Raw genomic sequence first — 72,089 nt, 5'->3', positions numbered from 1 at the left:
TGTTGTGAATGCACACAGAGTAGTTGTAGGACGAGTAAGATTGAAGGAGAGTGAGTCTCATAGAGATGGTTCGATTCCGACACACCTTTCGTTCACGACGGCGTCTCACACTCTAATTCACTACTTGCTTAAGCAACTCCCAGTATCATGTCCCTTGGATAAGATAGTGAGTAGTCAGCTATCTAAACGGCCTCGAGAAAACCTTCTGTCATCAGCGCCAAGTTAACAGGATACTTATAAAGAAAACGGGGACGTTAGCTATATTTCACTAACGGGATCGAGTAGCATAGTATGTCTATCGACTAATCCTCCAAACAGCTGTTAGTGGTCATTAACTCTTAGAACAGTAATCCATAAGATAAATGAAGTAATCCTTTTAAGCTAGTAAATTTATTACAAGGCTAGTTAAAATAATTTATGCAATAGAATTACAAAGTAGGAATTCCGAAGTAACTAGCATTTCTTCAAGATTTACAAGAGTTCTATTCAATATTATATTTTAACCATTTATGTAGTTTATTTTCATGATATTAAACATCAAATTGAATACCCTTTATGTCATTGGCTATCTCACGACTGTATGGTAGTCTACCTACGTCCGAAAAGGAAAGTGTGGCAAAAATAATTTACTAAGCTAGAGTTAATGATCTGAATGACGGAAAGTTGTTAAAGTCCAAAGTTTCAGCCTCCCAACCTTCATATCTGCAATTTCCTTGCCGTTTAGTAGAAAGCAAAAGAATTATTTCTTACATACCTGGAGTAACTTCTACACGAAGTGTTGACTGAATGCGTCGACGTTGAACCAAGACCCGCACAAGCGAACACAACACAATACTAGCCCCGCAATCGCCCCGAGAATTTCCGTTTTTAATTTTTATCAGTCCCAAGCTGTTAGTTGGAATCGCAGAGATAGTAGTTTTATATATTATGAAATTGGGGTGCTATGAAACACATAAATGACAGTTTCGTTGGGGTGGGGTTGACGGGATGGGGTGGGGGGCCTGTTCAGCCGGCTGAACATTTGTAACAAGGCACTATATTTCTGTCCATAATCGGATACTTATCTCTGGAAGAACAGGGAGATTCACCTTCTTAAATTTTGAGTACATTTATTTCTATATTTATCGTACATTTAGTTATGTATGTTGACTATGTTAAACTAATATGGAATGTGTACCAGGGGCGGATCCAGGACCGACATCTGGAGGTGCGGTGGGTTGTCATACTGCAATTTTTAAGGGCTCCGAACTTTGGGATGGGTTATATATATAATAAGAAAGTTTCGTCTTCTGGGGGGGTATCGCCCCCCTGGATCCGCCCTTGATGTGTACAATATTTATAATGTGTTTATATCGATAATTTGTGAACTATTAGTTCTTTCCATTTCATTTCCCTTTCTGCATTTCATTATCCGGTTCACTTTCCATAGAAATCATAGAAACAGTTCCTGTTTTCCTGAATGCAGAATAATACTGCACTAGACACATTTGGAACCTGTTGATTTTGAACACCCTGGTTTATTGTTTATATGGATAAACAACTAGAAACAGTTCTTTACCTGGACATTCGACTAGCTACTGGCACGCTTAGTACTAGTCCTGTTGCCAGCCCTTATGTTGAAGCCAACGAACATTCATTAATATATCGTCGTAGGAGGCTTCTCCTTAATTATTCTGCACACGTACTCTGTATTTCTAATCACCTGTGTAGATTTTTGTGTGTCATGGCCGGATTTACGACCTCTATGCTGCACGTCATCGCTGTACACATGGTCCGTCCATGGTACATCCATGTGTGTAAGAGTCTCCTTTCTGACGAATTTGTGTGGCCCTCTCTTTCGTTGCTTCAATTTTTTGTTGACCCGTTAAGGCTGCTTCGATCACCACGGTTTGAATTACGCTTGTCTTCACACCCCAAGCAGCATACTAATTCCCAGGTGTACCAGCAACAGTTTGCCGCACTCTTACGGATGATTTAAAGAGAGAAATTCTGTTGGCTGTGCCTTTGTCATTGATGAGAGCAACTCAGAATATAGCTTACATCGCCTGTGACCCGTATATACTGCTTAATTTATTGCCATTAAGCTTGCCCTGGAACATGTTCTCACGCTCCCGTTCCGTCGTGGGCTGGCTTGCATCGATTCTCAGACCGTAATTACGGGCCTCCAGAAGTCTTCACTAAGCACGGCTTCGTTGAAAACATTTTTCTGAGATCCAGCCATCAGCTCTAACACCAGGACTGTGTCATCGTTGTCTGTTGGATGCCGGGTCATGTTGGCATCCGGGGAAACGAACGTGCTGCCACAATCGCCAAGAACGCCGCCTTGGTTGAAGCTGCATTGGAGCATATTCTTCCTTACTGCGATCTTTACTCAGTTTTCCTCCTTGATACGCACTCATTGGCAAGCAGTTTGGGACAAGCCTAATGAAAATGAACGCAGTTAAGCCGCTCCTAGGAAAGTGACATACATCTTCTCGCTCTAGTCATCGAGATGAAGTATCTTCTGACGCGTTTTCGTATCGGACATTCTCGCGTGACACATGAGTATTTGCTGCGTGGTTTGGGCCGTCCACATTGTGAGGATTGTATTGTCCCTCGGAGTATTCAGCACATTCTTGTGGAGTGTCCTGAATATTCAGATCTCAGAGAACGTCACGGATTGCCTTGTACCTTTACCCGCACTTTGGTGGATGATTGTATTGTTAGCTTGGTACTTCAGTTTCTTCATGCTTCTGAGGTTGATCACATTCTCTGTTCTTTCTAGTCTCTTTATTCTTTTAATTGCTGCTACGCTTTTAACTATTGTTCTATCTTTTTATTGTTTTATCTATATTTATTGTTCTTTTTATCTATTTTTATTCCATATATTTATTCTTTTATCATTATTTTTTTTTTAATTTTGCAGCACGTTTTGTTTTTATATATTCGTTTAGCTTTTCCTTGCTCTTCTATTGATGCAGTACTTGTGCGAGCAGCCGTGTCCGTCGTGACACGAACACATGGCCTCAATGCTGAGGTCCCCATTCACTCCCCCCCCAACTCAGTAATACATACAGATTACTAAACTGGTAATTAGAAATATTAATAAGCTGGATACACTCATCCCGTCAATGAATGCAGCCTAAATTCAAAAATTACAAAAATGTGGAGCAACATTATGTTTACTTCTTCCTCTTCAGAGCTTAATACTTGAATACTAACTGTTTCATTCTCGATCCATCACTTTCATAAGTGTCAATATCGCTTTCATCAATCATTTGGAGTACATCATCCTGGTCAAGGCCTCGATCTGAAATGGAAATCGAAACGAGTTTTCTCTTTAATTAACCAGAATTGTCAAGTTCTAGAGTTAATTCGTTAAAAAGAAACGCCAAATTAACATTTAAAATAATTCATACAACATTAAATAAATACAGCAACAATTCCAGCTAGTTAAGCATCCAACCCTGGCTACAAGCCTAAACAATTATACAAACAATTGTTCAATGTTTCTAGGAAGTAACAATAAAAATGAAATACGATGCAGTAGTACAAGGATTAGCCAGAATTTTATCAGTTGCGTACGATTGTTCAGCCGGCTGAACATGCCAACAATGGCGTCTTATATTTCCAGACTTTAGTTCATATCAATGAAATTTCTTACTAATAATATACAACAGACATTTCTTGATAAGCAAGAAGCGGAATGTATTCCCTAAAATAGGCTTTATAATGAATAGACGTACCTTTCTGAAAGGATGATGCTGCTTCCCGCTTCTCTGGACGTCCAGCCATACTTCGGAACACAAAACAAACAAAAGAGACGCGACACTCGCACTACTCACGTATACAGATAAAGTACAATGTTCAACGAGCTCGATGACGGAACTTGAGTGCATTTGCCCCGTTTGCAATAATACAACGTGTCCTTGAAATTTGTTCAGCGGGCTCGACAAGGGGACTGAAGAGGGCGCCGTCTGACGTAAGATCACCCACTCAGAAACTGAGTCGGCAGAAGCCGTTCATATTTTTTGGTTTTGAGATAAAGCTGCACAATTTTATCAAACACTGTCATTCCCTTCCTTTGGAAAAATAACGCAACCCAAGACTTCTAGGATGTGCAGGGACACTGACGAATGTAGAATAATTCTGAGCGTCATACTTCAGGAGAACTCAATTCCGTAATTTTCCTAATTGCATAGAATAGAGATCTCAGAAACACTCTGACTTCTGTTCGTCACGTACTTCACGGAATTGTTTATTACTAATTTAATACGTGTTTTTCATCGGCTACTTATTTACGTCAATCCTTTTATCGTGGCTTGCTCTGTTACCTTTTCCAAAGGTGTGGGAGAATTAAAGAGACAATAAAAATATAACAATCACGTTGGCATGGTGCCTACAAGAACCAAATTTCAATAACGATCCTCTACCGATCCTCAAGAGTAGGGTCACTTCACGTCAGTAGTGGCCGAAATAAATCAGTGGCGGCTTCACCCTAGTTTCCACACCAGGCGAATGTTACACCGTAACAATATATATATATATATATATATATATATATATGTATGTATGTATGTATGTATGTATGTATTTAGAGAGACAGAGAGAGAAAGAGAGAGAGACAAAGAAAGAAAGAGGCAAGAAGCAAAACAAAATAGTCATTTGACTTTTAGCTATGTTAAACTTTCTTGTAGTTCTGAAATATAATAAAAATTATGGAATAAAAACATATGTTTTGTTCATTTGAAATGCGGGCCTGAGAGATTAAATTATGCATTTGTGTAGGAAAAATTGGCACTTTTAATGATATATTTTTTAATACAGTTCTTATATTATACACAGCACCTTGGTTGTTGCACGTCCATACAGTCTCTGTGATCGCATTTAATTCATCACTCATTTATTAGTGTACTTGTTTTCTTTGTACTTAAGTTTTTTTTAATTTATATTTTATTCCACGTAACAATCCTGACTAGAGACGGTGGTATCATTAGTATATGACGTACCACTCATACGTCACAGGGTATTCCTAATTTCAGTAGTTTAAATCATGGTATACGTACTTACTTCAGTTAGAACACAACATTTATGATATGGGTTCTCCATATATGCTATATTGAAACGTCGAGTTGCCTTCAGTTTGACGTAGATTTTACTCATTTACCACAGTAACCCTTTGAGTGCCAATCATATTTGCTACAAGCGGTTCGGTTGGAAAACCCACCGAGGAGAGATGTTATGGGCTTCAATTTCGTGACCATTGTACCTATTCGTAGGTCCTTGTTCAATTCTCTTTGGCTTCATTGAAAACAAACTTTATCATTTATTTATGCATTCTCTACATATGCATTCCATACAGGAACAACAATCTTAGCGTTTGATGGTAATTTTCTTTAAATTTTCCAATTTACCTCAAGGAGTGAGTGATTCAAAAAGAGAGGAAATAGACAGATAATATTTGGATGACCAATATATTCTAGTTCCATCCATAACTTGAAATTATTTAAACGTTTCGTTTTCTTCCTGGCGAAAAGTATCGGACGATTAGTCAGGAAAATAGAGCAAAAACAAAGCAACTCAAGGTTATGTTCCACAACGAGTGCATACCTGACCTATTTTGCAACAAAAAGGATAAGGACTCGATATGTATCAATTGTTGCCACAATTCAGGAAATTTAAGTATGATGATATAAAGTTTCCGCTAGGAGTTATGCAATGTTTCCAATCAAGTAAGATACAATCTCCTAAACATCCGACTCCCGTCTTAGATAATCAGTTATTTTGATTGTTAAAGAAAAAGATTCCTGATAAGCAATTGCGTATGACTCTTTTACAATTTTTCTTCATTCCTCACATTCACACGTGAACAAGAGACATCCTGATTTCTAGAAAAAGCCAGAGTATCACACCACCACATGCGTCAACAATGACCGTCGGGCATGATAAAATGACCGAATCCGTCAGACATTGTGTGATTGTAGTGCGATTGACAGTGTAGTGTTAATCAGTGTCAACATTTGCCTAACATCAGTTTTTCAGGTAAATATATATATGTTTTAAGTAACCATTTGTTGCTGGCAGCCTCGTAATAAATTGAATATCGCAAAGTTTTAATGGAGAAGTCTCAATTTCTTATCTTTCAAGTGCTAGAATAACTTAAATCCTTTAGTAAAGGTTATGATCAGCTTGATTGAATATGGTTGCAATTAATATTTGTCACTGTAATTTATTATTTGGATTATCATTTTATTCTTTGATTACTTAAACTTGGAATTTGAAACATCTAAATTGTTATAATTTGTCAAAATCTTTCAAAGTATTGTCACAGTACTTCGCTGTCACACATATATTCAGTTTTGCAAACTACTGTTTACTTCTTTCTCTTTCCTTGTTACCTTTATTTAATTTTAATAAATTGTATATTGTTAAATGAAGAAAGAGTTCCTTATGCTAGTCCTAAACCCGTCCTTTCTACGATAGAAATGTAGGGTAGAATTAGATGGGTGTATTTTGATCACTATAACTATAGATAAAATTTAACCTATAGTATCTCGTTTCTCTGCCTTGTTTCTGGGAAATTAGAGCCGTGAGTGTTGGTATTCTAACGTAGCAGGATGTTAAAAGTGGAAGTGTAAAATCACTTTCACTCCTGTACACTCATCTGTCATAACATTCAAATATTTGCCTCTTCAGGCTATGACTCAAGGTATGTCTAAGAAAAGTCGTATTACGAATTCATTGCGATGATTACGCATATAAGTATAATGACAAGTAATTATTTCAAATAACAAAGCGAAGACACAAGATGTAAATATTTTTGAAATATTCGGTATCAGTGTAAATAAGACGCCCTGAGTTAAAAGTACTAAAATAGAATAAGTACTTCTGTAACATCATTCGAATGTGCTCTCTAACTTTCCACTTGTAAATCCAAATAAATCACTATCGACAAGGTCTTCAGCTAAAATAAGAATATTAACATTCATATTACTTCACGTAGATAAATTTTATCGTGATGTAATCGACAGAAATTAATGAATTTATCTGCCATGATATGAAATAATTAAAGTGAGATGCGGTCTTGTTTCACTAAATAATCCAAAGTTACAGTCGTAATTATATAAAAAATTAAAAATAATACATTATAATGCATGCAAACATAATCTTAAAATACATGAAGTAATTGTTGGAAAATAATATAGAAACTTAAAACACGGTTTACACAGAAATATTTAAGATTTTGAGTTAAACGTGTTAAATATGAACATGGCCTTAAGCGTATCATAAAATTCACAAATGTTGAAATGTTTACAAGAGCATGAAATACGTGCAATATAATATTAATACAGGGGAACATAAGTATATTGTCATATTCAGTATACATAGGAACTTATACCTGAAATACAAACTAGAAACATAGAAGTTACAATGAAATCTCAAACTAGAAACATAGAAGTTACAATGAAATTTCAAACTGAGTGAAAATGAAAACGGCGAAAATGTTTCCAACAACTGCGGAATGATGTATTAATTATCGAAGTATTAAAATTATTATCTTGTTCAGCACGCCATGTCTGCCTAGAATACTGTGTGGAAAATAAATTTAAATACACCCACGTTAGTATACCATAATATCCCTTCCCGAAGAACCGGTCGCATAAAAGTGCTAAAGAATGAAAATTAATGTTAATAAAAGGCCATAACAGTTAGCATAGACTCTAAAAAAGGAAAAGATGTTTAGTTACAGTAACTACCGCGAAGAGGCTCGTTTGGCCGTTTGGCGTTGACGAGCACAGGTATTCCTCTTGTTTTCCGGGGGGTTTCCGAGAGATTTATTATTCTTGGATTTATGGAAATACTGTCTCCGTTTCTGTCTGCGCCCCCTCACAGACGATGAAGTTCTCGATCCACCTAGGAGGTCAACAGAGTCTGCCGCCCTTCCATTCCTAAGTTGTCTTCGCTTGTTTATTCTTGAATTCGCATATTTTAATGGGGAATGAAAATTTTTTTCTGCTCTACTTCCTTTATTTTCGTTAATGATTATTTCGCTGAGTAATTTTTGGGAGGGAGAGACCGAAGGTTGGCCATCGTTGTAAGATGACCCGGGAAATGATTTCTGGAGCGATCTGGGGTCTCTCTGTGATCGATTTTGATGACGAAGTATCGTCTGTTTTATCGGGGGATGTGTTTTTGGTTTGGGGGTCGATGCCCCATCGGACTGTAAAGCTTGGTTGAAATTCCTTGCCGAAGGTAAAATTCCCATCGGTCTGCAGGTCACTCGTCTACGATTTCGTCTTCCTCGCGAAAATCGCTCTACATGGGTCAAGTCTAAAGTACCGATCGTACGCCTATGAAAACATCTGTAACTCTTGGGGATCTCGAACCAGAGGTCTCCAGCCTGATTCCCATCCTTATCAGCCAAAGATAGGTACCGCGAATGTATTGAAAGGCAAAAACGGTGGAGGAAATCTGCTCCTAAGATTACGTCATAAGCGCAATCTTTAGCACTAACTATAGCCATATCCATATACTTCCTCGAGGTGGTTTTTAAGTGGTCCCGCTGATAGAAGGATAATCGGACCACAGGCAGGAAATCAGAGGGTTTACTTCCCACGCCCCGTATTTTCACATATTCTTTTAATCGGTCAGCGACCGGGAATCGATGTGAGAGATATCTATCGCTGATAAGGCTTATCTCCGCCCCAGAATCAATGAGACCAGAAGTCCAAGTAGAGCCAACCTTAATCTTCACGGTACAAAATCGTCCTCCTCCCATCCCTATGCCAAAATTATTAGAGTAACTAAGGCGATACGGTTTTGGTTCTTCCCCCGCCTCTATTGGATCCGTGCTACAAATTCCAACACTGATAAAATCAGGGTTTTCCGGGATGTTAAGTGAGCTGGCATTCGTACCACGGTAAACCGACTCGGGCATGTTACGCCGCAAAAACATTCTCCTGGCTGCTTCAAATCGTTTCAGAGCTTCCAACCAGCTTTCCAAATCACTTTCTTCCTCAATAGTCGATAAACAATAATATAAGGCTTCAGGGAGCAATCCCGTTCGCATCCTACTTAATAACTCTGTGTCCTCTATTCTTCCATTGAGTAGTTTAAGGTCTCGCTGTAAGGCGTATACGTATGCCATACTATCTTCATTGACCTGCTGCCTTCTGCATGCTAAGTCAAATTCCAATCGAGCTCGGAACTCAATCGATGGTAGTGCTTGGCACAAATGAGCAGCCAATTCCTTGTATCCAAGGCCTGCCAGCTGTGATTCTTCCACCTGATAGAAATCTTGCGCAGAGCCTTTTAAACAGGCAGGTAAATAACATGCTTTGTCGAAATCTGTCCAATCATAAATGCGTCCCACTGTATCAAATTCTTCTAAAAAACGTTCCACCGATTCGTTTCTATCGCCACTGAAAGTTGGTATGTTTACGTTCGGGTATACACGGAGCGGGACTAAAAAAGATTCATTCTTAGAGAGATCTCTATCTCCTTGTGGAGGTGGAGAAATTTGGTAGCGCTGTTTCCGAGAAGCATACTTCGGTGCGGAGTTCAGGACTGGGTAATGGATAAACATGGGACTTCGCTTTAGATCCTTATCTTCTTTATTTCCAGTGCTTCCGTCTTTCTCTTCCATATCCGGTTGCGTTCTCTTCGATACTTTTGACAAGCTATGTTCTTGAGACGGGGGTTCCTTTTTAAAATTACAAGGTCCTATGTCGGTACCTGGGACAGCGGCAAGTTCATTCTTTACTTCCTTCTTAATTGCAACCAAATCTTTCCTGTCTAGGTTCTTGAAATTACATTCTAATTTTTCTTCTTGTGATAATCGGGTTCGATTCTCAGGCTGTTCTTCGTTAAGTACTAAATGTGCCTGACTTCCTCGTCCGGTGCTTGACTTGTTGCTATAATCTTCTTGGATGTTGTGGAGGGCTTTGCCACTCCAATTTTGCAGGCTGTGTCGGCTTAATGCGGACGTATTCTCAGCAACTTCGCCTGAGTGGGAAACAATAGAGGGAGGGATAGAACTAGTTCCCGACTTCCCTGGTCCTATAAATCGCCCATACTTCTGCATCTCCTTAGTAGCAGGGGATTCCGATTCACTTTCTTCTGCGCTGTTTTCTTCCGCCGATATTGAGCTATAATTGTCTTCATACGAAGTTTCGTTAAAGTCCGAAGTGCGATCTTGAGCGGAGGTAGGCAATGACTTATGTTCTGTCACCACTTCTTGCAGGAATTGCACTGATTCTCCAAACTCGGCGTACTCGAAAATCCGCTCGATGTTTCGATTTATTGCTTCTTCGGTCCAACGCTGGTTATCTCCTTCATTTTCTTCTCCGTTTTCATCCTCCTGTTCTTCCTCCTTTGTTTCTTCTTCTTCTTCCTCAGGGATGCTAGGTAGCGTCGGTGATCTGGAAGGGGATCGTCTGGCTGCTTCTAAAGTGGTCCCCCCTTTGATCCTGCGCGGGGTTGATGCGACAGCGGTCTTCCAGTCTGAAGGGCTAATTGTTCCCTCCGGACTCTTGGCCAGGGGTGGCCTGGAGTCTTCAAATTCCGTGGTGTTGCTTATTGAGTGTTCGTAGAAGTCGTCAGAACTTAAGCGACCCTCTGCTAACATGTGTAGTTCATATTCCAGCGCTTCCCTACGCATAGCTTCCTCGTCTCTTTCATCTTGCTCATCGTTCCCCGAATGGGACTGCGATAACGCTTCTAGTATACTAATTAAATTATCTACCCCTTCGAGCTGTACAATTTTATCCTCTAACGGGAGTCGATGATTAAACATGGAAGGTACGGTCTGTGTTGTCTTAGACGATATCACTTTCAAATCAGGATCTGTCTGAATTCTAATTATTTTTGGAAATCTATAATCTGTCTGAATGCTAATATTTTCTGTATTCGTAACTGGATCTGCTTGAATTCCGATATCAAATTTGTCCAATATAGCGTCCGTTGGCAATAGAACATTGGAGAGGTCTGCTTGGTCGGTCTGGAAAATAATACCAAGTTTTTCACAACCGACCTCACTTCTTCTAATCACGGTAGTTTGAACCTTTTTATTCGCCATATTCCGCATTAAAGGTTTTGCCAGCTTGAGTACTAAAGGGGAGAGATCCGTCCTCATCGATTCCTTAAGAGATGCAATTTTAGCTTCATCTATTCTTATGTATGTCTGGGGGCTTACAATTTCTTTCGATTTACTTGCTAATTCTACTTCGAAGGACTGAAGTTGGAACTCCGACTGCTCTGCCGCAGGCGGTGTGACTGCTTCAGATACTTCGAATTTTACGGGAAGATAAATTGCAATAGGGCTAACAAGCCCAGTCGTTAAGTCATCTTCCCTAGTAGGTTGGGCTGCCGAATCGTCGATGTCTGATTCTGGCATAATCCCTGGTTCTAACGATACTGACTCTTTCATCATTTCGCCATAAATATCCGATTCTACTTCGATGGTAGAGATTGGGTCTGAGTCCAATTCCACTGTTTTCTGTTTTAGGGCTTTTTCGAATTCTTCCTGTAAATTTAGGGAATTTCGATAAGATCTACTATTTTCTCCAAGAGGAGTTTCTTCAAGTCCATCAATGTTAAACATTTTTCTAGGTAAGGGATTTGGTTTCGCTGAGCACAGGGGGCTGGATTCCGCCAACGGGGTATCTTCACAACCTGTCCGTGGTGCGTCCTGCACTGTGGAACTAAGGTTCGAAACCGGCGTAGGTGGGTCTAAGTACTGTGTTCGATTCCAGGTATCAGATATCTCTCTCGAATCAGTTTCCACCCAGCGACCAAATTCTGGTCGTCTTGTTCCTAACGCCTTCCTCTTATCACAATGAATGCAGTACACATTTCCAAACCGGTCTTGTATAATGCAATGCTTTCCATCAGGGCACTGTCGAAAGCCCAATTCCCGGAGTACTTGTTTGAACTTTTTACTAAAACTCATATTGTATTATTTGTATATTGCGTGGGCGTCAGTATTTTTTCTTGACATTGCTATCATATTCTTATCCGCTACCTGTTATAGTAACCTATTTAAAACAATGAATTATGTACTGCTATTATCTTTTACCACTTCCTTCCTTTCTACATTTCCGATAGACCAGACTTTCTTTTTGTTAAACAAAATAAAAGTAACTCGTGTACACGTATTAGAGTTTATTTAAAAGGTTGAAGAGAAACATTGAGATATCCGATTTTTATTGCCAGGCGGAACTTGTTGAGTTTTTGCAATTCTCAGGTGATTGGGAGTAGTCCGGTATTCAAAGTGAGCAGAAATCAAAGTTTTATTTCTATAAAACTACTCTTTAACTTAGATATAATATCTTCTTTTGTATTGCCAAGAGAAAACTTCCGCTCGCGCAAGACAAATATTTAACTATGCCACTGAATAGTCATTAAATATCAACATCACTCTAAAAGAATATTAGACAAAATACTAAACCTAAAACACAAACATAAATACAAGCTGTAAAAATATATATATAATTACTTTACCTACAACAATAGTTTGGCAAAGAAAAATCCAGAATATGGAGGGAGGGATCGGAGAAAAAGCGTCAAGACAGTGAAAATGCTACCCGGAAAAGCCTCCACCAAAGTTATTACTATATATATTTGTGTGTGTATGTACACACTGCATTTTACACTAAAATCTGAGGGAGTTGGCAAGGGTCAAGTGGCGACCCTAATTTAGTTACTACGTAAGTATGTAAAACACTAGTTATGGGGTCCCTAGAAGGATCCTTAAAAAGAAACATACTTACTTTACCAAATATGGGTATTAGATTCCCATGCATGCCATTATCGAAGTTGGTCCCAGACCGTTCCTCTAGGCGAATCTTCCTTAAGCAAGTCTTACATTGTTGTGAATGCACACAGAGTAGTTGTAGGACGAGTAAGATTGAAGGAGAGTGAGTCTCATAGAGATGGTTCGATTCCGACACACCTTTCGTTCACGACGGCGTCTCACACTCTAATTCACTACTTGCTTAAGCAACTCCCAGTATCATGTCCCTTGGATAAGATAGTGAGTAGTCAGCTATCTAAACGGCCTCGAGAAAACCTTCTGTCATCAGCGCCAAGTTAACAGGATACTTATAAAGAAAACGGGGACGTTAGCTATATTTCACTAACGGGATCGAGTAGCATAGTATGTCTATCGACTAATCCTCCAAACAGCTGTTAGTGGTCATTAACTCTTAGAACAGTAATCCATAAGATAAATGAAGTAATCCTTTTAAGCTAGTAAATTTATTACAAGGCTAGTTAAAATAATTTATGCAATAGAATTACAAAGTAGGAATTCCGAAGTAACTAGCATTTCTTCAAGATTTACAAGAGTTCTATTCAATATTATATTTTAACCATTTATGTAGTTTATTTTCATGATATTAAACATCAAATTGAATACCCTTTATGTCATTGGCTATCTCACGACTGTATGGTAGTCTACCTACGTCCGAAAAGGAAAGTGTGGCAAAAATAATTTACTAAGCTAGAGTTAATGATCTGAATGACGGAAAGTTGTTAAAGTCCAAAGTTTCAGCCTCCCAACCTTCATATCTGCAATTTCCTTGCCGTTTAGTAGAAAGCAAAAGAATTATTTCTTACATACCTGGAGTAACTTCTACACGAAGTGTTGACTGAATGCGTCGACGTTGAACCAAGACCCGCACAAGCGAACACAACACAATACTAGCCCCGCAATCGCCCCGAGAATTTCCGTTTTTAATTTTTATCAGTCCCAAGCTGTTAGTTGGAATCGCAGAGATAGGAGTTTTATATATTATGAAATTGGGGTGCTATGAAACACATAAATGACAGTTTCGTTGGGGTGGGGTTGACGGGATGGGGTGGGGGGCCTGTTCAGCCGGCTGAACATTTGTAACAAGGCACTATATTTCTGTCCATAATCGGATACTTATCTCTGGAAGAACAGGGAGATTCACCTTCTTAAATTTTGAGTACATTTATTTCTATATTTATCGTACATTTAGTTATGTATGTTGACTATGTTAAACTAATATGGAATGTGTACCAGGGGCGGATCCAGGACCGACATCTGGAGGTGCGGTGGGTTGTCATACTGCAATTTTTAAGGGCTCCGAACTTTGGGATGGGTTATATATATAATAAGAAAGTTTCGTCTTCTGGGGGGGTATCGCCCCCCTGGATCCGCCCTTGATGTGTACAATATTTATAATGTGTTTATATCGATAATTTGTGAACTATTAGTTCTTTCCATTTCATTTCCCTTTCTGCATTTCATTATCCGGTTCACTTTCCATAGAAATCATAGAAACAGTTCCTGTTTTCCTGAATGCAGAATAATACTGCACTAGACACATTTGGAACCTGTTGATTTTGAACACCCTGGTTTATTGTTTATATGGATAAACAACTAGAAACAGTTCTTTACCTGGACATTCGACTAGCTACTGGCACGCTTAGTACTAGTCCTGTTGCCAGCCCTTATGTTGAAGCCAACGAACATTCATTAATATATCGTCGTAGGAGGCTTCTCCTTAATTATTCTGCACACGTACTCTGTATTTCTAATCACCTGTGTAGATTTTTGTGTGTCATGGCCGGATTTACGACCTCTATGCTGCACGTCATCGCTGTACACATGGTCCGTCCATGGTACATCCATGTGTGTAAGAGTCTCCTTTCTGACGAATTTGTGTGGCCCTCTCTTTCGTTGCTTCAATTTTTTGTTGACCCATTAAGGCTGCTTCGATCACCACGGTTTGGATTACGCTTGTCTTCACACCCCAAGCAGCATACTAATTCCCAGGTGTACCAGCAACAGTTTGCCGCACTCTTACGGATGATTTAAAGAGAGAAATTCTGTTGGCTGTGCCTTTGTCATTGATGAGAGCAACTCAGAATATAGCTTACATCGCCTGTGACCCGTATATACTGCTTAATTTATTGCCATTAAGCTTGCCCTGGAACATGTTCTCACGCTCCCGTTCCGTCGTGGGCTGGCTTGCATCGATTCTCAGACCGTAATTACGGGCCTCCAGAAGTCTTCACTAAGCACGGCTTCGTTGAAAACATTTTTCTGAGATCCAGCCATCAGCTCTAACACCAGGACTGTGTCATCGTTGTCTGTTGGATGCCGGGTCATGTTGGCATCCGGGGAAACGAACGTGCTGCCACAATCGCCAAGAACGCCGCCTTGGTTGAAGCTGCATTGGAGCATATTCTTCCTTACTGCGATCTTTACTCAGTTTTCCTCCTTGATACGCACTCATTGGCAAGCAGTTTGGGACAAGCCTAATGAAAATGAACGCAGTTAAGCCGCTCCTAGGAAAGTGACATACATCTTCTCGCTCTAGTCATCGAGATGAAGTATCTTCTGACGCGTTTTCGTATCGGACATTCTCGCGTGACACATGAGTATTTGCTGCGTGGTTTGGGCCGTCCACATTGTGAGGATTGTATTGTCCCTCGGAGTATTCAGCACATTCTTGTGGAGTGTCCTGAATATTCAGATCTCAGAGAACGTCACGGATTGCCTTGTACCTTTACCCGCACTTTGGTGGATGATTGTATTGTTAGCTTGGTACTTCAGTTTCTTCATGCTTCTGAGGTTGATCACATTCTCTGTTCTTTCTAGTCTCTTTATTCTTTTAATTGCTGCTACGCTTTTAACTATTGTTCTATCTTTTTATTGTTTTATCTATATTTATTGTTCTTTTTATCTATTTTTATTCCATATATTTATTCTTTTATCATTATTTTTTTTTAATTTTGCAGCACGTTTTGTTTTTATATATTCGTTTAGCTTTTCCTTGCTCTTCTATTGATGCAGTACTTGTGCGAGCAGCCGTGTCCGTCGTGACACGAACACATGGCCTCAATGCTGAGGTCCCCATTCACTCCCCCCCCCCCCCAACTCAGTAATACATACAGATTACTAAACTGGTAATTAGAAATATTAATAAGCTGGATACACTCATCCCGTCAATGAATGCAGCCTAAATTCAAAAATTACAAAAATGTGGAGCAACATTATGTTTACTTCTTCCTCTTCAGAGCTTAATACTTGAATACTAACTGTTTCATTCTCGATCCATCACTTTCATAAGTGTCAATATCGCTTTCATCAATCATTTGGAGTACATCATCCTGGTCAAGGCCTCGATCTGAAATGGAAATCGAAACGAGTTTTCTCTTTAATTAACCAGAATTGTCAAGTTCTAGAGTTAATTCGTTAAAAAGAAACGCCAAATTAACATTTAAAATAATTCATACAACATTAAATAAATACAGCAACAATTCCAGCTAGTTAAGCATCCAACCCTGGCTACAAGCCTAAACAATTATACAAACAATTGTTCAATGTTTCTAGGAAGTAACAATAAAAATGAAATACGATGCAGTAGTACAAGGATTAGCCAGAATTTTATCAGTTGCGTACGATTGTTCAGCCGGCTGAACATGCCAACAATGGCGTCTTATATTTCCAGACTTTAGTTCATATCAATGAAATTTCTTACTAATAATATACAACAGACATTTCTTGATAAGCAAGAAGCGGAATGTATTCCCTAAAATAGGCTTTATAATGAATAGACGTACCTTTCTGAAAGGATGATGCTGCTTCCCGCTTCTCTGGACGTCCAGCCATACTTCGGAACACAAAACAAACAAAAGAGACGCGACACTCGCACTACTCACGTATACAGATAAAGTACAATGTTCAACGAGCTCGATGACGGAACTTGAGTGCATTTGCCCCGTTTGCAATAATACAACGTGTCCTTGAAATTTGTTCAGCGGGCTCGACAAGGGGACTGAAGAGGGCGCCGTCTGACGTAAGATCACCCACTCAGAAACTGAGTCGGCAGAAGCCGTTCATATTTTTTGGTTTTGAGATAAAGCTGCACAATTTTATCAAACACTGTCATTCCCTTCCTTTGGAAAAATAACGCAACCCAAGACTTCTAGGATGTGCAGGGACACTGACGAATGTAGAATAATTCTGAGCGTCATACTTCAGGAGAACTCAATTCCGTAATTTTCCTAATTGCATAGAATAGAGATCTCAGAAACACTCTGACTTCTGTTCGTCACGTACTTCACGGAATTGTTTATTACTAATTTAATACGTGTTTTTCATCGGCTACTTATTTACGTCAATCCTTTTATCGTGGCTTGCTCTGTTACCTTTTCCAAAGGTGTGGGAGAATTAAAGAGACAATAAAAATATAACAATCACGTTGGCATGGTGCCTACAAGAACCAAATTTCAATAACGATCCTCTACCGATCCTCAAGAGTAGGGTCACTTCACGTCAGTAGTGGCCGAAATAAATCAGTGGCGGCTTCACCCTAGTTTCCACACCAGGCGAATGTTACACCGTAACAATATATATATATATATATATATATATATATATATATATATATATATATATATATGTATGTATGTATGTATGTATGTATGTATGTATGTATTTAGAGAGACAGAGAGAGAAAGAGAGAGAGACAAAGAAAGAAAGAGGCAAGAAGCAAAACAAAATAGTCATTTGACTTTTAGCTATGTTAAACTTTCTTGTAGTTCTGAAATATAATAAAAATTATGGAATAAAAACATATGTTTTGTTCATTTGAAATGCGGGCCTGAGAGATTAAATTATGCATTTGTGTAGGAAAAATTGGCACTTTTAATGATATATTTTTTAATACAGTTCTTATATTATACACAGCACCTTGGTTGTTGCACGTCCATACAGTCTCTGTGATCGCATTTAATTCATCACTCATTTATTAGTGTACTTGTTTTCTTTGTACTTAAGTTTTTTTAATTTATATTTTATTCCACGTAACAATCCTGACTAGAGACGGTGGTATCATTAGTATATGACGTACCACTCATACGTCACAGAGTATTCCTAATTTCAGTAGTTTAAATCATGGTATACGTACTTACTTCAGTTAGAACACAACATTTATGATATGGGTTCTCCATATATGCTATATTGAAACGTCGAGTTGCCTTCAGTTTGACGTAGATTTTACTCATTTACCACAGTAACCCTTTGAGTGCCAATCATATTTGCTACAAGCGGTTCGGTTGGAAAACCCACCGAGGAGAGATGTTATGGGCTTCAATTTCGTGACCATTGTACCTATTCGTAGGTCCTTGTTCAATTCTCTTTGGCTTCATTGAAAACAAACTTTATCATTTATTTATGCATTCTCTACATATGCATTCCATACAGGAACAACAATCTTAGCGTTTGATGGTAATTTTCTTTAAATTTTCCAATTTACCTCAAGGAGTGAGTGATTCAAAAAGAGAGGAAATAGACAGATAATATTTGGATGACCAATATATTCTAGTTCCATCCATAACTTGAAATTATTTAAACGTTTCGTTTTCTTCCTGGCGAAAAGTATCGGACGATTAGTCAGGAAAATAGAGCAAAAACAAAACAACTCAAGGTTATGTTCCACAACGAGTGCATACCTGACCTATTTTGCAACAAAAAGGATAAGGACTCGATATGTATCAATTGTTGCCACAATTCAGGAAATTTAAGTATGATGATATAAAGTTTCCGCTAGGAGTTATGCAATGTTTCCAATCAAGTAAGATACAATCTCCTAAACATCCGACTCCCGTCTTAGATAATCAGTTATTTTGATTGTTAAAGAAAAAGATTCCTGATAAGCAATTGCGTATGACTCTTTTACAATTTTTCTTCATTCCTCACATTCACACGTGAACAAGAGACATCCTGATTTCTAGAAAAAGCCAGAGTATCACACCACCACATGCGTCAACAATGACCGTCGGGCATGATAAAATGACCGAATCCGTCAGACATTGTGTGATTGTAGTGCGATTGACAGTGTAGTGTTAATCAGTGTCAACATTTGCCTAACATCAGTTTTTCAGGTAAATATATATATGTTTTAAGTAACCATTTGTTGCTGGCAGCCTCGTAATAAATTGAATATCGCAAAGTTTTAATGGAGAAGTCTCAATTTCTTATCTTTCAAGTGCTAGAATAACTTAAATCCTTTAGTAAAGGTTATGATCAGCTTGATTGAATATGGTTGCAATTAATATTTGTCACTGTAATTTATTATTTGGATTATCATTTTATTCTTTGATTACTTAAACTTGGAATTTGAAACATCTAAATTGTTATAATTTGTCAAAATCTTTCAAAGTATTGTCACAGTACTTCGCTGTCACACATATATTCAGTTTTGCAAACTACTGTTTACTTCTTTCTCTTTCCTTGTTACCTTTATTTAATTTTAATAAATTGTATATTGTTAAATGAAGAAAGAGTTCCTTATGCTAGTCCTAAACCCGTCCTTTCTACGATAGAAATGTAGGGTAGAATTAGATGGGTGTATTTTGATCACTATAACTATAGATAAAATTTAACCTATAGTATCTCGTTTCTCTGCCTTGTTTCTGGGAAATTAGAGCCGTGAGTGTTGGTATTCTAACGTAGCAGGATGTTAAAAGTGGAAGTGTAAAATCACTTTCACTCCTGTACACTCATCTGTCATAACATTCAAATATTTGCCTCTTCAGGCTATGACTCAAGGTATGTCTAAGAAAAGTCGTATTACGAATTCATTGCGATGATTACGCATATAAGTATAATGACAAGTAATTATTTCAAATAACAAAGCGAAGACACAAGATGTAAATATTTTTGAAATATTCGGTATCAGTGTAAATAAGACGCCCTGAGTTAAAAGTACTAAAATAGAATAAGTACTTCTGTAACATCATTCGAATGTGCTCTCTAACTTTCCACTTGTAAATCCAAATAAATCACTATCGACAAGGTCTTCAGCTAAAATAAGAATATTAACATTCATATTACTTCACGTAGATAAATTTTATCGTGATGTAATCGACAGAAATTAATGAATTTATCTGCCATGATATGAAATAATTAAAGTGAGATGCGGTCTTGTTTCACTAAATAATCCAAAGTTACAGTCGTAATTATATAAAAAATTAAAAATAATACATTATAATGCATGCAAACATAATCTTAAAATACATGAAGTAATTGTTGGAAAATAATATAGAAACTTAAAACACGGTTTACACAGAAATATTTAAGATTTTGAGTTAAACGTGTTAAATATGAACATGGCCTTAAGCGTATCATAAAATTCACAAATGTTGAAATGTTTACAAGAGCATGAAATACGTGCAATATAATATTAATACAGGGGAACATAAGTATATTGTCATATTCAGTATACATAGGAACTTATACCTGAAATACAAACTAGAAACATAGAAGTTACAATGAAATCTCAAACTAGAAACATAGAAGTTACAATGAAATTTCAAACTGAGTGAAAATGAAAACGGCGAAAATGTTTCCAACAACTGCGGAATGATGTATTAATTATCGAAGTATTAAAATTATTATCTTGTTCAGCACGCCATGTCTGCCTAGAATACTGTGTGGAAAATAAATTTAAATACACCCACGTTAGTATACCATAATATCCCTTCCCGAAGAACCGGTCGCATAAAAGTGCTAAAGAATGAAAATTAATGTTAATAAAAGGCCATAACAGTTAGCATAGACTCTAAAAAAGGAAAAGATGTTTAGTTACAGTAACTACCGCAAACGAAGTAAACGAAGTCTTGAATACATGTCCCTGTTTTCCCTATAATAACGAAAAAACTACATAAAATGTTAATTTAAAATTACTTAAGACTTAATTGTGGACTTTGCTTGCTGAATCTAAATGCATAATATTAATATACTATATTAAAGGCATTTACTCCATATTCCTCGAAAATATATATTTCACACATTCAAAATAACTTGCTTCAGTCCAAATGAACTATGGGTGAATGAGTTTAGATACGAAAAGTTAAAATTCTTGAAATACAATACAATTAAAGGTTCTCTCCCAAGAATCAGGGATCCGGAAACTGCACATATGCTTAGATAGAGGAGGCCTACGAAGGAGTACTAGTGAAATATGCCGGGCCGACAGCGAAGGATAAATCCAATATGGGCGCCCGAAAGTCATTCCAATCGACTTTTGCAAGTAACCTCTCATCCACTTCCCAAGAAAGATTGACTTAATGTTTTGCAGATTGATATGTGTATGATTACTACACATCTATTTGCTTGAAATTTCGCCGACGTTGACGTATTGAGCCCAATATGGCCGATCACAATGTCAATGTGTCAGCGACTTGTGTCTGGAAAAGAAATTGTACTGTGGAAGTACAGTATCAGAAGACGTGTATGAAAAGCATTAAATGGTTCAAAATATCACAATCGTAAAGTCAATATGGCCGCCCAAAATCCTGAACAAAACAGCTCGTACTGCAAAGCTTCAATGTGGTGTAAAGGTGCATTATCATGTGCAAGTTCTGAAAACATGACAAAATATTCACAATGTCCCCACCTTGAAGTCAATTGTTGCCAAATATGCATTGAAAATAAGAGAATAACAATTTAAAACAATTGGTAGGTTAAATATGTTAGATTTAGACAAAAATTAATCACGGATGGTCGTCTCTCTAATGTGCACTAAGGATGTATGAGGTATAAGTTTTACTTGCATCCACTCACCCAAAAATCAGGCAAGACATACAAAGATATGATCGTAGAAGTCCTCAAAGATAGGAAGAAAATGTATGAATAATTGTGTGAGTAACGAAAAATATGCTTTTGATTTGAGCCGGATCGAACATAGGACCCTTGAATCGTAAACCACGATTTTACCAGTAACGATTTGTTGCATATGATATGGTTTTCAAACTTTAATGCGCGTATTCTAGGACGTTTGTGGCTAGTGCGTTCTACACTTTCCGAAATTAATAGTATATGTTTGCGTGTAACAATTCAAACAGAGAGCACAGGCACTGGTAACATTTTTAGCTTACTGGCATTTCACCTGTAAAATCTGTTCCAGTGAAATGTAGGTTATTTTCATGCGCACCACTTGAACTACAGTATTTACAGTGTATATTTTATATTCGTATTTCGCGGCTGTATTGGAAACAGCCGCGAAATTACTCACCTACTAGTTGTAATGGACCTTTACACCAAGCTTCGTGTTTGTAGTACGAGCTGTTTGGTTCAAGATTTTGCTCGGCCATATTGGTTTTCAGATGTCGATATTTTGAACCGTTTAATGCTTTTCATACACGTCTAGTGATACAGTACTTTCATAGTACAATTCCTTTTCCACACACTGATATCCTGATCGGCCATATTGGGTTCAATACGTCAACGTTCGCGCAATTTTGAGCCAATAGATGTGTAGTATTCACACATATATCAATCCCAAAAGCATTAAGTCAATATGCCCGTGGGAAGTGGATGAGATGTTGTTTGCAAAATTCGATTGGCATGACCTTCGCGCGCCCTTATCTGATTTATCATTTGCAGTCAACCGCGGCATATTTCATCAGTATTGCTTTCCTTCCTCCTCTATTTCATTGGGCTCCCCTATCTAAATACATACGCAGTTTCCGAATCCCAATTCTTAGGAGAGAACCTTTACTTGTAAGTCATATCCGAGCAATTAAAAAGTAAATACTCAATAAGTCTGTCGAGTCCTATTTTTTCAAAAGAGGCCTCTTCTTAATAAATATCCTCCAGTTTGATTTGGAACAATACGTGTGACAAATGAAGACTGCCAATTAGATGTGTTGAAGTAATATTTCACGAAATGATGACCTAAACATAAAGATAACCAACGAGTGAATATCAAGTAGTTGGTTTGAACTTGGTTGACTAGAAATCACCTTTTGGGTTATCGTTGGTGCTGTCCCCTCTGTTTTCACATCAGGTTTTGGTAATTGAAATTTCCTACTAGGAGTAAGATAAGTAAAATTATTTGTCGCCGCACGTGTCAGTAAATTCAAATCTCGTATAATATATTCTGAGAGTTGCCTCTGTGCCAAACTTAACCGAATTTTGCGGAATTTAGATGCAGGATTCCATAGTTTGGTCCAGTTCGTAGAACGTAATCCTATATAAGCACCCGTCATGATGTCAATAATTCAGCAACACAGTTATCAAGGGCGTTTACACAAAGAAAAGGGGCGCGGTAAATGTATAAAATCAATATAATCACTAACGTTACGCTGCCTTGAAAAAACTAAGTCTCGCTGGGCTACCAGACGACTTTTCTGTTTTTTTTTTTTTTTCAACGCTTGATTCTCTTCTAAATAATCGTCTTTCTACCTCGGTCTGAATGAGATATTTCTTCCAACAATTGATACCATCTTCTCCGCCAAAACCTTCCGAAATTTTTGAAAGAAAATGTTTATAAATGAGTCGCTAAAATTGAATATTAATATGTATACTCGCAGGGGAAACTAGTATGCTCTCTCTATAATAGTAATTATGTAAGAAAACTTTCTGTGTTAGATTCTTAGTACTTTGCTGGTGCGATTGACTGCACGACATCCTAAGAGTAGAGAAGATCTTTATTAGATCGTTCTGTGAGATTAGGTTGAGCATGACAGGGTGTGATTGTGATGTAATTAATATTATGTTGCTGCATCTGAGACATAAATATTTTACTGTGAAATACTGGGGCGTTAACTGTGAGTACAGCTTTCATTAAACCAAGGGGATGCATATAAATGCCAAGAAAGCATTTAAAAACTGCAGTAGCCGTGATGTATTTTAATTGATAAGCTGTATAGTATTTAGTGAATACATGTAACGACGGAAACGTTTTCTGTGGGACAAGGTCCAAGAAAATCTAATAAAGCTAATAATGTTCTAGAACACGAATAACATTAGTAGACAAAGAAAATGGCGGATGCTGATCAGGTATCAACTGTATACACCTAATGCAATCCTTAATGTACTTCTACACATCAGATCTCATTTTGCTGCAACAAAACGAATTCAAAATAATTCTTATTATTACCGGGTATTGAAATTTATCGTGATCATCTTTTCCACTGAAGACCTTGTGATACACATTTTCCTTGAGTACGTTAAATGAAAATATTTATACAATAAAATACCATTGTCTAACATAAAGAATTTTTACCAGTTCCCAGAATTTCTAGGTAAACCTTCCATTATTTCACCATCTAGAAAAGAAACATTACGTAAATATTCAAAATCTTCATGCTGTAAGCGCAGAAGTTGTTGAGGCAATATTCTATTAAGGATTTCATCTTCTATGGCCTGTAAAAATGAACACGTTTAGTAGGTAATCTATAGAAGGAAATAAAAATGAGAGTGCGTTGGTGTAAAAATTGTCGCTCCTCTCAAGAAAAAAATACGTTTACTGTTACTAATTAAGATTAATTCGTAAACTGAGACTAATGCGATAAACATTCAGCTCAATAACGAATACTTTCTCTGTATCTGTGCAAGTCTGTCTAGAGAAAATCTGTGTTAAGATAAAAGTAGTTTCTCACTGGTTCTAATGCCTTCAGAGCAATGCAAGAAAATATCTTTTTCATGCACATAAATAAAATAATAATTTTGCGCGTTATTAAAAATCGACAAAAATATATAGTTTGTCAAAGAGGATAGTTGTAATGGATTGAAGGGGCTGTGTTAATTAAGGATGCACAGCACTCGACCTCACAATTATTATGGTCAAAACAAATAATAGGAGAGGAATGAGGGAAAGAAATGTTCAAAAAGAAAGGAAAATAAAATTAAAAAATCGAATTCAATAAAAATGCAGATAGTTGTGAAATGATATTCATTGAATACATTATTTCCCCCTAGAGTGCCAAAATCTAATCACAACATTCTCGTAATCAAGAACAGACCAGAACTCGAGAACTTGGTTTCAACAATAAAAGATGTGGTTGTATACGTACGAATATTGTATGTTGGCGTTAGAAACTTCAAATGGCCGTACGGGATCGGATAAACGGCTCTGTTTTCTGCGTGATATCGTGCATTCTTATTTCTTCGGGAGGTGAAAAATTGAGAATTCGGACGTTGATAAAGACGTGTCACTCTTATTGCCCAAAGACCTTTCTTTGACTAAAAATTTTTCTGATTCCAATTTTTCACTTTCACGTGCTCGTCTGACTTCCGCAGAATTTCCATCAACAATTTTGTCTTCTGGACAGTAGAAAAATCTACAACCGTAAAAATCAATTGAAAATATCAATCATGTGACTACTCTCTGCCATGGAATTCTAGGGCTATGCATTACACTTCTTACAGAAAAATAAAAAGTTTGTCCAAGAAGTGACTTTTCCTACTATCTATGAACCAGAACAAAATTTAAACTCTAGAGAATGGTATACAACCGGGTTTAACACAGGCCAACACGATATTGTTAAGTTAAAGAGCATGAGCTTAAGGTAGATTTTAGAGCTCGTTCGTGGCTAAACGATTAGCGTACGCGCTTTTGGCGTGGGAGACCCGGGTTCAATTATCGGTTGGAGCTCATGTGGTTCGGATTACACGTTAATCAGTAGGTCCACGGACGCTGCGAAACCGGACGTTACACTCAAAATCAAATTAAAAAACAGACAAATAAAATAAAATGACAGAGAAAGCTTTAAGTAATACAGAATCATGTACGAAAGGTTGTTGATCATGATCACTCAACAGGTCGTTTTAGAGGTGCTGTTGATTGTTGCATGTTAGAAAAAAATAATTGAAAAGTTTGATGTTAAATGTTTGAGTGGAACAAGAGGTGATAATACTGATAAGTTTGTAACAGTGACATCTGGCGACTGAAGTCAAAATCTTCTGCGTTAAATTCTGTTTTTACGAATTGCGTCAGAATTAAGGGAAAATTGAAACTGGTCAAGCCCATCTTGACCAAGTGATGAAAATGGTATAATAACATAGTATTGTGTATTCATGATCATGAGTTGAAGACTACTATTATGTGTGATATCGAGTTATGTACTCAGTGTTCTATCAGCTTAATAATTGGTGAGTCTGCTCTATGATTTAGAACAATTAATCTGTAATTAAACTTTAGAATCTGTCAAATTAGCCCGCCATTGTATGTAAATGGACAAGTTTAGCTGAAGGTTTGTGTGATTAGGATCCAATAAAAAAAATCCAGCTTTTATTTACCAATTTAGATATTCTGATATTCTGTTATTTCCAAGGATATAAATTCAGTATTAGTATTTATTATTATTATTTTTATTGTAGTATTGGATTGTTATTTTCTTTTCTCATTTTAACCCGCACTTTACGTCATTCTTATTTTAATTGAATATATACAAACCCAAGAATGTTAGAGTAAACAAAAATAGCCTAGCTGTATATGATACTCATTTATTCATAAAGCGTACATGAGGTGGTTGGGTAGAATTGAGTTTGAACGTGCCGTTCAGCATCGATGCTACATGAGACGTGGACCTACTTATTAAGGTGGAATCCAAACCACATGAATATAAAATCAGAAAAGGAAGAACAATTTAATTGAGTTTTAATGACTCCTATAGATTCGTTTAAAAGAGTTTACCACTCTTAGCGAAAAAATTACACGAGGAAAATTTAAAGGAACACTGAAGTTCTTTCCTAGTAATGTATTTGAATATTAAGAATAAAAGGTATCTACCTATATGATTACGTTGATTCAGCGGAAGAATAAGACGAACCTGTTCCGCTATCAGGAGGGAAATTTAAAAGATTAACAGGAGTACAGATAAGTGACATGTATTATAATCACCATATATTGATCTGTAAGGTATTCAACTTTCAAACCTTAAAAGAATATAATCAAGTGTACAACAGAACTGATGTTCTTCAATTAGCAGATACTATAGAAAATTTCAGAGATACATTGCTTAAAATTTATAAATTAGATCCAGCGTGGTATTTCACTAGTTTTGGATTTTTTCTGGAAGCAATGAGACAACATAAAAAGTAAGAAATATTAACTAATTATGATGGTTTTCCATTTATAGAAAAGGGTATAGCAGCAGGAAATCCTGAATGTTCAAATTGATATGCAGTACCAATTAAAAAGTATCTAGAAAGTCATAAATCAAAAAAGAAAAATTCTTACATAATGTATTTAGATACCAAACAACGAGTATGGTTGGGCTATGAATCATCGTATGGCTTGTCGGGAATTGAAACGGAAAGAGATTATTAGCGGTGGAAATCAAAAATACTGGATGAATAGAAAATTGCAAACTTGGGATGATTCTGATATTGGATATATACTAGACGTCCATTTAAATATCAAAAAGAATTTCATACCAAACATTTATACTTGTCTTTAGGTCCTGAAATGACATAAATTATAAGAACGTCCCAGAATTGTTAACAACACTTTTCGACAAAACGAATTACATATGCATTATCAACATCAAAAGTTCTATGTATCATAAGGTGCCAAACTCAGAAAGATTCATAAAAAATTGGCATTCAAATAATAAGCATGTTTAAAGAAATAAATAGATTTAAATACAAAACAATTCCATTAAAAGCAAAGAATCAGGCTGACAAAGGTTTCTTCAAACTAGCGAATAATGGTGCGTTTAGTAAGACTATGGAAAATACAAGAAAGAGAAATGAGAATTGAACAGAAACCTCAGTAGAAAATCTAATTGGGTAACCTAACTTTAAAGATTTATCATTTTATGAAAATTTAGCTGCTATTCATATGCATGAAACTAAAATTACTATCTATGTTGGAATGTCAGTTCTAGATATATCTAAAATCTGTCTATATGATTAGTTTTACAGTGTGATAAAAATCAAATATGAAGATAAATTACAATTATTAATGAATGATTCTGATTCTGTTATAGTGCATAGAGAAACTGATAATGTACATGGCAATATGAAACGTATATATGAGCTTTTAGATACATTTGATTACAAAGAAAATAATGAGTATGGGTTGAAACAGGTTAATAAGAAAATGACAGGGCAATTCAAAAATAAGCATAAACGTGATAAAATATAAAAGGTTATCGGTCTTAAAAATGTATGTTATTAACAAAAAGGAGACGAAAAGAATAAGGAAGATTAGATATGAAAAGCAAAAGGAATAAAATCAAATATTGTTAAATTGGAAATACCTTTAAAGGCATATGAAGATAAGGAATTAATCAATACACAGAATACAATTCGAAGTGAAAAGCATAATGTATATTCAACGATATCACAGCGTATGATTGTTCATATGTAAAACAGATATATTTTATACTTGCACTAATTATACACTATCTCCCTTATGAGGGAAATAGCAGTTGCTACAGTAACTTCATACATGTATATTTACATTTAATTAGAATTTGTTCTGGCAACACTTGCATTGCCACGCTGGAAAGCAGAAAACTTTTGATGTTCTGTAAATTTTGTCAAAAATGGCACAAAGGTAATTTTATTTATTTAATTCTCTAATGTCTCTAGATCACACAAAAATAGTTAACCAATGTTTAGGTTGGTTTTCAAAGATAAGGTAGAAGAAAATTGTTTTAATTCCAATAACTAATTGCCGAGTTATTGCGTTTTGAAATTTGATGTATGAAATATCATATATTGGGAAACAAGAAGAACACAATATAACTTTTTTATTCTATATACATTTCAAATTACATATTTTTTCATTCAAAGAATAACAATGGATTATTGTTAAATAGCAGCGGAATATTTTCTTCTGTATACGGCTTCTCAAAGTTTGTACCGGGGCGCCGTTAAGCGCTTTGAACACTTTGCAATATTTTTCAAAGTTTTAAAAGAAAAACATTTAAAAAGAAAGTTAGAAGATTTTAATTTTTGCTTCTAACAGGTTGTGTATAAACTGTGCTGTAAAACAACAAAGTATTAGAACCATTGCTTTATTCAAATAATAATTTTGGGTTTTGTTGGGATATATACCATGTATTATATGTGATTTGTTTTAGGAATATGTACCCCAAATTGTCAAGTGTAATAAATGATTACGAATATAGATTTTAGAAATTTCAACATAAGGTTAACTATTATTAAAATCCTCTATTGGCAGCAGAAATTATATGGACAGCAGTACTGGCTTAGTAGGGGGATGATTGGCCTTGCGTTTGGAAAGTCGTGTACTGGAATCGTAAGGTCTCGATTTCAATTGAGGAGAATTATAGCAAAATTTGCAAATGCTCAGGATTGTACTTAAAAAAAAAAAGCTCTGGCTGATTCCCAAACCTGATCAACATCCAATTCTGCGACCTGAGAAGAGAGATATAGATCATTATCTAATGATCACAGGAGAACATAATTCTAAGTGGAGTTCTAAATGGCTAGAAAGGAGTAACTCCACTTTTTGTAAATAGTTATAGTATAATATTTCCGTTCAGAATTAATGTTTATTCAATGTAATCACGAATCAAGGCTCTACTTCGACTGGTTTGTCAACAAATTGCATGCATTTGTAAGCCATTAGCGATTATATATTAAATTCAACTTTGACTCGCGATTACTCAAAAACCTGCTTTTGGTCGTTACTTCGTTCTAGCACGTGGGAATCCAAATAGGTTGTTTGGTAATGAATAAAAATTAATGTTATTAATACATTGACCTTACAAATACTAGTTTTGTTATTATTATGTTTCAGCTCTAAGAGACCGTTAGATGCAGAGGAGATCTTAAGTTTGTGAACGAAGTAGACGGATGTGAGTAAGAAGATCTTTTCACAGAAGTAAGACGTTTGGAAGAACTTCAATTGAGATTTTATTTCCTCCAAATGATGGGAATGACACTGATCAAGATGCTGCTGTAAGTGATGCCGATGGCGACATCGCACAAATTCGAGATATTGGAAACAGAGTGTCATCATAATAGATGGAGGTGCGTCCGGTGGTAGGTGGAGAAGCCTACGACATCGCTATTAGGAGTCTGATAGAATATCAGCTAATTCACAGAGTAGCTGTCCGAAGGGACATCATGATGCAACTCAAAGCCTTGTGCTCGTGTTTGGAAATGCAAACATTTGAGTCAGAACATCTCTTTTCCAAATAAAGATAATAATTTGAAACCGCTTATAATCAATCTGTGGCGTGATATTCAAGTCAGCCATGTAGATGTATTTCGTGAAATTTCTAAAGATTATGTTGACCGCATTGTCCACACAGATCTTATTGACCATCAATTATTGACGAATAACACTGGAACATGGGTGGAGCCGACCTTTTTGATAAACTTCGTTTGTTGTATACAATTAGAATCAGATCAAAGAAGTGGTATTAGCCCTTTGTCTAATTTGGTATCACCAGTGCTATTGTCAGCCTGTGGATGCTCTACAGACATTTAGATAAACATGTGTCTTTCTTACAATTCACTCGACGTATAGTATTAGATTTACTGTCTTCAGCCAACATAGAAAGATGAAGGAGTGTTCGTCCAAAATCTTCTAGGGAAGTTTCAATAGAATTTCAGTATGACAAAATAGACCATCTCTTTGATGAGAAGAAAAATGTACTAAATTCCGATGTATAAAATGCAACGTTGGATTACACCCAAAAATGGTCGCTTTTATAGGCGTCGATCCTAGGAGCTATGGGGGCTATATCCGTTCCTTGACCCTCAGGTATACACTGGATAAAATGAATTTCAATCCTGCTTTACACTGGATAAAGCGGCAAAGTATGATTTAGCTCCTCTCTTGATCATATCCTTTCTCCGCTACTGTCCTTTTATACCACAAAAAGTAAAATGTGGAGGTTGCAAACCGTATCGATACATAAAGTGTAATATTAGATTGTATTCAAAACAGTATAATTCTTATTTCACGAATTAACAGAGAATACAAGATCCATTATAATAAACTGCTTTATCCCTGAAAAGAAAACTAAAGTTTAATTTGTAATGAAGTATGTGCAGGAAAATATTATGTTATCTTTTAGAATAGAAATGCCATATCAACTAGATTGTTTCCTGTCTTATCCCATTATGATTAATCATATATATAATGTATGAAATAATACGCGAATGCCCAGTGTATGGTTTATCATACGTTCCTAAACTCTCCAAAATGGGATACATTCCATTTTTTATTAATTTTCGTAAATTCGCTAACCAATAGATATTCAATATAACGGATGGTGAAAGAATTCAATTTCTTAAAATTTTGGTATATTATGGCTTAACATTAGGCACCTACGTACAAGAATACGTACAAGAATATAGGATACGTACTCTAGATTGGGACATTATAAGGATAAAGAAGAATTAATAACAAAATTTAAAGAAATGAAATACGAGTACAAGAGGAAAAAAAGAAGTAAAACAGAGAAAAGAAGAATTAAATAAAGTGTGTGTATATAGTTAGTTTTAAGTTTAGAATGTATGTTATTTTATAACTCAGATGCAATAATGATATACTTGACTAAATTATCTGTGTAAAATACTTTTAAGTTGCATATGTAATAAAATATGTTTAGGAATGATAGCCATGTGCAATATCCATAATTGATGTACAAACATGATGTAAAAGTGCTTTTTAGCTGTAAATGTTGTTAAATATCACCCTAAGAGTGCTCTCAGTGTGGTTTAAATAGTGCTACTCATACTTGAACTTTACAGAGTTATATTAAGTTATCAAAAACGTAGTTCTGTACTCAGAAGTAGCCTCCACCAAATCTGTTACAAGAAGAATGCTTTGTAGTATTGTGTTGTTCCTATTGTTGTTGTGATTGTTGTTGCTGTTGTGTGTGTGTGTGTGTGTGTGTGTTGTATGTAGGTGTGTTTACGTGTTTCTTTAAATTGTGTTTTGGTTCTACGTGTGATAGATACTACATAATATGTATCCGAATTATGAGACTTTATACTATTCCGCTTAGAACAAAACTCCGTAGATAACCTTCCACTATACGGATATTAGCAACAGCTTTTAGCAACAGCTTGCCCTTCTCGTCCATCCAGCTCATCAAGTTCGGTAATTAAGAACATACTTGGATTTAAACCTGGGAAGTTAGATTCTGTTATTGGCCCGCTAGTTCGGAGGTATGAGAAAAATACAAGAAGTCTCACTTAGGGACAGTGAGTCTCAAATGATAGCATGCAACAAGAATCTTACCCTGGTATTACAACACTGCCTTTATGTAACATTAGATGTCCTAACCTAGAGCAGGTGGCGGTAAATAGTTGAAGCAAAAAATTCTATCATGTTTCTTTATTACAATTAAAATAAAAAATATTTAAAATACAAAAGTAAATTACAAGTTTTGCATAATGTAATTACAGTTGTAGTGTATAGCTTTATGTGAAATAAACCCCAAATTCACTGACTATAGTCACGAAAACGTACAGCACCTATGATACTCTGAAACTGTAGTTAAGGCTTCAGCATCCTGTGCATTCTTATATGACTTATCTTGAGTTTTATTATTGTTGATGTTGCAACAGGCGTAAGGAAACATGACGACAACACTCAAACGATTCGCACGTACCACATGCCCTCTCCAACAGTGACGCTGCTTGCTCCACACGCTGAAAGGGATTCAACTTTTAGTTTCCTGTTGCTTCCGCAACGCTGCACCACTATAGCGGGAAAAAGGAGGGGTACCCCATTCCACCCAACTAGCGCGATTGAGTCTCACTTTCTAAAGAGTCGAATCGCATTTCATGATACATAAAATTCATTCCTAAAGTGATAAATAATTTGAACGAGGATAAGATTAAGAGATTAACTTGTACACATGTTGTTCTCCAAAAGTTAAGGTGCTCATCGCAGCTATCTTAATTTTGCGTTATGAAAATAATGCGGTATATGGCTTAATGGACACAATGACAAAATTCATAAAGTTTTAACACAAGTTAACAGCATGATTACTCTTAATAACGTATCACTTACATAGATAAACTGTATATATTTTTAAATTCATGTCTCAAATACTTATAGCAATCGCATTTTTCTATAATTTGCTCTTGTTTTACTGTCAGGCACTACACATTAAATCTAGAGTATGGAATAGGTAAAAAAAAATAGTTGTTGTGTAAATTACGAAGCACAATTAACTTAGATTAACATTTTAGTTTTATAATACTGTGAAGTAACTGTGCATTGGATATAAAGAAACATGAAGTCTTGAAAACTTATTGAAAGTAAACTTTGATTAGAACTGTACATTTTTAGACATCTGTTGTAAACACATTTTTGTTAATAAATTCGACTAGCTTCCTTCTTTCCTTTCCGCACACCTTCAAGCACAGCCTGATACTTCCCAATTCATTGGACTCTTAGGTCATCATTCTTGAGCTGGACAAAACTACGAGGAACACAATAACAAGGGGTATTCGTCACGAAGTTGAGATGGTGCAGGATCTTCGGAGACAAAGGGATCCCACCATTGGAGGACGACCGACTCCTTAAGTCAAGAGTACCATTCAGTCGGTTCATCGCCACAGACACCTTTAAGTTTGTTAGCAGAGTAGTGGAATGGAGATGTGGGAAAACATCATTGGAAACGCATGAAGACGAGAGACTCGACGCCCCTAGCAGTCCAGCATGATTGAATTCCAGTTCTTGGCTGTTACCAGAACATCCAGGTTCCTTCACGGCAAACCCCTCGTCGTTCTAGATGACCAGGACGACGCCAGTCTCGATGGATTTATCAGGCTAGTGCTCACCCTTTATCTTTCAATCATAACCTATTTCTCTCTCGCCTTTTCCATACTAGTCATCTTCAAAATTGAAATATTTGAATTTCATTTAAATTCAATCATAAATTAATTGTTAAGTACCGTGTTGTGCATCAGTTTCATCCCCTATTTTTACATTATTCTATGAGTATCTTTAGAGATTATTCTGACCTACAACTGATGGCACAGCAGCGGCACATGATGGAGATGCTGTGAGACTTACGCCTTTATTACGATCTCAAAATTTGAGTAATTTGTACAGTGTAATTTATAGTTTTTTTTCTCTGAGAGAAATTGAGTAGAGTTATTTTTAGGCCATCCGCCCACCCTCGATACGTTTATACATTTGCTTTGTTAGAGTAATTTTTGTTTTAATGTTTCGTAGTTGAATGATTAAATGGGTGAGAAGAGAAAATTTTGCCAAGTCATTATATTTGGTTTTCTTTCTGTTAGTATATATGAAGTGTTATTTACATTTTGGTGTTGGATATATCTAGTAGTGTAAGATATATATATATATATATATATATATATATATATATATATATATATTTATATATATATATATATATATATATATATATATATATATATATTTATATATATATATATATATATACTACTATATACTACTATATAGTAGTGTAAGATATTTATTATAAGTGTGATTTAAAAATATATATAATAGAGAATACTAGTGCTATATCTTCTGCCTTAGATCGTTTAGTAGAACCTCCCAGATTTTCTGGCAAATTGAACGAGTCAGTTCAGTCATTTTTTAGAAATTTTAAGAATTTTTCTGTCCTTCATATCCTACGTGATGTACAGAAACGTCAGTTGTTGCCGTATTGTTTAGAAAATGTGGCTCGTGCTTTTCTCTTAGCTTTAGAATCAACTGCAGAATATAACAATCTCATGTATGTACAGATTAAGAAGAAATTAATAGAGGCTTATGATGATAACATAGTTTCCCAAGTTTTAGAGCAAGACATGAAAAATAGGGAACAGTCAGTTTCTAAATCTGTCTTAGATTACATTTTTTATAAGTGGAAATTTATACTAGAGTACGATCCGAAGATGCCAGTGACCGAGCAAATTGACTTGATAATCGATGGATTATTGCCTTCATTCTATTCTGTATTCGTAAGAAAATCTTATAAGACTGTTATTGAGTTAGCAAAGTCCTTACGTTTAGAGGAAAGAGTTAATTTTCTTGTCAATATGCATAGTCAGCTATCGACGTCCTTGGCAATAACAAATCAATACAATATACATCCTGTTAGTAATAATGCTATACAGCAAAAAAAATACTTTAGATGTTAATATTCAGAACGAAAAGGAATTTGTAAGTCAGCCTTAAGAAAAAAATACATTGATAGCTCAGTTAGACGGTATCAAAGTCCAGTTACAAGATCTGGTGCAACGAACTGCGCTAGCAAAAGTTTCTCACGCACACAAAGGAAAATCTGTGTGTATACAATCTTATGAGCATTCGCGTTTGGAGCAAAGAAATCCCATTCATGCATCCTTCTCCCATTCGTTGCCTCCTGCTTCTGTCAATGCAGTAAATGTAAATGAGAATGTTAAATCGAATAATAGGAATAAAGTACACAATAATATGTGTAATAATGTTAGAAAAAGTAAGCGTTATTATGCGGCTATTCAATATGAAGCTGATTTGCCTCATGTTAAAGCATACATAGATAATAAGCCGCATTTATTTCTATTGAATTCAGGCAGCACTGTCAGCAAAATTACTGGTAATACTTTAAGTAATAAGTATAAAATACTCAAAAGAACGACTTTTATTCGTGGCGTCTCGGGAAATTCTCAAGAAAGTGATTAGATCTCTTTAGTGAAATTTAAATTAGAAGGGCAGTATTTTACGCATCCTTTTAGAGTGTATACAGATTTTCCGTATAATTACATAATTGGCCAAGATTTCTTGAAAAATCAGCTTGCAATGGTTGATCACAATAAGAATTCATTTAGTTTTGTTAGATTTGGTATTCCTCCAAGAGTTGAATTGCCGCCATACGTACCTTTTGATAAAATTTCTAACCATATAGGGAAATTATATAAACCTCAGTTCTTAGTAGCTCGCTCTCTTGTTTTACCTCCAAATTCAAGTATTCAAGTTACATTAAAAAAAGGAAATGATCTTGCAGGAACTCGCAATTTATTAGTTCCCAATGAGTTAGTAGATACGGAGGCAAAAAGTTTTGTGCGTAAATCTGTTGTAGACGAAATTCATCCTGTAATTTCTGTAGTTAATCCTACCAAAAGTAAACTTTACTTGAAAAAAATGTTGTTTTGGGTTCTGCCGAATATGTTATCAGTGATACCAACTTCAAGAAACAAAGTAGCACTAACAATAAGGTTCATCAAGTCAATGCAGTAGATAGGGTAAACCATATAGTTATTGGCCACTTAAGCAAATTTTTTATTTTAAAATTATGTCAAAATTTGACTATTTGGCATAAAAGAAAATAATATACCTTTTTGGAAACTGTGTTTAATTCTTAATGCAATAGGCTATAAATGCACTAGGAAGCTGCATAAATGGTGTACAAAAACTAAAATTAAATGAACATTTACGAAAAGTTACAGTTATTGGCCACTCTTTAAAGTAATTGGCCACTATCAAGACAGTTATTGGCCACGTGCCAATTGCGACCTAAAATTAATTACTACTTTTATATTCATAAAATACAACGTTTACTATAAGACTACTAAGAAGTACAACTATAAATACAATTGTTGGTACGATGTTCTGAAGCAAAAATAATAGTCGTAACTAGAACTTTTTTATTTGACTTTATGTGTAACTAGAATGTGTAGAAATGTAATAAAATCATATAGTTCACTGACATTTAGAAAAGACAGCCGACTTGTAGGCCTATCCTACATGCAATTATTCTTGTTTGAATTTGAAACAATATTTATAAGATCTTCCATATCGGTAGAATCTTCATCATTCAATTCATATGAACTACTTGTGTCGTCTGGATGGAAACAATTCTGACAAAAAAAACCGTCGCCATCACTTGGATCCGGAATGTGAATTGTGTGAGCTTTCGGAATGCATGTTACGTGGTACAAATTTCGACACTGATCACCCTTAATCACTTCTTTATCGTGTACATTACGTTTGCATGTAAAGCAATTTTCTTCAACTTTACTCTTGCCACTACTTTGAAACAAACCTTTCTTAAACTTTTTCTGTGGTATTTTATCATATTTACTTTTCTTCGCATCGTTGCGTATTCTTTTCTTCCCATCATTATCTTCTTGTTTCTTCTTTTTAGACAACCGCTTATTTTCAAGTATTTCCTGATATTGTTTTGATGTTATAGCGTAAGGAAACCGTTCAGTGTTTGTTTTGCCTTTTCTTTTGGGAGTTTCTAGCCATAGAAGGATACTACCTAAACCAGAAGTTGATGTATGCCTATTAACAGAACCCGATGGAACAGGAGACTGCCTTGGTTCACCACTTATTGTTATCATAATATCTTCATCCAAGTCGTGTGGACTATTACAATTGCAAGTTTCATCCTGCCTAGGGCTTGTTTCATTCGAATCACTTTGTGCTTCTTTCGGTACACATGTGGAAGGATTATGTGCTTCCATGTTTTGATCTGTTTTGTTGAAATAAAGCCACAAACGAAACAAGGCAAACAAGTCGGATCCATAACCACCGTGGTAACCATCTTAGTCCATTCTTTCAAATTCATTCATTCTGTCTTCTCCAACGATATCTGAGAACGATGAATAAGATGACGTAGGCTTATCTTCATCTTTCCAGCTTTGTGGTTGCGGGAGCATTTTTTCGATCGATTTACCAAGACATTTGGAGTAGTCTATAGCGTCTGGATCGAAGGGGCAAACGCCACACGCTCTAAAGCCATTCTTTAAGTTTTCTGGTTTTAGCGAAGAATCGATAACATCTTGTAAGACAGATGCAAATGACACTTTGGTGAGTGCTTCATGGGGATGATTAGTTTTCCACTTCCGTACTGACTTACGCCACGCTATCTTGATGGGTTGAAACACTCCTACATCAGCTGGCTGTAAAATTATGGTGGCGTTCGGATACAGTGCTATGACCTCTATATGTAGTTGGTTACATAATACGCTCAGTTGATAAGTTAGGTGAGTCTTGTGCCCATCCAGGAAAAGAATTACTGAAAATGTTACTTTTTGTTGGACGAGAAATGGATGAAGAACATTGCCTACATATTCATAGAACACTTGTGCTGTCATCCACTCGTTGTCACTTCGTGTTACACCCCAAGTAGATGGAACTGATGTAGTAATCTTTTCAGGAATTCTTTTATAAGGATAAACAACTAGAGGAGGACAGGAAGATCCATCAGCAGCAAACGTGTGAAGAACAGTGATTTGTTCTTTTGGCGAGCCTTGTTCTACATTGTATACATTTTTAGCACCTTTCTCAGCAAGGACTTTACCTGTTTTTGGACATATTTGGAAACCTGTTTCATCGCCATTTAAAACTCTTGAGGGATCTTTCAGGACATCTTCTATATTTTTCTCATGGATATATTCGGAAATGACTTTGAACCATTTTCTTCTATTCTCTTCACTTACACATGAACTTGCTATTGTGACTCCCTCGCCCGTTCGTTCTGTTATTTCTGTGGCGAATATGTGTAATGCTTGTGGTGAATATGATGGTTGTTTTGGCATTGTGTAATCTGCCAAATAAAATAAAAATATCGGTTAGTTGGCTTAAATGCAATATGTTATTCAAAAAGGGAAGGCGATAGTTATTAGCCATGCAGAAGATAGTTATTAGCCACCCCGGCTGTAACCGAACATCGTAGGAACGTAAAATTTTTACAGATGAAAAGTTTAAATATAACGACTATTTTTCGACAGAAAAAGCAAGTTAGAATTCAATACATAGAAAATGTAGTTATTGACCAGGGTGGCTAATTATTGTCAAAGAAGAAAATTTAATGGTCGAGTAATTAGCCACCCCATTGTTGACGTTGTGGCAATCAAAATGTCAGCTATTTTTAAATAATTTTGTCAAGTTATATGTTTACAATCTCAAAAATGCCAAACTAATACATTATTAGGCTCAATGCATAAGATAGGATCTTAAGAAACTAGAAAGATTTCCTTAAAAATCTATAAGAATTACAAGACATCTACATGCAAGCCACCATATATTCTCACGTGACCAACTCAGTTCACCAACACAAACCCAACACACAAGTAAAGGATTGCTCTTTCCTTTGCAATAATGGTGAGTCAGAAAAAAAAAACAGGTGTGCCTAATACAGGATTTAGTTCGTGAAATGGCCAATAACTGTCACCCTGCCAATAACTGTATGGTTTACCTTACGAAATCTTTTCTTGAAGGTTATAATAAATATCGAGTAAATGTTAACCCTGAATTGTTGCCACATCAACAACAGCAATTATATGATTTAGTAGAGGAATTTTATTCTAGTTTTTCTTGGAATGAATTTGATTATGTTTGTGCTAAGGGATATAAGCATAAAATTGAATTAGTAGGCAATATCCCAGGAAATCGACCCCAATTTTCGATATCATTTCATCTACGGGATGATATAAAACAACAAGTAGATACTTTATTGAAAAGTAAGATCATTGAGCCTAGTATTAGTCCGTATAATTCTCCGGTAATGCTTGTTAAAAAGAAGGATGGACAGTATCGATTTATAGAAGATGCGGGATATATATATAAAAAATGGTTCCCGACAGTTTTTCCGTTCCTCCTATACAGGATATTTTAACTAATTTGGCAGGACGTAAATATCTATGTTCCAGCGATGTTTTTGGAGCATTCTTTAATATTCCCCTCACTGAAGAATCAAAACCTATTACAGCTTTTTCGATCCCAAATCTTGGAATGTACCATTTTAATTTTCTGCCATAGGGGGTTAAGACATCTACTATTGGTATGAACAGATTAGTGAAACTCACCTTAGAAGGTCGTCCACAAGATAAAATATTTGCCTATGTTGACGATTATTTTTGGTCTAGTGATCGTTTTGATGAAATTGTGCAGTTAACTCGTATGTTGCTTCAAAGAATAAAAGAAATTGGTTTAAAGCTTTCCCAAGAAAAAAACAAAATTAGAATATTTTTCATTAGATGTTTTAGATCACACTGTTAGTAAAGATGGTTTGTCTATTTCGAAACGAATAATTAACTCAATTTCCAACATCAACGTCGCAAAACAAAGAAACAGTGTTGTACGATTGACGTTTTCGTCTCGCGCAGGTTCTTCTTTTTCTTCAAAGAAAAAAGGATTTCCTTTTAGTAGGCGTGAATAGTTTATTGAAGTTAATAAGCAAAATAAAAGTTTACAAGTTCCAAAACAAACAACTATAAAATGTTACTGACTGTCCGTTCAGTAAAATTATTAAAGTTCCACTTTAGGTAGAAAATAGAATCACCAGATACGGTGAAATACAAGAGTATACGATATATTAAGTACCAAGATGCTTGTTACTAAGATAGATGTTATAAGACAAGATGTTATAAGCCAAGTTACTATAAACCAAGATGTTATAATCCGAGATACAGACCGCAGAGCGAATAATAATAATACGAGCGTTCTTCCCCGGAATGTGCCAAACCTTGTATAGCAACTAGTATATAAAACTATCGTAAGCACAAAGGTTTAGGTCGACCCGTGGACGCACGTGGAGACCTATCATACATACTTTGAAGTTGGACTTAGTAATCCATGCTCTCACTGCGTGATGTACACGCGCGTACATTATCATACTTCCTTGAAAAGAAACAATTACAAAAGTGACTTTTTGAAAGTACATACACTATCATCACATATGTGTGACCCTTCAGTGACCCTACATCCTGTTGTTCTTGGCTGGCACATTATTAATGGCTTAAAGAATAAAGATTCGTCTTTTATACAATATTAACATTGACTTCAAAATTAATGTAACAACTATAAAATACACTAACTTATAATCGAACCCCGAACCTTTTTATACAATATATACAGTGACATTCCAGGGAAGTACTGCTAAGAGGGGAGGTGCATAAAAGGTGATAAACAAAATAAGAAAAAATAACAGTAAATATATGTTCATAGAACACCTCCCTCCTTTTTTGAATTTTCATATCAAATTGCGAATTTGGATACTGAAAATTCACAGTCTGATATGAAACATTAAAAATATTTTTTTACCTTTCCTTACGTAGATTAGGACTTTTCTTAGATGGGACAGCTACCTGTAACTCATCTGTAATCTCAGTAAGCTGCTCAGCAATTCTTGATATGACTACTGGATCAGTGGTATCTTGTTTTTGATATATTTTGGTAATAATAAAAGGTTTAACGCATATTTGTTTACAACAGCTATCACCATCAAAATACCTTTTGAAAAAGCGGAAACATTTACATCGGCAACAACAACAAAATATTAATATTAGAGCTATCAGAACTGTACCAAAATATGAAAACCAAGAGAGATGATCTTTTCAGAATGACGTAGTTTCCATTGTTCATCATCTATTTTCTTTTCTACTTTCTGAATTTTATGGCTTGCTACCTTTAAGTCAATTACTGAATTAAGTACATGCTGAGGAGGTAGGTTAATTTGCATATCTTCTAGGTATATATGAGAATTTAATATTTCACAACAATTATCAGTAAGATTTAGTTTCGGAGTAAAGTCTTTACCTGTAACATTGCCTTCATACCACATTTGTGTTTCGAGGATCGTCTTTAAACCATAAGCTTTACAATTATTATCTAGATGAATAAATTCGTCACAATTAAATCATAAGGTTCAAGTTCATTACATAATATTGTCATCTTCTCTTCCTGTGGAGCAGCAAACATCCACTCATTGTTATTTAAATTTACGAATATACAATGGTCGATTTGTATCACATGTTTATTACAATCCATGGGAAGATAATGAACATATTGTAATAATTTCATTTCACACTCTTGATTTATATCGCTAGATAATATCTGACACGTTTGTTTACACAAAAACCAATCTTGTTTAAGAATCTTGCATTTATTATACTCAATGTCAGTCATTTTTGCGTAAAATTGTTTAATTGAATCAACCAAAAGGTAAGGTTTTTCATGTTGATTAAAAACAAATTTATTTGTGGTATCCTTTATTTTAGTAAGGAAAGGAGTTAATTTATATACTAGATAACGAATGGAGTCTGTCAAAGGGAGACGAATTACATAGGCTAATATTCCACTATTGATAAACACATCTAAGTTTATTATTTTCAACAACAAGTAACTATTCCTAGTACTTTTCCCAATTGGTAAAGATAACGCACTATGGAGGTCACCTTGACTAGCCTTTCAGTGTTGGATTATTTGACAAGGAGTGATTATGTGAGGCTGTAATACACATTTCTGTGCATTTAAAATTGCTTGCATAACAATTTCATACTGATCCTTTAGATCTCTTAAATACCTTTCAACTTTAGCGATATGTTCATTTATTGTATACTTTAAATTTAAATCCAAAAATGCTTCGTTTAAATGTCTCTCTCTTTTTGATATCTCTTTAGTTATTTGCTCTAAACCATGACTCAAAATATTTTCGTTAGTCTCTACTGTGTGAAGAGTGTTATTAATACCTTGTAGGGTAGATTTAACAACAGTCATCTGCTCTTTACTCACTTTCAAGAAATCTAATTGTTCTTTTTCTAATTTATTGATTTTTTGAGTGTAATAATTGGCATCTTCATCGTCCAAGGTGCCAAATAGAAATTTAGCAAGGTGACCAAAACCATCTATTAACCCTCGTTTTCTTCTACGTTCTTGCGAAGAAACTTTTGTTACTTCTTTTATTATTTCCTTAACCTCTTTGATATCAGATACCTTAGTCAAAACTTGATTTACGACCACTGTAGCACAACTTGTTTTATTTTATTTCACCACTGAGTATCTACACATATTTTGTATCCTATCTACGTAAGTTTCCAAGTTACAAAAGCTTATATCTAGCTTAGTTAAGTTAGCGTAAGAGACCAATTGCCAGTGAGTATTATATAACTGAACCTCTCCTAAGGAGTCATAATGAATACCTGCAATATTTTCAAATTTCTTTATGCGTGCTCCAAACTCTAGACTACTACTTATAAGAGAAACCAGTAGGATAGCTTTAACTCCTATCATTTTTGAACAACCTGTAAATATAGAAACATTCTTTTACTTTCCTTCCTTTTTTATACAAAATAACATGAAGGATTCGAGTTACTTAATAATACATCTTTAATCTATTGGCATGCACAGTCATTTCTTGTTTGCCAACCTTTAGGGTACAGTTTACACCTTTTGTACGAATTATATCATATGGTCCGCGCCACAGACTGTCAAGTTTCTTTGATCTGCCGCGACGGACTGACTCATCATATAATAACACTTTATCTCCTTTCTGAAAAATGCATTCGTTTTCGTTTCTATCATAATATTCTTTACTTTTCTCCTTTTTGTCAATGAGGTTTGCTCTAGCTAAACCGTGCTTTCCTGCAATTTGTGTTTCAAATGTGTTACGTAGCCATCGTAATTGTATACAACTTCAGAAGGTTTTCTTTGTAATACACCTGGTACATTTAAAGGTTTCCCGAATAACAATTCGAAGGGAGTGTATTGAGTGGAACTATGAGGAGTGGTATTATAACAGAAAGTAGCATATGATGCTAATTCGTCCCAATTATTCCGATTTTCTGCTACATAACATCGCAAGAAAAATTTTAAAGACTGATGGAATTTTCTATACCACCATTCGATGCCGGATGGTATGGGGTAGTATGCAGTTTTTCCATTTGTAGCAATTTACAAATACGCGTGAAGACATCACTTAAGAAATTACTTCTGCAATCGGGCAATATACTGTGTGAAATGCCAAATTTTAGCACTACATTTTCGACAAAGGCTTTGCTGGTTTTATCAGCATCTTGAGAAGGGATGGGAATTGCAATAAAAAATTTTGAAAGGTTATCTTGTACAGTCAATAAATATTAGTTTCTGTGTTCTAAGGTTTCTGGAAGAGACCCAACTAAATCTAAAGAGACCTTTTCAAAAATTGTACTGGGAGTGTCAGTTATTACCGTCTTCATTTGTACCGTTTGCTGTGTTCCTATTCTTTTGACACCCTTTTATGTAATCTTCAACATCTTTCTTCAGTTTTGGCCATTCTTTAATGTCAATATTATTTAAGGAAAGGTACTTCCTAATCTTTTCGTAGCACCTATTCATTCCTATATGTCCACCTAGAATTTGAGTAGTTCAAACCCTGCTCCCGCCAAGTGAACTTTGTGGTGGACATACACCGTGTGCGTGGGTTTTCTCGGGGTTCTCCCGTTTCCTCCCACTTTCTTCATTCCACCATTTCATTCATTTCTCATAATCACCGTCTCCTTTAGCCTAACCGGCATAACCGTGGGACGTGAAACTGAAAGATTTTGGAATTTGAGTATGAAACTCTTCTAAAATTTTGTTTTTCGTTTCTAAGCCTAAAGCTTCAGCTTTTTCTTTCTGTTGTGAATCAAATTTGATACCCTGTCCTCTTCTTCAATAACGTCTAAAGAATACATTCGTAACAGGGCGTAAGAATTTGTATTTAAGCTTCCTTTCTTATACACAGTTTTGTACTTATATTCCTTTATAAGTATTCTCCATTTCAGAAGTCTAGATGTCGGATTTTGTACTCTAAAAACCCACGTTAGTGGCTTCCAATCTGTGAGAAAAGTTACTTTTGTTCCGTAAATGTATGGTCTAAAAACTTTGCTAGCCCACACTAGAGCCGCTAATTCCCGTTCAGTCGCTGAATACGATCTCTCTGCTTTATTGAAAACTCTTCTAGCATACGCAATTGGAAGATCTTTGTTTTTTTCACCCTTCGAGAGAATAGATCCGCAGGCAAATGCCGAAGAATCCCATGTGATTATAAAAGGCTTTTTAAAATCAGGATACTTCAAAATTGGAGGAGTTGTCAACTTCTCTTTAAGAGAATCAAATGCAACCTATTGTTTGACTCCCCAAGAAAACTGGACGTTTTCTTTTAATAAGGACGTAAAGGGTAAAGCAATTTTACTGTAGTCTTTTAGAAATTTCCTATAATATCCAGTAAGTCCTAGAAATTCCTTAATTTGTTTCTTATTTTGAGGAACAGGAAAGTTCTGAACTTTCTCCACTAGTCTTGGATCTGTTTTTACTCCGTTAGGTGTAATGACATGTCCTAAGTATGTTAGTTCTGGTTTCAAGAATTCAGTTATTCGTACGTAATCATGCTGGTCCACATCACGTAGCAAATAATCTATTAAACCCCGTAGACTTGTTTCAATTGCAGCAAAAGGATTTTCATCTGCAAACACGGGGGCTAGGTGGAATCTTAACATTGTACCCTCCATATTGTATCTTCTGTATTGTCTTCTGCGTTCTTCTATTATATGAAATCTATTGTTTTCATCATTACGTCTGAAACGATATTTTAGGTTGTCCGGGGTAAAATACGTGACTACCATCATAAACCCGAACAATACCAAGAGTCACGAACCCGAGAAATCTCAGGTCGGAGATGTTTCAAAGAAAATTTATTTACCTCAGGTCTTCAAGGCTTAGAGAGAACAGAACATAACAGAACAAATGCAAATTATTATTAATGATTATTTATTAAAATGAAATAAAAACAAACAAAATATTAAAAGAAAACGAAAAACAATAACTGACAATGGATAAGATACTGAAATCATTAACATTAATGCCAAAAAGTATTTTCTTTACAGCTTTTTTGAACTTATTCTGAACGAATTATTTAATAGTGAAATAATCATCCTCACATAAACGAGTTTAGTTAGTTCGTAAGCGAATTCGGATGGTTATTTATCTTGTAGTGATATTCATCAAATTAATTTTGAACTTGCATTTTTCTAGTTATGACCATTCAAATTACCTAAGACAGAGATATTTTTAAAGATCATGTCGCACTATAAGTTTGATCCGCACACAATCTATGTTGGAACACAAATGGTCAACGCTGATTAAATTATGATTATATCCGATTTCCTTACGAATACGAAACATGAGATATGCTAGTATCAGTTATTTAGTGTTTACAGATACACCTCCTGGTATCCCATCTTATTATTTACTTATTCATCAACACTACATTCGATTTCAGTTACTGAAAGGACAAAATTTCAACTTTACATAAATTAATTACTAGACCAAAGTGTATTCATGGATTATTTTCCTTTCATTCAATAATTGTTATACATATTATATACATTTATTTTTAACGGTACTGATGCCAGCATATTTAGTTACTTTCTTAATAACCTAACCATTATATATATCATTTAGTATTTATGCTTTCCTAAATTATTATTTAATTATGTCATGACCTCCAAAGTTCGATTTCAATCTTAATACTGTAAGACATTATTTCAGGAATAATATGTTTTTGCGATGTTTCTTAATACAAAATCACATTTGAAACTACCTTTTTGTTTTGTAATTGATAAAACCAAATTTCCTTATTTTCCTTTTTGGAATATACTCAGTTAATCCGAATTAATTTAAAACAATTGAGCTGAAGGCTCTCCTCGTAAGCATTAGAATGAAATCAACTAACAATACCTTACGCGAGATGCATACTATTCAAACCAAAATATAGTTACAGTTATAGCGTAAATTTAATTTTGTGTAATTAATTTTTTTATAGATATACAAATTATATTCATTAGTCTAACCAATAAAAATTTACACAAGAGCTCATTTCTGTACCTCAAATGATAGACAGTAATGTGCAACAGATAGTGAACTTAATAAATATTCATTTTACATCACGCAACATATTTTCAAGTAGATTACTGCAATCTTTCTCTAGAAGATATTTTTTCCTGTTCAGTTTAACTTATTTAAGTAATTTGTTCACATACAGTGAAACTTGTATAAAGCGGAAAGCGACGGGTCCAGGTTTTGTTTCCGTTTTGGACAGATTTCCGTTTTATACAAATCTGAAAATAAATAGATACAAAAATAAGAAAGATGGAAATGGTTTTATAGTTTACCTTTATATTTGCTCTGAAACTCCAAAATGCGGTCTTTCATACTCTGCACACACACACACACTTCCCCCCCCCCCCACACAAGGCACGCAAAATATTCTGTATTTTTGTAGTTTTCAGGACACACAACACTTAATATTCTCACAGCACTAAAACACTTCAAATGATGTTAACACTTCAAATAGATGCAAGAAAATTACTGAAACTCAAGATACAGTTTAGAAAGTTACACAAACTATTTTTAGTTGCAGTTTACCAACATCACTCCCCCCCATGCTTATTCACATTTTTTTCACATTTCTTTCAAGGTAAGTTGTTTTCTTTGTGACAGGACTTTTTTTTGTAACATTTCCCTGGCAGAATAGAATGGTTCTAGAAGGTCTGAATAATTTGAGTCAGCCGCAAATTCAATGAGGTCTTCAACATAATGAAGAGCTTCTCTTAAAGAACCAATTTTAGGTTCTCTGATTTCTTCAATTTTGGTGACATCGTCGTCTTTTTCTTTTTCAGTTTCAGGTCCATGCAAGAGATCCGTAGCCGATTCAATCGTAGAATAAGTTGCTATATCTTGATCACTTGAAATGTAAGCTGTTCCGTCATCCGGTTGTTCATTTTGTTGACACAAGAGTTTAACAGCTTCAGCAGTCTCCATTATTTCTCGTATGTCAGAACTTTCAGAAGAAGAATTTTCAGTAAACCCAGCTTTCATAAAACATTTAGCTATGGTTTCCTTTCTAATTCTTTTAGCAGAATCAGCAATCCAATTTACAGCATCAAGTACATACACCGATTTCACTAACTGGCTTGCAGAATTGCTTGATGACATGTTACTTACTAGAGATTCCAGCACCAATCGCCTGTAGTGACTTTTAAAGGTGAAAATTACACCTTGGTCCATAGGTTGTGACACACTTATAGTATTCGCAGGAACCCAAGCTATAGTAACATTGGACAATTTTATATGAGGATGGCATGGGGCATTGTCCAAGAATAACAGAACATGACGATTTTCTTTCTTCATCTTCGCATTAAAAGAATTTAACCATTCTTCCATAATGGTACTTGTCATCCAAGCACTGTTGTTGTTTCGCCACACAACTGGCAGACATTTAACATTTAAATTTTTAAAGCAACGAGGTTTTGCAGATTTCCCAATCACAAGAGGCTTTTCCATTTCTTGTGTCATGTTCGCGCATAAAAACACAGTGAGTCTTTCCTTCGACATCCCCCCCTGTACATTTCTCCCCACGCAATGCCAACGACTTGCTCGGAAGTGCCCGAAAGAACAGACCAGTTTCATCACAATTACAAATGTCTTTTGGTTCATAGTTTTGTGTCAGTTTACGCACTTTGGGGATCCACTCTTCAATTGCTTTCGGATCGACACCTTTTGACTCACCACAAACTTCTCTCCACACAACATTATGCCTAGACTTAAAACTGTCCAACGACCCCGACGATGCTTTAAAATCAACTTTCCCGAGCTTGTAAGATAGGACCAGAAATTGGCAAGTTTTTCGATCTGGCACTTACAAACCACTCCCATACCAGTTCCTTGCCAGGTATTTTTCTCGTTGCCCGGTATTTTTCCTATCCGCTTCGCTTTGCCATTCCCTTCCATCCAGCACTTCAAAATTTTGTCCTAGTTTTTAAGTGTATCATAAATTTGTGTTTTTCCGCACTTAAAACGGTACATGATTTCTTTAACCGAAATTTTGTCCTTTTCCTTGGATTCAATGATTTGTACTTTATCATCCAAGGTGAGAGTCACGTGTATTTTAGCCATTGTTTGTACGGCTAAAATATAAACACTATAAAAAAAAAACAGCTTGTTTTAACCACAGAAGAAAAACACGATATTGAACACAAACTCAGAACACTGTAGAAATATACTTGTCTCTCGCTCCACTCCCTTTCTAGTTCTGCTTTTGATAACAACTTTCTGTCATTATGCTCGAAATGCATTTGCTTGGGGCAAATTTAGTGAACCGTGAACAAGCACCAGCTGTAAATGAAGATTCTCAGATTTTTGAAGAGCCGCCAACACAAAGACTTATGGACTCCAGCATTATTTTAAGACCAGGTGAAGTTCACAGGTGGAGGATTGAAAGCAAATGCAGATAGAAAAAATGATACATGAACAATAACTGTCAATCATCTGCTTCAGTGCTTCCGAACAGCAAAAGATCGTCATAAGAAAACGAGGTCAAATCTCTAGCGGTATTTTGTGATACATTATTTAAAGGCACGAACTAATGGAGGAGGGTTTACTTGTTCTAGTAAGTGGCATTCCATATTGGTCTCTTCACCCCCAAATAAGACACACACAAGAGAGATGAAAGGTAACCTGTTGCAGCCTTCCACTGCGAAAAAGAAATTCCGTTTTATGCAAGCTTCAAAGGTTCCCTGGTACTATTTTTGCTTTCCGTTTCCGCGTTACGGAAGATTCCGTTTTACAGAAACTATTTGTAAAGGAATTCCCATAAGAGCTGCCGGGACTTTGAAAAATGTCCGCTATACACAGATTTCCGTCTTATTCAAGTTCCGGTTTAAGCAAGTTTCACTGTACTTGCAACATACATAATAATTTAGCTTTAATGTTTGGTTCCTGAATTGCAATAGATGGAAGTCCATATCGAGTCATCGCGTCATCAACATCGGACGTTTACATCAAGCCATCGACAAGAACTAGGTTCGATTCCCAATAAGATATTTTTAGCTGAAAAACAAAAAGATTTTAGTAACGAATGCATCATTACGGCAGTCTATAGCTTAGCAGATAGTGTTATCAGGACTCAGAATAGGAAGGTCAATGCTACTTCCGTGGCTTTGCAGTTGAGATATTTCCGTTCTTAACAGTCAGAGTGTATTACTTTGTGAGCATAAGGCATCTGAAATGAATTCGAAAACAAGAAACAAAATGTGTGCAAAATTTCTACATGCATGTGAGCGTAGGCGAATATTTTCGTATTTGTATATGCATAACAGGTATATTCTTGTAAATTAACATTAAAAGTGATATAAGTTCTGCCAAAATTAAGACAAGCAAAGTAAAATAATAATCATTTTGCGTTCTCTAAAGGTAAGTACGTATTGTCGTTTTTAACTGACATATAGTTTTTTATTATCTCTATAGACTTTTTTGTAGCATTGTGATGACCTTCGTATTTTGAGAATGATTGGCTATTAATATCAATTAAATTCCAAGATAGTTTATTTTTATTTTTACATTCGTTATTGTTCTTTAAGCAACAAACTAAGGCAAATCAAGATAGCAAATTCCACAATTTTTAGCATTGAAGTTTACAAACAGAAAGTTTGAAAATTTAATATTATAATCACTAAGTAAATTTTAATTTAATTTCATTAATTGAAATTAAACAAAATCAGCAAAATTTAATCTTAATTCTTGGTCATTTCAAATAATTCAAGATGCAATTGACATTTATTCTATATTCTTTTTAATGAAATTACCTTTTAAAATCATAATTTGATAGCCAGTCATTTTTAATGAAAATTTATATTCAATAAAGTATCTATTCTAAGATACATAGGAGTATGTCTCTTCAATTGTGTCATATAGGCGTAGTACTCATATGGTTGAATTTTTAATAGCATTGGGATTGTCTCCAAAACTTTGTTTTCAAAATAAAATCAGTACCACCTAAACATAGGGATTGCATATCATATTTTACACACAAAAAATGCTTTCGTACAACTATCTGTAAATTCCACATTTATGCAATGGCAGGGAAGAGTTTATTCTTGTTTTCCTTATAACACAATTGAATCGACTAACTCAAGAAAATCAAAATAAATTGAAATCGTTTTTGCTGTAAGAGAAAACATTTTAACCAGTCGTTAATAGATCTCTAGTTGTCACCCCCTCTTCTTATGTATGGACTGTATGCATTCTTATGGGCTGACTCATCCATGCACATCCATGTAACAATACAGTTTTCGGTTATATATATCCTGAAAGATAATGAAGGTTAGTTCATGTGTTCACATTTCTTCAACTGATTTTCAAATTTTCTTCTCACAACCTAATATATTAAACCACAATTCAGCATAAATACTATGGTATATATATATGAGTTAACACATTCAATGATTATATAATGTTTATTAGGCTTTCTCTTTTTAAATATGATGGGCGTATTTTTTAGGGTTATCCTTTCATTCTACAATATTTGCATTCTACATGATATATTGTGACTTAATTCAGCCATAGGACAAATGACATGCAGTTGACTTTATTTATTGCAGCCAGCTCTTGGACTATACTTTTTAATCTCTCACTGATCTATGGTCAGCATAACAATTATCTGATCTTCTTTCACAAGACGCGAGCTCGGTTTTTAAGCAGAAACGTTTACGTTGCTTTCTATAATTTTTCCAATATCTGTCTATACAGATTAGATACAGCATAAGCATGAATATGTGTACTCTATAGGTCTTCCAAACGTCCATTTACATAAGATTTTCTTATTTGGCTATTCTTGTACTGGCCCAAGGTACCCTTTGATTCAATTGATGCGTACTGTGATCGTCATTAAAGTAATAATTGATTATATTCGTATCCCACGTTCACTATTATTCGCTATACTACAATGAAAATCCAATAAACGCTTGCCATGTGGCTTATGGCGTATATTCAGTGTGCATAACGCTGTACATTAAAACAATCAATTAGTTTGAATTATACTACCATTCAAGTTCAATGATGATCACTTACAAATTATTTGCCTAGCTTTCCATAGGGATATTCCCTCGGTACTACCCATCATATATAATCATTAATTACTATTAATTTTAACTTTTACTCTTAATCCTAATTTTAGTTCTAATTCATTAAGAAATTATTCTAAGGTTAATGTTAATAAATATTCTGTTAATTTATCCCAAATTTTTGTGCTTTGCAGGCTCTATACATTTCTTCAATAAAAGGGTAATAGTGGCGTACCGTAGCTATTTGGGATACCTAGCTTCCACTTCTTATATAAGTATCTATTGTTTATTCTATAGTCACCCTATAATCTTTAATTTATTAGATATTCGAGGAAAGAATTATTTCAGCTAAATTGGTTGGTTTTCTTTGAAAAGGAAAAGAAAAAAAAGGAAAGGGGAGATACTATCACATTCTATATAACTACTCATTTCCTTTGTAATATTATAAGATGATTCTATCCGTTCGCTCTCAACCTTCAAATATACTTCTCAGCGTAGTGGAATTGAATCACTACTCGGTCATACCCAATAGTGTGTACCACCCTTAACCGTCAATAATGAATAATGGATTTATAATAATAATATACTCTTCCAAATTCAACGTTTGTGTGATGGGACAATTGTAAAAAAGTAAAATAGTAAACGCTACTTGTTATTGATTAATAGGTTTCAATGATATTTTTCGTAAATTAAAGTTAAAACTCTGCTGATGGACATCTTTTAGTGCACAAGTGTACATACTAAGGATAAGTTTATTGAGCATGAGTGTACATTCTAATTTTCACACTCGGGTAAATAGTTTAGTTTTTTTAACGAATTATTTTAGAGCAAGAAAAACAAGGAAAAAATTTTCCAGATTGTCTAACGGAAGAGCTACAGTATCACATCATCCAGAGATAGTAGCAACCCGAATTCCGGAAGTAAGATAAAAGAAAGAAGATCCTTATGACGTGACGTAATCTTAATCAGCAAACAACGTCCTTTAATAGTTACATAACTTTTTGTTGAGGTTTATTTTTATTTCTCATGTATCTAATATTTAAAAGGAGTACTTCTAGCAAACAATTAAAAAGGAGTAAGAAAAGTTATTATATCGAGAATGTAATGATTTTTCAAAATTAAGTGGAATTACATAAAACATATGTTAAAAGGTCCCGAATAAAAATAAAACTATCAGTAAGGTCACGAATATAAAAAATGAGATTTTCCAACTAGAAGGACTGGAATTCGAATCCAGCTCACTACATACGTTTTCACATTTTTTTCTTTAGAACAATAATGCCTACCGATCGCACGGCAATATGCAACTATAGAAACATAATTTAACTATTTATTGCACAAGTTGTGATTTACCCATTATAACCCTTTATGATATATTTATTTCATATCAGCCTTCCATACATTAACTATTTAATTTCAGAAATTAACACATAAGCACTTTTATTGTTAGAATAGGATGGGAGGATTGTTGTTCATTACAATCTATCATAAAATACAAATAATTCTAGATTAATTTAGATTGTTTTATAGAAAAGCTACAATTCTTCTTTGCCCACCTTATGAATTTCCTTTTAATTTTACTGCGACAGATTAATAACTCTATCATCCCACATGTGAGGATTTTATAGTGTAGCCATCTTCGACCTACTGTCATGACTACCCAAACCCAATATGTAGTACAGACTACAAAAAGGTGCTGTTACGTAAGGGCATCCCACGAGACCTAGGCTCGGTAATTACCCTTAATTTATTTCTATATATTTATTGCGAAATTCTCTCAAGATAGTAAATTCCTAGATTAGCCATTATATGATCTTTCTGTGGAACTCTCGGTTATAGTGTTACCTACGTATCTGCATCGTATTCTTTTCGTTTATCCATCCTACATACAGCTCTAGGGAAAATTTAGCTCTCAAAAACAATATAGTATCATATGCGATACCTGAACACGACATTTTAGGTCGGAATAATAATTTGACAGTCTAAAAATCCCTATAGTGTCCTGGAAAAATGGCTTCCGTATTGGAACTGCGCTCGACACTTATGACCAATGAGAATCCAGCTCATCTACGTCAAAACAGAAGGAAGACGAATTATGTACCCCTCTACACAGATATAATCTCAGTTCGATATTGAACCAGTATTTTCCCGTTTCATCATCATATCCGACGAAGCAAAGGAACTAGATTCTAATAAAGTACCCACTTTATTCGTATGAAGAAAATCTTAACTTATTTTCTTATAAAGGTTAAGTACCCTAGTCTATATACAAGTTTAACGATAATAAAATACAAAGCATGAAGCATATAACATTTTTTCCCATATTCCAGTTAAGAGGGAAAATCAGAAGGTTTTCTTTTTAGTGGCGGCCCCCGATTATCACCACTTTTATATCCACTTCTTTTTCTCAACCGTGCCTCAACTGTTTTTATTAGGGAAATGAGGCAAAAGCTAACTTTTCTAAGCATAAATACAATGTAACTATATGAATAACATATTTACATTTTTTTAAGATTTCTTCTATCCCAACCAGTATACTAATATATTTCCTTTTTGTAGCTTAGAAGGTTTTTCCGGAAGGTTTTAATGACGTGCACGTACATAATATAGTTACCCATTCCAACATGTAACCAACAATCTTGCTATTCAAAGGAATATATTGATCCTCTCATTCAATAAAGTTGACTTTACTTCCTACAGTGGGTAAAGACGTAATACTCTATACTTCGTGACTAAATATTCTGTTTTCTAGAATTCGTACCTTGAGACAATCTCCAAAAATATATGTTTTTGCTAATGCTATTCCCACCTAAGGCTTAAGCATGAAACCTTAATTATACGTCCTTATGCCCTTTTGCACAAGACGACCTCACATATCTCTCAGTATCTATAAAATCTATTTACACACTCTCATTCAAAGGCATAGCAAGTAGAGATTGCGTCATTTCTATGTTTGCAACAATATTTTACGTTTATTTTCTCCAATCCAGTGAAGATGTCGCATGAGATTCAAGTGCCCTAACCACTAGCAAGCAACATGGACATTTAATGTATTTACTTGCAGTATTGTTTCAACTTGCTTCACACCTCATAAGCAAATATTATCTACTTAAGGGATTGCTAGGGATAAAACACAGGCTACCGATAATTCGATAGTGGAGTTTCTATGATTTTCATTAACAGTTTCCCGTCCTCCGCTCGGGATAACTTTTCTTCCCTTAACCATATTAGTAATATTACGGAGTCATATTGACTACTTACTATACCCAATTCTCAGTAAAAGAATGGATTAATCATAATTCCATATATGTGTTTAGTGTAAAGAGACTGTGGCCCTCAATCTCATTTACCACCTATAGGTATATCTGTCCATTTTCCACAATATATCCCATATGAAGGGATCATGGGTGTTTTCTAGTTCTTCAATGAGCGCTCTTTTCTATTATAAGCAGCTAAAATTCTCTGAACTTAATTACAGTATGCATCTCTCTAACAAATAGAATATAATATTTTCATTTAAAATTACCAACACTTATCTCTTAGTTTCTTCACTGGATTAACTTTATATACTTCTTTTCCTAATAATTATCAGAAAATGGAAACAAAATTGAACATAACTTTTCTCAGAACAATCCTCCTATCTTTCCTACTTCTTGCTCAGTAAGTTGTCTAATTTTCATCTTCTCTTTTAAATAACATTAGAATAGCTTCGTTCTAGTCGGTTATTCAGGCGAAAAATTTTCTCTTTCGTTACAAGATCAAATTCAAACTTTAAGGTACAATGCTTCTTTCAGCCACTTTCTTCTCTCTTTTATTTATTTATTTCCTAGAGCGAATACAAGAAGCAAAAACACTTCATTGACTCGACCTGGTTTAGGGTGTGGCAAAAATGCGATTTCTCCGAAGATAAAAATAGCATCACCTTTTTCGTCAATAACAACATACTATCTTTAATTACTATTTCATCCTGAATAACCATCAACTCTACTGTTATCTTATAACTAACGGAAAAAGGAAAAAAAGAAAACGAATAAGAGCTAATACATTAGTATACCTATTTCTACTGGAGCTAAGAGCTGCTGACGTGAGAATCCGAAAGCACAAGTGGTATTTTATTCTAATTCAGTTATCAAAATCTGCATTATAAAGCAATATTCTCTTAACTAACGCAACTGTCATTGTTTCCCACTAACTAGTGTTGTTTCTATAAATAAAGCTTCTTGCGACTCACTAACAACACTATCATACAGAACGTGTGAAATACTGGAGTGTTGCTTTTAACTTTTTTTTTTTTTTTGCTTAACAATGTTTAGTCTATCCAACGTAATAGGAATACTAACGCAAATGTAAAATTAGAATATAATCAACAGTATTATTGCTAATATATTAAATACAATAAATCATCACAATTAATAGTTGCTATAATCGTTAGTTTGTTATGCTCTTCTTGAAGAAAATAGGAGAAAAAGAACAGGTGTCCTACTCTCATAACCGATTAATTTTGAGTCCATGGTAACTACATACCGCTATATAGACATTAGCTCTGTTCTGCTACAATTCAGTCTCATACCATAGAATATGATTAGGTCCTGAAGGAGATCTAAAACGCCTTAAATAAATATCCCGGACTAAGAGCCCCCATTTGAAACGATTTTTTAGGTTGTCCGGGGTAAAATACGTGACTACCATCATAAACCCGAACAATACCAACGAACCCGAGAAATCTCAGGTCGGAGATGTTTCAAAGAAAATTTATTTACCTCAGGTCTTCAAGGCTTAGAGAGAACAGAACATAACAGAACAAATGCAAATTATATTAATGATTATTTATTAAAATGAAATAAAAACAAACAAAATATTAAAAGAAAACGAAAAACAATAACTGACAATGGATAAGATGACGTAAAACAACACAACATTTTAAAAAGGATATAGCTCATTCTTTATAATTCAAAAGATCCTCTACAGCAATATGATTAGCAATATGTGTATGCCAAGTGGCACCTGTTCTAGTTTTTGTATCTTGAAATTTTGTAACTCATGGCTCTGAAAAATTTTACATTATTACTTGAGCCATGACAAGATTAATGTTGTCTAGGGGAAAGAATTTACAATTATAACAACTTTGTCAATAACAAAGTCAGAGACATATTTACCTCATATAAGGTGACGTCCCACGAGGATAAAACCTCTGCTGTTGGTAGTTGGAGAGTGTCTCCTCGAATTGTGTAAATTTTTGTTATATATTTTTCAGATAGGGTGTTGGCCGGAACATACAGTCACACAATGTTAATTGACATAATTGTAAGAAAAGGGGAATCGAATAGTATGATTAGGCGGAGTTTATGGTGATTCGTTTGACATGTTTATTTGTGATTGGTTATGAACTTGAGCATCAGAACTTGAGTAGGATGGCACAGCGGCGTAGAGATAGGAAGAATATCCGTTTTCCGGATTTCATTATTTTCCCTATTTTTCTTAATTTGACTATCCACTATCGATGAGGACAAAATCTCTGTGGTTGCTACAACAACATTTTCTGTACAATGCGTTTCCCGTAGGAAACCACAACCATCAAAATTTAACTTAGTGGTTTATGCATTTCCAGGATATCTGCCATCCTGTTATTCTTGGAGCGTTGAAAAACTGGAATTTCATTTTTCAATCAGAAGAATAATAAAATTGTAAATCCAAAACCAACCAAGAGAAAACATGTCTCTGTTATAAGAAAAATAATGATTCAGTTAATTTAAAATTATCTATAAATTATCCAAATCAAAAAATCCGGTAATTCTTTTTGTTAACAATTTTGCCTACATATTTAGGATCAATAATAATTTCATGTTCAAGAACATTTGTAGCAGTTAGTTTGTCTCCTGGTAGAAAGAAAACAATATTTAATTCGTCACAAAGTTCAAGTATACTTTCTTTTTCTTTCGGTGGTAAATGACCTAACTTTAATAGCTTGTGAAGTAATTTTTACGTTCAGTTAAACTTTCTGAATTTGACTTTTGTGGAACCCTGTCTTTTTCACACTGAATATTTAAAACATGGTTTTCTTCTAATTTCCCTAAGTCTATCGGATCTAAAATAATCTTTTCTACTGAAGAATTCACATTTAACACACTAGCTATACATTTATTTCCTTTCGCTACTGTCAAACAAGAAGAAAGAAAGACACCCGGCTTAATCTCTCGTTTTTCTACAATTCCAATTCCTGTGCTGTTTGTGGGAACAAAAACTAACTTCTCGCATCGAGCTGGAATACTATATGTCAACGGTAGTATAAGCTTATTGCAGCCCTTAGGGTCAAGTTTCTGGCAAGCATGTGTTGACAAGGGAGGAGGAGGGGGAGGATGGAATTCTAACAAACATTTTTTTTGTTTCAAAAAATCACGACCAAGAATATGTCTGCCTTCTGATAAGCATCCTTCCGAAATAACGTGAAATTTATGTGAGAATTCTACTCCTTTTATCACTAACTTTAGATAAATAGTAACTAGTTACCTAGTTTTAACATTGTTTAGTCCTCTCAATGTCACAGTTTGTGTTGTATCGATATTCTTTCTAAAACTGCATGGAAGTGCATGGATTTGCCCAAGAGTTAAGTCACTGCCTTTATCTAAGAGAAAAGTTGCATCAACATGCAATTGTTTAATGAATGCAGTAATAGTACCTTCTTCTTGATTTGTTACTATGCAACCCTTTGTGTTATTTGAGATGCAAACAGGTCGCTCATTTACATCCATTTGCGGTTTCCTTGACTATTACAACTTGAGCACATCTGACTACTGCAGGCTTTTACATCATTAAAATGTAGAGACCTTTGTTCTATATTGCAAAATCTCTCATTTCCACTAGTATTTACCCTACTAGCAACACGCAAACAATTGCTATAACCTTCCGTGCCTCTCGCGACGCTCTCAAAAAATTACAATTAACACCTCCTATGCCTCTCGCGGCGTTCTCAAGAAAACTAGAATTAAAACCTCCCCAGATAGCAGAAACAGCTTGCCACAAGCATGATATAAGCTTGTCGTGACAAGGATATAAGCTTGTCCCAAGCTTGTTACGACAAGTCTGTAAGCGTATATCAAGGCTGATTCAAGCGACGAAGTTGACAGGCGACAAGCATATTGTAGGCTTGTACTGCAAGATTGTTTCAAGCTTGTCAGTTCAAGCTTATTGCAAACTTGTTACATAAAGCATGCTATAGGCTGGTTACCTCAAGTTTATTTCAAACTTGGTACGTAATGCTTGCTCCAGGCTTGTTACCTCAAGTCTATTTGAAACTTGGGATATAATGCTTGCTACAGGCTTGTTACCTCAAGTTTATTTCAAACTTGGTACATAATGCTTGCTCCAGGCTTGTTACCTCAAGTCTATTTCAAACTTGGTACATAATGCTTGCTATAAGCTTGTCACCTCAAGCTTATTTCAAGCTGTCCACTTCAAGTTTAGCACATGCTTAATATGTCTCGTTTATTGCAAGCTTCTCAGTAAAGCTTGATACAAATTTATTTCTGCACGTGAGAAAATGATTCATCTGCTTGGCGACATGTATAATGTTCGATGTGTAGGTTAGTATAATGTTCAATGTGTAAGTTACATAAATGATGGTGTGTATTCTTTTGTCATCTGAGGGTGTTTGGATATTGCCATCACTTTATTGGCATTCTTTTAAATATATATAGGGGAAACCATACCATACTTACTATTAATAGTAAAGATAGTAGTAGGCTATGGTTTCTGCAATATCTTTAGAAGAATGCCAATAAAGTGGTGGCAATATCCAAACACCCTCAGATGGCAAAAGAACACACACCATCATTTATGTAACTTACACACTGAACATTATACTAACCTTCACATCAAACATTATACATGACGCCAACCAGATTAATCATTTTCTCACGTGCAGAAATAAATCTGTATCAAGATTGACACTACTGGACCTCACTTCAAACGTTATACAAAATGAAATCAACCTCATACAGACAACATTTCTGCAAAAATAAACGTAAAAGTGAGGACGAAAGAACTGTTAAACTTACATAAGCAATGTTCTGAAAAAGAATAGTTGTGTTCGGTCAAAATGAAAGCAAAATATGTATACTTTCACAATCTGTATTATGCTTCTTTCCTTCGTCCAATATGCGTCTTTGCAGCACGAGGTTCAGGTTTATTTCTGTTGAGTAACATTATTGAGATATCATGTTAAATTATAAATCCATGTCTCACACAACATTGGTGTTGAATATATACCCCATACTCCAGTGTATTGAGATTAGTATCTTATCTCAATATAGAAAGCAACACTTTTCCTGAGTTCCTTGGTGAATATACTATGCGACCTGGCAGATCAGCATCCAATTAGTTTACCATTAACCACAGCTTGATGTTGAAGTTGAGCGTCCCGTTTCAGCACGAAGCTTTATATGAGACACTGACCTGTAGAATCCGCAGTAATGCGTTCAGTGTTTGTAAGGTCTTCCACTGAGAATCAACCACGACCCTAGGCGCAGCAAAGACGTACACCACTATACAAACGTCAAGGGCTAAGCAAACTTTTAAATTATCAGATTTCAGGAAAGAAATATAAATTAAATCCTAGGACCACTGCTACACAGGGTGCGAAATACTGAGGATGGCTTTTCCCACACTTCAAAATTTTGGAAGAAAATTCATCCTCAATAATTTACTGGCGAGATATGGTGACACTGACACTGTCAGAAGTATACAAACTATTTACAGTAAATCTGTGCAGTTAGTGGACAACCTAGTGGTTAAGCATTATCCCTAACCTTACATAGTTCAATAATTTTGGATGTTCAATATATGAAATCTTCATTTCAAAACTTTCCAGTGCATTTTTTTTACTTATTTATCTACTCCTCTCTCTCCCCGATCATAACTGTTATTATTTCGCATCCTGCTGCTACATAATTGAAATAAATTATCATACATTCTACGCAATAACTGATATAAGGTTTCATGAAAACAATCAGCTTGTATTACAATGTTATTTATTGAACTTATATACATTTTTTGTATTATTTCTAACTTATTTCCTTAATTGGGTTCCTCAACTTCAACGGTGTCACCTCCCACTACAGGTTTTGAATTTCTTCGTTCTCTGCAAAATAACGATCATAAATACGTACTGAAAAAACATGTAATTGATTGCACAGTTGAAAGAAAACATTCATATTGTTTACCTTATAAATACCCTTTCATTAAAATACATTATTATTCTTTGAAGTAAGTGCCACACAAGGCAACAGAGTCTGGCACTCGTTTCTCAGATCTGGTAATCCATGGCTTGGAAGCACTCCAAATATGATCTCTATAGCATTACGGTAGACTTTTTATAGTGAATTAATATTCGAGCTCACCTATTCAGATGTTAGATTTGCAGTGTGACACTTCTTATTCAAAGTGTCTTGACTGTCAAATACAATATAATTCATTTTCCCATACTGAAAATTAATAAAGTAATTTTAAACACTACTATACACAAACATTACGCAAACACTATTTTGGTTCAGCGGAATCCCTTATATTCTACATTTTACGTTTTACAGCCTTATTCGATTAAATTTTGACGATCACTCATAAGAAACACTTGAAAGGAAAGAATCGCGTTTGTTACAATTACAACATACTCTCCCATAGTCTGATATTTAGTCGTCTCGGGATCGCACTGATATGTCTGGGTCATACAGGGTCAGGGATCTGACTACTTCGTGATCACGAGTCACGAAGTATGTGACCCGTTTCATCACTGGTACCACTGCATGGTATTTATTCACTTTACCTGTTTCAATGTTTTAGTGCCAGTAAATTTTCAGTAGAAGTTTTTTTCCTAGCTGAAAACGTGCATTGTTCTGTGAGAGCATCAATTGAGATAAATCCAGAAAATGGCATATTGACTCACTCGGTACTGTTGTATAAGTACGGCGTTACGAAAAACAAACGAAATGATCACTGATATAACAAATCACTGAGGGATGGAAGAACAAATATTTACTTATTTCTTTAATTTTCTCTCCATGCCTTGTATGAAATGCAATCTGACCTCACGATTCACAGGAAAGATAGGCCATAAGTGTGTGAACCTATGTACCTTGTATTCTTCACGGAGCAACACAAATGATAGATGATGACCTACAAGGCGTTATCCTGCGTAATGTACAACAGAACGCATGGGAAAGTGTAGTTCGCAATTTACAGGAAAAGCGTAAGAATTTACTAAAATAGGTACCGTGTACACGGACAACTTCGTACCATTTTGCAACGAATTTGGAACATACCTTAGAGGTTCAATGAAATATTTCTCTTGAAAAATATTTTTAAAAAAGTTACTGGTGACTAATACGTAAGGAGGTGTTGAGCAACAATTCTCTGGATTATTTGTGACAGTAAAACAAACGGATTTCAATCCTGAGCCTTACAGCGGAGGAATACATCTTTGCAACGTTTCATTCTTTCAAAACACAAGAATCACTGATAGGAAGACATGCATATTGCCTTCATCATACATATCAAATGAAGAAGGGATGACTCATTACCGTAACTGTAACACTAAGTTTATTTGACCCATATTCATGGAACGTCGTGTCGGAATCATTAGCGTCGTTTCACAATTCATTATAGAGAAGTAATAAATACTCCTGCGACCTATCGACCTAGTTCTTTATATCCCATCTTTGAAAGCAGAAACATTTCTCAGTGTACATGGCACAAAGCAGGCAAATCACTTCATTTACTTCAATCCAGTCAAATTCTGAATGCATTTTAAGACCTATGTCTCCCTATTTATTTTCCTGGTAATTTGTTGTTGAGTGTTTACGCATACGCATACTTTGGCGTGCTCCATCCTATTGAAATCTTTTTGTCTTTGGGGAAAAAAACTACTCTTACTTTTTGTTAAATTTATTTTTATTACTGCCACTGCTGAATGAAGTCTTTATCTTGTGGATAAAACATTAACCTTTGTTTCTTGTTCAATTTTGGAGTTGATTACTTCTTTTTCATACTGAATGAAGTCTTATCTTCCGGGAAACTCGGGAATGTCTTTGTAAGAGAGAAATGTGCATTTACTATTATTTTGTTTTTTAACAAAATTTTCTATCTGCTGAAATCTTTATCTTCTAGGAAAAAAAATGTTTCTTGATTAGTTTTAATGTTATTTTACTTCTTTTCTATCCCCTGAATGAAACCTTATCTTTTGAGAAGGAAAAAAAAACTACAATAAAATTCTGTATCTTAATTAATTATAGTGCTTTATTGCTTGTTTCTATACTAAACGAAATAATCTTATCGTCTGAAAGATTCTGCAATTGCATATTTCTCTATTACAATGGCATTGCAGAGTTTTCCAGAATGTAAGATGGTTTCATTTAGTATAGAAAAGAAGTAATTAACTCTAATCAATCAAGAAAGGGGGTGGTATTGTAGTTTTTCTCTCAAGAGATGAGTTCGTTCAGTAGATAGAAAAGATGTAAAATAACACTAAAATTAGTCAAGACAAAAAGAGGTTAGTTGCTTTCTGTTTTTCATGCAGCAGGTAGGAAATGTTTTTAGACGGCAAACATAACAGAAAGTGCCTATCTCTCTATTACTGTGACATCGCAGTTTTCAAAAAATGAAATTTCCTTCAGTATAGAAAAGAAGTAATCAACACCAAAATTAATCAAGGAATAAACGTTAGTCTTTAAAAAAATTCATTAGCAGATAGGAGTAATCAAAAAATAAAATTAAACTAACAGAGGTACTTTCTTCCAGAAGACAAGAAAATAAAAATGTAAACAGTAATGAATCTCGATTTTAGTTAAAATTTCCACCCTCCGAGGAAAGTAACAGGCAAGTTGCTAAATTATAAGGGATAATAAAATAATAAGTACATACAAGGTAAACATTTTATCTCATTTCACTAAGTTGCAGATCCCTAGCTTATTTAGTGATGGTAAGAACTTTCCGATCTCTCTCGTGATTGTAAGGAAAATAGGTAAAACTATACTTACCTACGCAGTAGTCTAGGCTTCGCCTGCTGCAGCCAAAGACCCAATACTTCCTTCACCGTTTCTTCTGTTGCGTCGGTGTACATCTTACGAACAGCAGCAGAAAAGAAAGATAGAATTTCAAGCAAAAACTAGCGATTTTTATTCTTTAAAAAAAAGTCATTTGAAATAAATTTCCCTCTTAAATAGCTTTACGGAATTATGGTATGGTTTGTAAACGTGGATATCTAGAGCTGAAACTAATTCCTATATTATTTTTCAAGTCACCTAAGCTAGGCCCCTATTTTGTGATTTTTATGTAAGGGTACTATAGAAAGTTATCTTTCACCACACGTTTGGTATATTATATAATGGTAAAGTTACATTTTTCTATACAAGTGTAACAAAACTTTCTTCCGGTGCCCTTAATGGCGATATGGTTTTGAGTCAACGTTTAAAGTCACCTTAAATAACACTACAAAAAAAAACATTAGGTTTTGGCTAACTTCGTTGTCACGAAAAATTGAAAGATGAAGACGACAGAAAGAAGAAAGTTTGACTATTCGCCGTCTTGAAAGCCTGCATTTTTTTTCTTTTTATACTGGAATTATGGTAACTTCGAAAGCTATATTCCTCTAGTGTTTTATCTGCGTTCTAGTGTAAGACAAAGAGCTCTGAAATTTTGCACCTTTAAAATATGGACAGGGACACAGTTTGGCATACTATGTAATACTACCAGACTAACAGTGTTGCCAACCCAACAAAGTTATATTCTTTCAAAGTTACATTCGTGTGGTAGACAGTATCAAATTTAAAGGTATACACGAAAAGTCTGGTGCAAAATTATACTTCACATAGTGATTCCTACACTGTACTTCAATTTAAATTCGTTGACACTATTGACTTTATTTAGCCCTGGAATCATTCCTACCTTGGAATTTTATTTGGTTTTAGGTTTTCCTTACACCTTACAAATTGTTTTTGAATGCTTTTTCAAGCAAAGATTTTTTAAATGTGTACTTTGCCAGTAAAGCTTTGTTTACAACATAGTGTGTTGGATCAGTTATTGAATTTCCTATATATTCTACACAGATTTTATATTCACCCAGTAAGGGTGAACACATTTACATATTATACTACTTGACAGTAAAAGCATCCTAAAATACTCAAAGCATACTTTATTCATGAAGAATTACTTCTGATTGCTTGGGACATACTAATATGAGAACACACGTCCAGTACGAGAGAAGTAAGACTTAGTAATTAGCAAACTGGAATTTTGTATGGTTACTAGCATAAATAAATAAATGAAGTTAAATATTTCAGTTCAACTTTTCAAATCAACTTACTGTGGATCTTTTTGGACATTTGGGTGGACCCAAAGGTGTGGTTTTTTGCTTCATGATCCTTGGTTTCCTGCCAGAGTAGGAGAATTCCATTGCGAGCTTGTCGCACAAAGTTCTTCTTATTGCATTGTGAGAGAAACCTTTTAAATCCTTACCACCAATTGACAGTAATACTTTTACCTGAAAAAAAGGAAATTATTTAGATCTAATGCATGCTGAAGTCGAAAAGAAAAACAATATATATAAGGGTCCGTATTGTTATGTTTTTCTACCAGTGGAAAAAAACGAAGCATGAATGAAACTAGATTCATTTTTAAATACCGTAATGTGAAGTGTGAAAAAAAAAAAGGGCGTGGAGTTCTGAGTTTCATGGAAGGCCGTATCAAATGGGCTACGTGACTAACAAAAACTGTTTGCCTGGGATTTATTTGGTAACTTTCAGCTTTATATCGGAATTGCGGTTATTTAAAAGGACCATTGTCCGTTTGAATTAGAAAAAATACTATATATATATATATATATATATATATATATATATATATATGTGTGTGTGTGTGTGTGTGTGTGTGTGTGTGCGTGTATGTATATGGAAATTACATACACTTCCAAAAGTAACAAGAAAGAGTGGGTTAATCAGTGCTGCCAACAAGTAGTCTCAGAAAATAGCTAAATGACGCACAGACACTGGCTAAAAATGGCTCAACTTACCTTAAATTATAGGTAACAAAATTTAGGAACAAAGAAAGTAAAAATTTGGTACTTTTTGTCTACTAGTTTACAAAGGTGTTCTAATATTATTTATCTTTTGATATCCTCAAATCAAACAGTTTCACAATATAATTTGTTCCTTCATTGACTAGAAGTAATAAAATCTCATTAATTATTTTCAACTTCAAATGCTGGGTATGTCTTGATAACACTATTGATCTATCACAAAAATATGTACATACACATGCACGCATCTTAACAAGAAAAACCCAACCCAAACTAAAAATACACTAGAAACTAATCAAACAACTGACTATGGAGAAACCAGATTCAGGAATCCCAATTTACCGTGACGGATAGGTGAGACTGATAAAAGATATCTAATCTACTGTGACAATGTAAGTGCTGTTGTCAACAGAAGAAATAGAAAAATACCAAGATAAACTACTTTTTTTTAGGTTTTTCATATGTTCTAAAAAAATTGACTGCAAAAGATTTAATTGCCGCCTAAATGACTATATTAGCAAGTATGAATGGCACGTTGACCAAAATTCAGCGGCGGCTGGTACTATATGTTGCATGGTTGTGCAACCGGATATTTTTTTAATACTAAAACTATTTTTAAGTATTAATGTAGTGTATCAGTAAAAAATAAACCTCTGCTCTTGAGCGCAAAAACAGTATTGATTCATTTCTGAAAAAAGTAAATTAAAAAACGGAAAGAAAGAGAGAGATTTACATTTCCGGTGGCAGCGAACGTTGCCACTGGAAGCAGTAACATCGAGCAAATGGCAGTAAGCTCCTATCTGTTAACATGGGGAAGTGGATTTATTCTTGCATCACTCCTAGCTTACCGTATAGCTTTCTTGCGGTTGCCTTTCTTCCGCAACTGGTCAACTTCTGTAATAGTTACAAATTCCTCCGCTTAGCAGCGCTTGACTCAATTAATAGGGTGAGGGAGATACAGACGCTTGGAAAAAAGAAGTTATTCACAAAACAAACTCGCAAAGAACAAATATAAGTCTGGTGGTAGCAGGGACGAATCCAAGCTGAAAGTTTGGGGGGCGGTCGTTCGAAGACAATAGATTTTATTTAACATTTATAATACAAAAGTGAAAATTCTTGGGATAAGATTTATTTAAAAAAAAACCTATTCTGGGGGGAAGGATCGATCGAGTCTCGAAGAAGAAAATGTCTTACTACTGGTCTAATTCCTAGCTCTGTGTCTTTCGTGCACATAATTCCGTGTTCGATTTCCGGCGGATAGCATAAATTAATATCAAATCATTCACTTCCAATACTCATCTGTCTTCTTTAGCCTAATTTGCTGGAATGTTAAACTATTTTTTTTTCATTTTCGAAAGAAAACATCTTAGATTACATGTTTCTTTACAGACAAAAATACGTGGTTTCTGAAAATGGACTTTTTGTGCCGTATATTTATACAAAGAAATGCTAACAAAATGCATACTGTCGGAGGAATTTGTATTACGAAAATTATTTAATTATATAATCTATGCATTATTTTAGAATGGAAGGTCTTTCTTCGATCTTTTGGGCTTCAAATTTTCTATGACTTTATTGAAATCTGAAATGCTGCTCGCCAAGTTTTCTGAATAGAAAGCATCGCCAAGTTTCTGGACCCTAAAGAAAATATAACGGAAAATATTTGCGGTAGCGATGCTTTCTATTCAGAGAAACTTGGCGAGCAGCATTTCAGATTTCAATAAAGTCATAGAAAATTTGAAGCCCAAAAGATCGAAGAAAGATCTTCCATTCTAAAATAATGCATAGATTATATAATTAAATAATTTTGTTTAACTGCGTGCATGCAATTTTCTTGCTTTTTTTTCTTCTTTTCGGATTAACGCCATCATTCATGGCTTACAGCACATACTATATATTCGATTTATCTCGTGTTCAATAACATGAGTGTAGAGGTTTTGTATATAAATAGTGTATAAACGTACATTGATAGTGGTTGTTTGAAAAACGGAAATAGCTTATATATTAAATCAATATTAGAGAAACAATTTAATCAATAATATATAAATAGAGCTTAAAAGACTTTTCTCTTCATATTTCCTGAATATTTTTTGGGGGAGGGGAACACTTGCGCGTACCTACATACCTTTGATATTGCAACATTGGAACCGGTGCTTGTACAGACTACGAGCCGCTACTGCCAAAATTATAGTCCATAGCTAATGCACATGATAATGGCTAAATTGGCAAAAAAGGAGTTGATGCTAACATCTAGTCAAAAAAGAGATGTTCCAAAAAGACGTAAATTAAAAGATATAACAAAGATTTGAAACCTGCTTCATAACTTGTACAGTTTTGATAGGACACTTACATATTTCTTTCCGAAGTTAGGATCTTCAAGATTTCTCTCAAATGTTTGAAAATCATCCAACGTTCGCAGAGGCAGAAGGCCAAGAAGTTCGGATTCTTCGTTTATGGACTCTGCTTTCACACTCACATCATTACTTAGAAGTGTGTCGACTTTCTTCTCGATGGAAGATACTCTTTCACTAAGGTCAGCTAAAGTAGATTGCATTTGGCCAAATACCATTCTGATATCTGCAATAAATTTTAGGAAATATTGTTTTGAAGGTGTTAATATAACTTGAAAATATACTATTTCACAAATCATTGAAACAATAAAATGTACATTCATGTCCAAAATGATTGTCGCATATCTATAACTGTCTTCTTGTAAGAATATAATTTGATAATGATTTTACAGGATACTTTTAATACCGATACTATGTGTATAATCGAGAAATGTATATTTGTAGAAAATTTCATAGGGAAAGAATTATAAGCACGTAAATTAGAATGAGTAAAACAAATGGACAAGAAAGTTTTATTTTCGTTTTATTATTCTTATTTACTGCTTGCTCTTTTGACATGAAATTTGCCACATACATGTCATTGCCGATTATACACATACCAACATTATAAGAAATACAGGGCGAATTCGTTATCAAATTTTATTCCTAAAACAAGATATTTATAGACATGCGACAATAATTTTGGACATGAGTGTACGTTTGTGGTGGACAAACACCGTGTGCGTGGGTTTTCTCAGGGTTCTATCGTTTCCCTCCACTTTCTTCACTCCATCATTTAATTCATTCTCATCATCACCGTCTCCTTTAGGCTGCCCCGCATAACAGTGGGACAAAACTCAAAGATTTTATTTTAATATGATTTCGCTGTTCATTTAATCAGAAATCTTGGGGGGGAAGTGGGGAACAATTAGGAAGACGTGTGTAGAAGACCACTACGTTGGAGAATTATGAGCAGGTCATTAGAGTATGACGTCATTCATCAGCACTGCGAAAGGAAAGGGTTGATTGCTCAGAGGTAGAACGTAGCCTTTTGGTGCGACGGATCTTTGGTTCAATCTCCGGCCTCAAGAGTTTATGATGGACAATATCATATTCGTGAGGGTTTTCCCGTTCTCATGCCACTAATTCCTTAATAATCATTCACTATCATTAGTCATCCGTGTATCTTAACATTAACCCTAGGAAGACTAAACTATAATTGGTCACGTGAAAGACTAAGGGGGCCAATTTTGCTCGCGGTTGTAAATTCCAATTTTAACCCTACTAATGTATTTTAATGTTATTTAATGGCTGCTACTAATAAATGTGAGTTGTAAAATTATTTTAAGACTTGTGAAATTTTATTTTAATAGGAAATATTACAAATATAAGTCCCAGTACAGACTACTACCGCATTTGGTTAGCAGACATGAAGTAGCTTTAAATACATTAGCCTGTGTAGACAAGTTACTATACTAAACCTGAGAGTATTAAGTTTGCTCAATGTATAAAAGTAGATTATGTTAATTTAGTCATCAATTCAAAGAATAGATAAGTTTACAATGATCCTTTTAAAGTAAAACTGTACTTCTCTTAACACTTCTAAGTTGCTAAAAAAGATGTATTTAGTCACCTGCGCTATTAAAAAAAATACCACAATAATGTGCTTTCTAATAAAACTAAATTTAAGTTTAGATTACAGAAGAAAATACAAAAAAAATCAAACTTTGTAAAATTCATTTGTTCGGGCAAAGAGAAAAAGAAAGTGCGGGTAAATTTGACCCACCTTCGTCCTTCTATGGTTAAGGACATAACAGCGGGGTTATGAAGAACGGGACCTACAGCTTAAAGTGAGATCCGAACCACTACTCAGTTTGCACTCGAGAGATATTGTTCTTCATTTGAACTCGAAACCAGAATCCCTTGATAACAAAGGCGATAAATCCACAGACTCATCTTCCACGGAGGTCAACTGATAGAAATACGTTGCAGTGATCTTGCATACTTGTGAATATTTTAGGAGTCACTTAAGAACCAAAAGGGAAGGAACTGCAAAGTGGAATCACTCTACAGTTATACACATTAAATCAATGGACAATTTTAAAAGACTACATAGTACAGAAGATCTAATTTAGTCAAAGTCAGAAATATAGGCTTAATTTAATTTGCTAATCAATACCAGAAGTGACTAATAGTTCTGGATCATTCATACTATCTTTCTAAATAAAACCTTTATTATTATTATTATTATTATTAACAAACCAGACAAACCTAACAGAAATCTCTGTTTCGTCGATGTACTTTCCAATGTTATAAATTTAGACACTTGATCAGCTTCTGTGGAAAAGTTTTGTTGACCGTCCGCTGTGTGACAGACACTACAGGCAGTTCGGCGGAAACTCCAAACTTGATAAAATAAAATCACAATTAAAGAGACAAGTTAAAAAAGTATTTTTCACGAATCCCACCCCCACTCAACTTGTGGACGATCATGCCTCCGACAAGGAAAATTCAAGCTTAACCAATGCTGAAGGAGTAGACTGCTGAATAATTTATGATGTACTGGTAAATCGTTTGCAGAACTAGTTGACCTATGACCTCTAGTTTGAGCGGGTTGGGGTCATTGCTCGAGGTTGCGACCTTGTTCAATCTAATCATCACCCTCAAATTACCTTTACTCCTAAAAAAAGGGGGCGCAACGGTTACTCTATTTTAATCTAAGGTAAACCTATTTAAATAAAAGAAACCTGGTTTAAAGCAAAAATTCCGGTTTAAGTGGAAAAAAAGTTCTTTTTTTTAAAAAAAAATAACACGGTTTTTACCAATCCGGAAAAATAGAATTATTTCTTTATTACATCCGTTCAGATTGCAAATATTTTTCTGAGATTTTAGATTCAGACTTCAGCTGGTAGAAACAAAAGTAAACAAAACCACTAAACTCAATCAAGAGACAGAAGTTACTGTTTTTAGAGGATAAAAAGATTAAAATGTAAGCAACGACAAACCTAGTTTTCCTCAAACTTACACCCTAGACTTCTTACCTTACAAACTTCAAACTAATATGCCAACTTATTTTCGCGTAATAATCCATTTTGAGTTATTGTTAATATCTAATAAGTAATTTTTCGAAATGCATCGTTCTTTTACCCTAAACCAAAAAGTCCATACCTGATCGAACCTTTCCTTGCACTTATTGTAAAGCGATGAAATGAGTGATATCATTTAATCTAAGATTGATGAAGTATACCTTATAGTAAGTAATTGCTACCAAATAAAGTCGGACATAACTATTTATATTCTTCATTTGAACCATTTCAATTTTGCCACCAACCTCCGAATAAATATGGAAGAACATAAGGAACGAAAATAGGCATGATGCATTCTAAAATGAGTGAAATGTCCAGGCTTGCTGTATTTAAATATAATCCGTACCGATTCCTCGGGAAGCCACATCAGTTAAAATTTGTAGTGTATCGGTGAAAGCTAAAACAAGCAAGCTTAGGCAATATATTAATTCAAAGCAGTTTTCTCCTGGATTGTAGAGATAAAACGTAATTTTCATTACTTTAGCAGACGGCTCTCCAAATTTATATCGATTTTGTTGATTTTTTCACTAGATTTCACTACTTTACAAACGCTTTACGAACCACAGCTGAGCAAGCAGAGGGGAGTAGGACTCATTTTTTCCTTATCTTTTAAGTTACACACGACTGGCATTGCAGCCATTGTAGACAGTCATTTTCCAAAACTTAACATAGGGGTCTACAAATACTGGCATTTCGTTCCTTGCTTGTATTCAACCGCCTTCCGCCCTGGCAAATAGCTCCACCATAATATACTTACTTTCCCAAGTATACTCATTTGCACATAGAATTTATTGAGTTTAAAACACTTACATTATCATTTAACTACCTTCACTATTAATATGGGGTTAACTTTAGCAGGTGGCTCTACCTAATTAAATAGATTATTTTAATGTGTTTAGACTTAATAAATCGTATCTGTTATACAGAATCCTACGAAATGGGAAATAAAGTATGTTTTGGTGGATCTAATTGACAAGGCGGTAGGCAGATAAATGCAAGCAAGGAATGAGATGGCAGTAAGTACATATGAAGCTTTGGAAAATGACCGTCTGTAATGGTTGCAATGCCAAACGTGTGTAACTTGAAAAGTAGGAAAAAAAACGAGCCGTGCGGGGCTTCTATTACCCTTCGCTCGCTTAGCTATGCTACGAAAAGTGTTATGTAACGGCATATTTTTCGAACTGGGGTGGGGGCAATATTTTGCTTAAATCTTGTACTTTTTTCCTATATATTCTGTATTTTTTTTATGGTTTAGG

General features: G+C 35.0%; 2 protein-coding genes across 2 annotated transcripts; both read right to left on the bottom strand.

Moving 5' to 3' along the window:
- Positions 1-37,258: 37,258 nt before the first annotated feature.
- Positions 37,259-38,254, bottom strand: LOC145682801 (uncharacterized). The gene has a single exon (XM_081754173.1). The coding sequence runs from the start codon at positions 38,252-38,254 to the stop codon at positions 37,259-37,261; it is 996 nt and encodes a 331-aa protein (XP_081610299.1).
- Positions 38,255-60,368: 22,114 nt separating this feature from the next.
- On the bottom strand, positions 60,369-68,328 carry LOC145683328 (uncharacterized). The gene is made up of 4 exons (XM_081754677.1): positions 67,768-68,328; positions 64,707-64,883; positions 63,382-63,464; positions 60,369-60,491 (listed from the first exon to the last, which is right to left on the bottom strand). The coding sequence occupies exons 1-4, from the start codon at positions 68,089-68,091 to the stop codon at positions 60,428-60,430; spliced, it is 648 nt and encodes a 215-aa protein (XP_081610803.1). The 5' UTR covers positions 68,092-68,328; the 3' UTR covers positions 60,369-60,427.
- Between the last annotated feature and the right edge of the window lie 3,761 nt (positions 68,329-72,089).

This window comes from Thermobia domestica, chromosome 4 (assembly GCF_964235325.1).
Source record: "Thermobia domestica chromosome 4, izTheDome1.hap1.1, whole genome shotgun sequence".
NCBI lineage: Eukaryota > Metazoa > Arthropoda > Insecta > Zygentoma > Lepismatidae > Thermobia > Thermobia domestica.
This window is presented reverse-complemented; position numbering and strand designations above follow the sequence as displayed.

Coding starts and splice junctions, on each gene's coding strand:
- LOC145682801 (XM_081754173.1), bottom strand. CDS start 38,254: ATGCCAAAACAACCATCATATTCACCACAAGCATTACACATATTCGCC.
- LOC145683328 (XM_081754677.1), bottom strand. CDS start 68,091: ATGAATGTACATTTTATTGTTTCAATGATTTGTGAAATAGTATATTTT. Junction 63,465..64,706: donor AATGTCCAAAAAGATCCACA/GTAAGTTGATTT, acceptor GCTGTTCGTAAG/ATGTACACCGACGCAACAGA. Junction 60,492..63,381: donor AAGCCTAGACTACTGCGTAG/GTAAGTATAGTT, acceptor GTTATTTTGCAG/AGAACGAAGAAATTCAAAAC.